The sequence below is a fragment of the Cebus imitator genome, unplaced genomic scaffold (assembly GCF_001604975.1).
Source record: "Cebus imitator isolate Cc_AM_T3 unplaced genomic scaffold, Cebus_imitator-1.0 Scaffold432, whole genome shotgun sequence".
NCBI classification, from domain to species: Eukaryota; Metazoa; Chordata; class Mammalia; order Primates; family Cebidae; genus Cebus; species Cebus imitator.
The window spans coordinates 1477011-1546090 of NW_016107747.1; the positions used below are offsets into that span (position 1 = coordinate 1477011).

The 69080-nt window shown below is 37.1% G+C and overlaps 1 protein-coding gene, 1 long non-coding RNA gene and 1 other non-coding gene across 5 annotated transcripts; all 3 read right to left on the reverse strand.

Moving 5' to 3' along the window:
* Nucleotides 1-18025: 18025 nt before the first annotated feature.
* MRPL3 (mitochondrial ribosomal protein L3) lies at nt 18026-58369 on the reverse strand. 3 transcript variants are annotated; one of them, XM_017510178.2, is made up of 10 exons: nt 58105-58369; nt 56880-57064; nt 55592-55683; nt 53596-53694; nt 45479-45578; nt 43045-43105; nt 27211-27319; nt 25725-25802; nt 24145-24222; nt 18026-18523 (listed from the first exon to the last, which is right to left on the reverse strand). In XM_017510178.2, the coding sequence occupies exons 1-10, from the start codon at nt 58194-58196 to the stop codon at nt 18371-18373; spliced, it is 1047 nt and encodes a 348-aa protein (XP_017365667.1). In that variant the 5' UTR covers nt 58197-58369; the 3' UTR covers nt 18026-18370. The 3 variants fall into 3 exon arrangements, with proteins under 3 accessions (XP_017365667.1, XP_037587867.1, XP_017365668.1); XM_037731939.1 differs by having other exon boundaries at nt 58097-58197; XM_017510179.2 differs by lacking the exon at nt 53596-53694.
* On the reverse strand, nt 33301-39480 carry LOC108290377. Its single transcript, XR_001819550.2, has 2 exons — nt 37468-39480; nt 33301-37313 (listed from the first exon to the last, which is right to left on the reverse strand). It is a non-coding gene; the product is annotated as an uncharacterized LOC108290377 (long non-coding RNA).
* Nucleotides 35321-35457, reverse strand: LOC119468445. Its single transcript, XR_005197124.1, has one exon. It is a non-coding gene; the product is annotated as a small nucleolar RNA SNORA58 (small nucleolar RNA).
* Nucleotides 58370-69080: the final 10711 nt, after the last annotated feature.

Sequence of the window (69080 nt, forward strand, 5' to 3'; positions counted from 1 at the left end):
TAAGGTAACATTGATGGGTTCTAGGAATTAGGCCATGTATATCTTTTGGGGGTCATTATTCATCCAACCATGATATGGTTTGGCTGTGTTCCCACCCAGATCTCATCTTGAATTCTCATGTGATATGGGAGGGACCTGGTGGGAGGTAATTTAATCATGTGGGCAGGTCTTTCCCATGCAGTTCGCGTGATAGTGCATAAGTCTCACAAGATCTGATGGTTTTGAAAAACAGGAGTCTCCCTGCACAAGCGCTCTCTCTTTGTCTGCTACCATCCACGTAAGTTGTGATTAGCTCTTTCTTGCCTTCCACCATTAAACCTCTTTCTTTTGTAAATTGCCCAATCTCAGGTATTTCATCTTTATCAGAAGCATGAAAACAGACTAATACAAACCATGATCTCCAAGAAAGAATTTCTGCCTATTGCTTTGTGGGAGCATTGGCACTAGATTCTCTGAAACTTTGACTTCAGCACAGAGGCTCCCCTTATTAACACTAAAGATAAATTTGGGAAAAAGGCAGGTGATTGGGGAGTTCAAAGGGCATCTCTAGGGATGAGACTCTAGAATGGCCCAAAATAGGAGAAGCAAAAGATATTTGAAGTCATAGGAGAGATGAGAGCAGAGGACAGACTAAAGGATGAGGTAGAGAGGCTGTGGGCTGGGGAGTGGGAAGATTCCATGCTCATCTAGCAATCTGGGGTGATAATGATGGTAATATTCACAGAATCGGCCATTGTGAATATTATTATGGGAATTTTCTGTCTCAGCATGCAAAGCTAGTTGACATTGCTTTTTTGTTAAATAAACCCCTTTGAAAATGTAACAGGGCTTATGAATAAGGTGACTCAGATTTGAGGAATGGGGGCCCGGTGCAGTGGCTCACGCCTGTAATCCCAGCACTTTGGGAGGCCGAGGTGGGTGGATCTCCTGAGGTCAGGAGTTCGAGACCAGCCTGGCCAACATGGTGAAACCCCATCTCTACTAAAAATACAAAAATTAGCCAGGTATGGTGGCAGGCACCTGTAATCCCAGCTACTTGGGAGGCTGAGACAGGAGAATTGCTTGAACCCAGGAGGTGGAAGTCGCAGTGGGCCAAGATCCCTTCACTACTCTCCAGCCTGGGCAACAAGAGCAAAACTCCATCTCAAAAAAATAAATAAATAAAAAATAAAAAAATAAAATTGAGGAGTGGGGAGTGATGAATAATGTCCTAAAAAGAAATTTGTTACTTTGTATTCCAGAGACATTTAAATGCCACTCTCTTTCATTAGAAGCCAATGCTTTCTAAAATGACATTCTCCACTCCTAACTGTTCTTAGTTTTTTTTTTTTCTCCATCACACCTTCAGTTCCATCTCAAACTTCTCCTCCTTCCCCAGATGTTAACACTGTTCAACATCACCACCAGGAAAATATCCTGCATTGTCTGTCCTACAAGTCCCACAATATGTGTGAGCAGTTTGATACTCCCCAAGTTCAAGAACCTAAAGTGGTATGATTTTTCTTCAGCAATGTTCAGCTGCTGAGGCCAGGCCTGGAGAAGACAAAAAGCCAGGCTTTGCTCTCAATAAGATCAGTGCATATGAGAAAAGGCAGATGAGCTAGAACAGAAAATAGTGGTCAGAGAAAGGAGTGGATGAAATCAAGAATTTGGAGTTGTACTCAACAATTCTATGGTGAGTGGCCATTATGTGCCAGGAGAATTCTATGATTAAGTTACTTAGTAAATCTTGTCTAGAAGGAGGAGAGAATAGACCAAGGTTAAAGTTGTAAGTGTCAAAGAAGCAGAAGTCACTCATATTAGCTAGAACGTGGGATGTTGGGTTATTTTTTTATTTGGACAATGTTCATGCTTTGTGTTCAGACATGATTACAGAGTAGTCTTGTTTTGTTTTGATCCATCAGGGTCACAGAGTGGCCTTCCCTTATGTTGTTTTTCTGTGAAAGTGTTGTGTTTGACAGAACACCAAGGCCCACCTAATAGTATCAGGCCAGCTTCCAGGTATCAAGAACTGCTTTTCTCTTTTGTCACCCCTTAGAATCAATCACACATCAAGAGAATGAAAACTCCAGTTTTAAATAAACTGACTTTGCTATTCTGACATTCAGGAGAAACACAAAAGGCAGGGTTAACATATTTCTCAAGCTCCCGACAGTAGAATGCTTTTGAAGATTAATTAAAATTTGAATTCAAAAATAACAAAATTTGCATTTAAACTATTTGAATGCAAGAGCAATGAAAACATTTGAGTTTTACTTATTATAGGTGCAGTCTAGAGACACATAGTCCCAGTCTGACCTACTTTAAAACTGTGATAATCTTTGGAGAATTAACTCGGGGCTGCTAAATAAGTTACTTTTAAAATTCCATTATATTTGCTGTGGTTTTAAAATAACAACATACTTTATATTTTCATGACCCGTATATTGGTTTTCCTTCCTCCCCCAAAACAATTCCTGCTATTTTAGCAAACAAATGTATCTAGAAACAATATATGAGTCCCCAAATCATAATATTTAGGGGAAAATAAAATAAAATGTTAATGCTGGAAGGAAGATATCAGGATCCCAACCATCATCAAAGTCACTAAGCTAGAGTGGAAGCATAAAAAGTTGATCCTAAGTCTCTAGACTCCTTGCTTTAGTTGGACAGCCTGATACTTTGGTGGGCAGAGACATTTTCTGTCTGGTTACTATTGGATTCCCAGTGCCTCGGATACTGCTGGATAAATTATAGGTGCTCAATAAATGAATACATAACAATTTTTGATAAATAAAGCACTTTTCTAGAAAGTCAGTGATTTGAAGCTGTAAAGTAATTTATACTCTGTTATTCAAAATATGCTCTGTTGGCCAGCAGCATCAGCATCACCTGCTAAATTGTTAGAAAAGTAGAATCTTAATCTCCACCCAAAATTACTGAATCTGCATTTTGACAAGATTCTCAAGTGATAAATAGGGATGTGAAATTTTGAGAAGTATTGCTATTAACATCATCTATGTTTCTCAATCTTGGCTGCATATCACTGTAAGGAGCTTCTAAAATAGACAAATACTTAGGCCCTATCTCCAAAGAATCTGCTGTTCATCCAGGTCTGAGGACCACTGCCTGTAGCCCAATATCCTGTATAACCGAGTTACCTAACCTTTCTGTGCCTGTTTTCTTATGTGTTAAATGGAGCTGCCAATATCTCCTAGCCAAGACCATAAGGCATACACTGTAATTAAATAGTTCCTTCAGTGGCTTGCTGCAGTAAGGAAAATAGCAAAAGAGGCCATGAGGCATTTCAGAAACAATGTGCTAGGGGAAGGTTATTACAGGATATGAACTTGTGATAGGTGACGTGGGAGAGAGTTCAAAGTGTGGTTTTGCTCTGAATTGAGTGCTCTCTAGAAACGGGAGCGATTTTATTACATCTTAATAATTTTTATATAGGAGATGAGAGGAATAAAGCAAGTGAAAGGCTGTAATTTATAAAGAACTAGTCACTCATATTAGCGAGAAGAGGGTGATATTTGGTCATTTTTAATGGGTTAGATTGTTCTTGTTTTATCTATGGACACAATTTCAGAGGGACATTGTTTTTGTCTTGCTCCATCATGGTCACAGAGTAGCCTAGTTGGCTGTTGGTGTACATGAAATTGTATCCAACGTATAATACTCTAAAAATTGTTAATAAAATATTTTACTTTTTTTTTTTAAGGGACAGGGTCTCACTCTGTTGCTCAGGCTGGAATATGGTGATGTGATCATGGCTCACTCTAACCTTGAACTCCTGGGCTAAAGTGATCCTCCCACCTCAACCTCCCGAGTAGCTAAGACTACAGGTGCATGCCACCATGCCCAGCTTATTTATTTTTTTAGTAGAGATGGGGGTCTTGCTATGTTGCCCAGGCTAGTCTTAAGCTCCTGGGCTCAAGTATCCTCCCACTTTGGCTTCTAAAAGTACTGGGATTACAGGCATGAGTCATTGCACCCAGCCCTTTTTTTCCTTTGTGTTATTATTTAGTGTTCCTCTTTATCTGCACTAACAGTTTTTGCTTGAATTTGACATTGTCTGATTGATATCAGTATGGCTACAACCAGCTTTCTTTTTGTTAATACTTTCTTGGAACATACAGTTTTCCTTTAAAAATACTTTACACCTTTCTTTGTGGTTTTAGGAGAGCTCTCATTAATGACATCTAGCTGGTATTTCTTTAATCTCCCAATCTCTATCTTTTATAGGTAAATTTAATCTATTTACATGTTTTATTGTTTGTATGACTTTCTCAGTACTATATTCTGCTTTCTTAATTCTCCTTTGAGTCATCTAAAGTTTTTATTAGATATCAAGTTTTTTCATTTCTAGCATTTTAACTTCTTCATAGAAATTCATTCTTGTTTCCTATCTGGCTATTTTTATTTTGTAATTCCTTGCTATGTTGAATCAAATTTAGTTTTATTTACCTCTTTGAGCATCTGCTTTAGTTCACTCCAACTGCTATAAAAATATCTCAGATTGGGTAATTTATAAAGAACAGAAATTAATTTTTTTCACAGTTCTGGAGGCTGAACAGTTCAAAATCAATATGCCTGCAGATTTGGTGTCTGGTGAGGGCTGCTCTCTGCTTCCAAGATATCACTTCTTGCTGTGCCTTCACATGGAAAAAAGGGCAAACAACTCCCTTGCACCTCTTTTATAAGGGTGCTTATCCTGTTCATGAGGGCTTTGTCCTTATCACTTAACTCCTAAAGGTCCTCCTCTTAATATGATCACATTGGCAGCTAAGTTTCAATGTATTAATTTTAGGAGGGCATAGTCAGACCATAGCAGCATCCTAAACATATTAAGATTTTTATTGAACTCTTGCATAAATTAATTTATATGGAAGACATTTGTTCTGTTGATTGTATTTTTTGTTTTGTTTTGTTTTTGTTTTTTTGAGACAGAGTCTTGCTCTGTCATCCAGGCTGGCATGCAATGGGGCAATCTCTGCTCACTGCAATCAACCTTCCAGGTTCAAGCTGTTCTCTTGCTTCAGCCTCCTGAGTAGCTGGGATTACAGGTGCTCGCCACCACACCCAGCTAATTTTTGTATTTTTAGTAGAGACAGGGTTTCACCATGTTGGTCAGGCTGGTCTTGAGCTCCTGACAGGTCTCCCAGAGTGCTGGGATTATAGGCGTGAGCCACCGCTCCTGGTCCATATTGGCTCTTTCTTTGCATTTAATTTTTTATGTTTTAGAATCTGGCTTTCGAATGGGAGATATTTTATTTCCTCTTAAAAATGTATTTTCTATTTCTCTTTTTATTTCAATGCTCATCTGTTCTTATCTGATGTTTGCATAGTTGCTTCTATCTGGCTTCTGAGCCCACAGTAAAAATGGCTTCAAGGGATCCTTACCTTTGATTACACTTTACTTAGCCAATGAACGTTTAATTTATCTCTTAGGGGTCATAAAATTTCAAAGGTTATCTACCACATCCCCAGGCAAGCAAATGCCATAGGCAGCAGTACAGTTTTTCTTTCTTGTCTTCATTTGATGCAGATGGTGGAGTGGTGAAATTCCTACCAAACCTCTGGCTTCATGCAACAAGTCTGGCTCTGGCCTCTCCTCTTGGGTGAAGCATTTTGGTCCCCTTAAATCCCACTGCTACCATTTTTCTTCTTACCGTCCTAAGAGTCTTGTGCTTCAGTTTATTCTCTGCTTTATGTTTTTCCCTTTTTGTGGTTTATCTTGTTGTGAAACATGGCTATGTCTATTTTTATATTTAATATATCATTGCTATGTTTTGAAGCAGAGGAGGTGCAAAAAAAGAATGATTTATTTCACTTTGTTTACCAGAAGTCCCAACTTGCCATTCTTGAAAACTTCAAGCCAATATACATGATGAACATAGATGCAAAAATCTTCAATAAAATACTGGCAAACAGATTGCAACAGCACATCAAGAAGCTTATCCATCATGATCAAGTAGGCTTTATCCCGGGGATGCAAGGCTGGTTCAACATACACAAGTCTATAAGCGTAATTCACCACATAAACAGAACCAAAGACAAAAACCACATGGGTATCTCAATAGATGCAGAGAAGGCCTTAGACAAAATTCAACAGCCCTTCGTGCTAAAAACTCTCAATAAACTAGGTATCGACAGAATGTATCATAAAATGATAAAAGCTATATATGACAAACCTACAGCCAATATCATACTGAACAGGCAAAAGCTGAAAGAATTCCCTTTGAAATCAGGCACTAGACAAGGATGACCTCTCTCACCACTCCTATTCAATATAATACTGGAAGTTCTAGCCAGAGCAATCAGGCAAGAAAAAGAAATAAAAGAGTATTCAATTAGGAAAGGAGGAAGTCAAACTGTCTCTATTTGCAGACGACATGATTGTATATCTAGAAGACCCCATCGTCTCAGCCCCAAATCTTCTCAAACTGATAAGCAACTTCAGCAAAGTCTCAGGATACAAAATCAATGTGCAGAAATCACAAGCATTCCTATATGCCAATAACAGACAAACAGAGAGCCAAATCAAGAGGGAACTTCCATTCACAATTGCTACAAAGAGAATAAAATACCTAGGAATACAACTAACAAAGGATGTAAAGGACCTCTTCAATGATAACTACAAACCACTGCTCAACAAAATAAGAGAGGACACAAACAGGTGGAGAAACATTCCATGCTCATGGTTAGGAAGAATCAATATTGTGAAAATGGACATACTGCCCAAAGTAATCTATAGATTCAACGCTATCCCCATCAAGCTCCCAATGACCTTCTTCACAGAACTGAAAAAACCACTTTAAATTTCATATGGAACCACAAGAGAGCCCGCATAGCCAAGACAATCCTAAGCAAAAAGAACAAAACCAGAGGCATCACACTGCCGGACTTCAAACAATACTACAAGGCTACAGTAAAAAACAGCATGGTACTGATACATCTATAAAGTTCTGAGGCAAATTTTGAAGTTTTTCTTTGGCACCATTCTATTACTCACTTTTGATCCCATCTGACAGCCACTTCATTATACCCCTCACTTTCCATTTCCACCCTTCCATACATGACTTGCTCTTAACAGACAATTAGCAAAAAAGAAAAAAATAATAAAATCATTTTGAATTGAGGTATAGCAGATATACATGTATAAGTTTTAAGTGAACTCAATAAAATTTTATGCATAAACATATACACTCATGTAGCCATTAACAATACAGGTACAAAGCATGTCCAACATCACAGATAGCTCCTGTGAGCTCCTTCCCAATCAATATCCTCTCTTCTCTTTTATGGAAGTAACTTGCCAATTTCAGTTGTGATCTCTAGTATTACATATTAGTTTTGCCTATTCTTGAACTTCATATAAATGGAACCATAAATATGTATTCTTAAACTTACTTAAAAATAATTTCAAGCTTCCACATAAGTTGTAATAACAGCACAGTGCATCCATATGACTTTTGCCCAGATTTGCATATTGGTAATATTTTGCCTCTATTTGCTTTATTATTTACTTTACTACCTACCTATCTATATATTTCTATCATCCACCTAAATATTTTTTCTGAGCCTCTTGTTGAACAGTTAAGAGTAACCAAGTTGTATATCCCATAGCTGTTGACTTCTATATACCTTCAGTGTGCATTTTCTAAAAGCAAGAATTTCTCTTATATAACCACAGTAAGGTTATCAAGTAAATTTAACATTGACACCGTATTTTTATATAAAGTACATATTCTAGTTTTACCAATTGATCCAATACAGGATTCGATCTAGCATCAGGTATTACATTTAGCTGCCATGGCTCTATAATCTCTTTTAATCTGGTATATATAGTCTTTTGTTTGGTCTTTCATGACATTTAACATTTTTGAAGAAATTCTTCTTTTTTCTTTTAGCAGGATTTGCCTGATGGGTCTTAATGATTAGATCTGGGTTATGCATTCCCAGCTGGGATATTACATAAGTGATGTTATGTCTTTGGTTTCTCATATCCGGTGACACATGATGTTCATCTGTCCATTTGACATATTAATTTTGATCAAATGGTAATCACTGTATAGTTAGAATTTTCCTCTTTCAACTAATAAGCAAGCTATGGGGAGACACTTTAAGACCATACAAATATGCTCCCCAACAAAATCTATCCCTCCCTAACCCTAGATTTAGTATCCATTGATAATTCTTATCCAAACCAGTCTTTATCATGATGGTTGCAAAATGATAAGCTTAATAATAAAGTTGAATTTTCCAACTCTAACACCCCTACCATATTTATTAGTCGGTACTCAACATTCTACTGTCATCGACGCCCTCCCTTTTCTCTTGTTTATTTATTATTATTGGTATAAACTCTGGATTCCTGTTTTCCAATAGTTTAAAATCAGTAAACTGACCTTTAAGAGTCTTTTTCTGTATTTGTTCTGTTTTTAAAATCTACTTATTGTTGTGCCTGTACCACATGCACTTTGTTCATTCTTAAGACAGAGTATGTGGTTTAGAGTCTGGAAAGATAAATCTTGCCCCTATTTCATATTATTCTGGATAAATTTTAGAACCACTTTTACAAAATTATACCCCACATGCCTTTTCTACTCATGGCTCCCCTCAACACTGGTGAAATATGGCACTGTGTTGAACCTACAAATTAACTTAGAATTTTTAGGGAATTTTGTGGTATGCAGTCTTTTCATCAGCAACAGGTCTGCTCTCCTTTTATTAAAGTTTTAATCTGACTGACATATCTAATAAGCATACCTTCTGTAATATGCATAGGGCACATGGATGTGTGATTGTTTTGTAAGATTCTAACATGATCTTAAACTTTTACAAGAATATCACTATGGTATTGAAGTCAACCAAGAGAAGAGCAGATAAAATAAGGAAATAAATGAATGGGTGCAATGTGCAGGCTGCTCCTTTCTTTAGCCTTTAACATCTTCTTAGGGGTCTGTCATCTGTTTAGAAACATCAGTCTGTGTTACTAAAAGCACTGGCAGAATCAGAGACCCTGGGATGTGGCCTAGATCACTTGCCTGTCAGATTAGGCTTCCACCCTCAGATGCAAGCATCATTCACAGTGGGGAGAAATGACTGGCATAACTGCTCTGCAGTGCTAATTCTAGCTCTAGGCTCTCTCTGTAGTTTAAAGAGATATTCCCAGGCCACTACTTATTTTTCCTTCTTTTCTTCTTCCTTCCTTCCCACAAGGAAGTATTGGAAAACACGACCTCAAGTATTTTCCTAACTACTGAATTTAAGTCTTTAGTAAACGAGGATTCAATGAACATTTTTCATGTCTAACTCCTTCTGGATAAATGGAAGGGAATAAATTTAAGTAAACTAAAGTGGAACTTAAGACTTACAGTTCTAGGTTCAAATCAGCCGCTTGCAAAAGCCTCTGGTTGCTCTCCTTTTTTTCCTTGTCTTCTTTTCTTTATTTTGAGAGAGAGTTAAAGGCACGCCACCAAGCCCGCCTTTCCTCTCTTTTAAAAGGTGGTTTGATTTGCCGTAAAAGACACATATTTGACGCATCTGGAGAATACAATCTCCTCTCTCGTTTTTGAGCTTGTTAAGGAGGGGTCAAGGTTGGGGGGTGGGTGACTTCTGGGGATGTATGCACGCGAGGCCACCGAGGAGCATGGATAAATACATTTTTTTCTTTTGGTGAGATTTGTGTAATATTTCTTAATGATTAGATCCAGGTTTATGCATTCTCAGGTGGGAAATTACATAATTAATGTTATGCTTTCAGGGCAACACACGTTCAGACACTTTTCTGCTTAATGGTAAGAGAAAGGATCACTATATTTCTTAAAGTTGGCCAGATCAACCTAATCAGGTTGATTAGGTCAACCTAATTTATCAAGTAAAGAAGAAAAATGACTTACCCATGGATATTCTTTCTAGGTCTGTCTGTCCATGAAGAGACACACAGAAGTCAAAGGTGCCTCTCTGTTCTGTCCAATGTACCTCAGTACTTTGCTAGGTGGAGAGAAAATTGGAACACCATCCTTAAAAAGCTGCAAGAACTCTCTTTAATTTTGAATTGAGTCTTAGGTAACTAAGCAGTTTTGGCTTATATGACTTCTTTGACAGCGTGGAAACTAAGAATATGTCTTCTAAAAGAAAGTCTCCAGAAGGCCATGTGAAAACAGCCACAAGTCAAAGAAAGCCTGGAGCCTCCAAAAGCTGAAAGAGGCAATAGAGAATCCTCCCCTAGAGCCTCCAGATGTAGCTCTGTAGTACTAATAAGGAAAAATTTCCAAGATTAAAAAAATAAGTTTCACATGTTTTACTGCTCGAAGTTATTTCCAGATCTAATCAAGATCTGTTAGGCCCAGGACCCTTGCTCAAATCTAATTTCGGAGTTGACAGGGTAATATGACCATCTTGCCTAGCAACCTGGAATGAAAGGGCAAATGTTTTCCTTATTTTTATCAACAGCACTCAACCCTTTTCCCCTTTGAGTATGATGAAGATAACCCTGAAAATTACACAATTTCACACAAATATGAATAGGAATGGCATTACCCAGAGTTCCACAGTCCAGTAGTGAATTAGCCCACACTCATTCAAGCTCTGGCAATCTTCTTTCAACTCTGTCTTCCCAGCTCAGGTGACGGGAGAAGAAAGAAGTGGAGAACTTAAAGGATACAATGCACACTTTTTCTTTTGGATACACGGGAGAAACTGCCTCCCAGAAAATTTGTCTATGCCATGTGGTCAGGTACAACACAGGGGAGGGGGATTCATATCTCCCCAAAGCTTAAGAGAGGGCTTATGCGGTGGCATTCACCAGAATGGCTAGGAAACGGGTGACTTGAAGTTGGGGCTCTTCCCAGAATGAATGACTTGGAGCGCAGAAGCAACCTTTAGTTCTTGCCTTACATTAGCCACTCACTAGATATTTGACTCAGAAAAGTTACATAATCTCTGAGTCAATGTTCTCATCTATGAAGCAAAGATAACAGCTACCTGGCAGGGTGGTTGATGATTAAATGAGAGACTATGTGTAAAACATGACAGTGGGTGTTCAATAAATGCCACGTAGTTTTGTCTCACAACTTCAGGTATTAAGAGAGAGTGGCCCTTAGGAGGCCTGGGAAGAAGGATTCATTGATTACTAAGTCAACCACTAGGAATCTGCTGGTGCAACGTCACCCTATACTCAAGATTATCCATCTCCACACCACTTTCTCTGGAATTGTATGAAAAAATTCAGCCACAAAAAGAAAATAAGTCTCTATCTATCCCAGTTTGTAAAAACAGAAACTAGGTTAATGGATAAAATTTTCTTCATTCTCAATTTTTCCTCTCAGTACTCTTTCTTAAACCTTTGATACTTGGTGCAGATGTAGGACAACCCTAACTTGAAAGCTTTAGACAAGATTGACAGCTTGCTTCACTTGTGATTGTATTATTGATTTGAGATACTAAAGTAACATATTTCTAAAGCAACCTAAAAGAATTCATTATTTATGTGTGAGGCCAATCACAGTTCATAACAGACTAAACCAAATATGTCAGTATTTTACAGCATTCTTCAAAGAAAGTCATGATTCTCAGGATAGAGGAATATAGGAAAGTGTCCAGTGCCCCAGTTTTGGGCTCCGCCAGCCACTTGTTTAGTGAGACCCCAAATAAGTCCTAGACTTGCATTCTGCTTGTTTTCTCAGTTATAACACAGGATTGATGACATCTAACCTTTGTGCATTTTTACAAGATGTCAAGCATTTTCCTAAGAGAGTACCCTTAGGAAAAACAAAATATAAAATACTATACATATATAAAACATCACTATTACATTTTTACAGAATTATCTGCAATCTGAATTGCTTTAGGGAGATGACCACTTAACTGGCCCGAGTTCCACAAATGATTTGCCTGTCTATGTATCATGTTGCTTTAGGTCAGTAGTTCTTAATCTCAGCTTATCTGTCCCTCTGCAAACTGGGGAGCTTTAAAAACCACTGATGACTGGGTCTTCTCCTCTCTCCTGCCCCCCAATTTCAAGAATATTGGACTGGGAATTGTAAAATCTCTTCTGTGAGGATCTAACATGCAGCCAGTGTGGAGAACTACTGTGTTAGGTGAAGGTAGACTTGCCTTCGTGAGCCACTGTGGAAATTACCTGTGCCTGGCATGCCCCCTTCTTGTATTCCCTTGTGTTTGGGTGGACTTTGTCATAAATACTTACCTCAATGACTCCTGAGCCACAGAACCTTGGGCCTCTCTTTATGGCTAAGTGGTGTCTAAAAATGGGCTTTGGATCATTAAATCACAAAATTACACCTTCTTCCCATGGCAGACATCATCACTGGTTACTGGCTAAAGAAAATTTCCACGCAAGCAGGGAGATGCCACCTGTCCCAATATTATAGATCTTTCCTTTATTTGCTTTCTATCAGTACTTTTGTCTACTCTCTCAGCTTTATGTTTTCTTAAATATCCATTTCTTCTGTTCTGTCATTGATGATATTTTAGCAGTATGCTGGCTGTTACAGCCAAACTCTAGGGGTGGGGAAGATAAGCACACCATTCCCCCACAAGGTAGGGCATCAGATTCAGTGCTTCTGTAGTTAACAGAATAAAAGGGACAGTCAGCCAACAGCTCCAATGCCATTTTTGCTTCGTCATTTAAACAAATCACTATTTTAGATAAGGAAATTTATGCCATTTATTATTATTCAGACACAGTCTTGTTAATATAGTCATCCGTGCATCTTTGTCAGAACTTCTGTGATGGAGTGTTTAGTTAGCTCCTTTTGAAATAAAGCAGATTTGGTGCAGTGTCAGAACTTGATGGATGTCTTATCCTCATTTGCTCAAACTTTCTAAATGACCTAAAATATACTTGGTGCTCATATAGTCTGCTTTTGGAGAATCAAAATCACAACTCTCACTTTCACTCTCTAGTCAAATGCCAAAAAGCAACAAGTATGCACCTACTATGCCAAGACTCTGTCCAGTGGAGTTAAAATCATTTGTTTGCTTTTGTGGTGCTATGGACTGCATTCATTGAGATTAATATAGCCTGTCTAACTTGAACAGGCCACCTCATTAATCTAAAAATAATTTTAAAAATGTGACATGGACTGCTGTTGTTTGCAAACATTAAAAAGCAGAAAAGCAAATGATGAAATTGAGGGTGACAACCCTGCACGCTCAGGACTGGCTGTTTTCTGGAGAATGATACTGAGTCCTCTCATTCCAGGGAATTCTAGGTGATTGCTGGAGGCAAAGTCTCTGATGGAAGTCTTTATCTGTCTGATAGGGCATGCTTTGAGAGACCACTATTACTTATGGGGACGAGCTGGTGGATGACGTGTTCTAGCAGAAATAGCAATAGAACTGAAAACTGAAGAAATGTCTGTTGTTAAAGTCAACTTTAAGGAAAGTCCCCGAAGAGAGTAGAAACTTTATCACTAGTAAATAAACTAGTAAAATAAACTCTCATGTGAAGAACTTCTTTCTATATAGAAAACAGGTAGCCATGAAGTAACATGATTATAAAGCTACTGAAGACGTTTGCCCAAGGTGGCCTCATCGCATGGTGACTTGCTTCTGCCTGTCTTCACTGTTTTTATTCAGCAGTTCAGTAAAACAGTTATCAGCAACATGCCCTACTTCATCACTAAAGCGCTCCACTATAAAACTATTCATAAAAGCATGAAAAGCAGTGCCACGATAAGTGCCATGATAGAAACGTAACATTCTTCTTGCCATAGTTCCTGCAAAAGTGGGGAAAGCTTCCCAAGAGGTGACCTTCAGGCAAAATAGGCATATTTAGAATAACACACATCCTACCCAGGGCAAGGAATCGGCCACAGAAAAACAAATAATGTAGCTAGTAGAAGCACATCACACTGCAGGCTAGAAAACAATTTTGCAAGACTCAATGCCAAAGGAAGCCCTTGCTGTGTTTCTACTCTGACAAAAATGAAGAATAATACAAACATTTAAATGCATTCATCCCAGAGGTCCAAATAACAGACTCAAGAGTCAGCAATCTGAATGCTGCTCTTTCCTCCCGTAATGGGTTTTCACTGTGACACAGCCAACAGTCTCTCTCTGGGCAACGATTTAGGGTATAGGTTCAATTTTGCTGGAATCAGGAGAGAAGTCACTCTGACACATTCTTTCTCAAAGAGGGTTCTTTTGATTAGTAAAACAAAATAAGCTGCTGGATGTAAGGCAAGTAATCCTGCAGCCTAACAGAATTCATTCTGCATGAAGAACCTTAAGTATGAATTCAGCTTCCATGTGTGTGATTATGTTCTAATGCTCTTTACACTAGAAAAAAAGGCCATAGTTCTATACACATTTCTCCATATGTGCTGAAACATGGTCAAGTCTCATCTGTAAATTTACCTTTGGAAATTAGCTGTAAAGGTCATCCTTATATTCCACCCCTTGTGAAAAGTTGAAAAGCATATTTGTACTTCACCATTAAAGACTGCAAAAGCACTGCTGACTCTGAAATGCTTAATACTCTTGTAAAGTATATCTGTATACTTGCTCTGAGAAATACTTTCATTTATAGCTTAATGTTTGTGACAGCTGGAATCATCCAATTTACCCATGCCAGGGGCCACTGTGGAATTAGGACTAATTAATATTTGCATTTCAGCTTGGGCTACCCTAGCAGGTAGGGTAAAGGTCTTGGAAAGGAAGGAGGATGACCAGTAGTGTAACTCTTAAAGTACCCCTTAATCTGTTGGCCTTTCTAAGGCTTACAGAATTATACAAGGTTCAGTATTTCCTTATTTTATCACTAATAGCTAGTACCAAGTATGCTGGAACAAATGTCTAATCTGAATGAAGTCTAATTACAAAAAGTTTCTCCATTTCATGACAAAATCTAAAACAGCAAATCAAACTCAAGCTCAACTCAGGCCTACGATGGCTCCACTGCTGAGAACTGAATTGCCAATGTTATCTGTCCAGTGGTCAGCACTGCTGAAGAGCAGTCTTCTAGTACTGCCTGGGATCCAGAGAGGTGAGCAGGCAAGTACTGGGAGCACATATCCCTATCTATAGTAGGCAGATCTCCATTTCTGAGCTGAACACTTAAGGACAGCTGCTGAGGCAAAATGCTTGTGCTGTAGCCGGAAATAGTAACTCTAAGATTCTTGGGAAAACACATTTGGTAGTGTTGGACTAGGCAGACGCGTTTAGGAATTCCACAATTAGAGAACATGGTTCTTCTGGCCACTTAGTTTGCCAGAATGGAGTCCACATCCTCTTCAAAGGAGATGTACCTGTAGAAGCTGCTGGCAGTGGGGAATGGTTGGGGTTGAGGGTGAGAGTGAAAAGTTTTGCTCCCTGATTCTATAAGACAGGGATCACACTTGTAATCCCAAAAGGTGATCAGAAATGTTATTTTAAAACTTGAAAACAGATCCACAGAACACTGACTATAGTGACAGAAGGTACTGGGTTTGGGGCAGGCTCTTTAAGTGGAGAAGGTTCCCTGCCTTCATCAAAACATCTTATGTCTAGGCAACTGGTTGCCAAACTGCTCCTTGCTCTCCTGTCATTTGGCTACCTTCATATGCTGATTCTTTTCTTTTCACAAATAATGCAGGAAAAATATATTATGTTTTCCCAGAAACAACTGTCCATTTGTCTCACAAGTTAACAGCTCATTGACAACACACCTAAGTTAGCCAAGAGCTCTGATGATGTTCAAGAATAACGTTGTTTCTATGCCTGCTAACATATCCGTTCTGTAGTCCATGGATAAACGTGCAATTGTGACTTTCAAACTCGAATCATTTAAGAAATAGTTGGAGATTCTGCCAAGATGGCCAAAGAGGAACAGCTCTGGAGCACAGCAACCAGTGAGAGAGACGCAGAAGGTGAGTGATCTCCACATTTCCAACTGAGGTACCAGGTTAATTTCAATGGGACTGGTTGGAAAGTTGGCGTAGCCCAAGGAGAGCAAACTGTGCCAGGGCGGGGCACTGCCTCACCCAGGAAGTGAAAATGACCAGAGGATCAGGGACTTCCCCTGCCCCTGGCACTCTGGTTCAGACACTATGCTTCTCCCATGCCCTCTGCAACCCACAGACCGGGAAATCCCCACTGGGCTGAAAAGCACAGCAAGTTGCCAACACAGATTTGAGCAGCAGCTCCGGCAGACGGCACAGGTTGTCAGCACAGGCCTAGGTCAACATTTTGACTAGCACCAAGAGCACCTGCAGGACGGAGCTACCTGCTCCCCAGAAAGTGGGGAAGCTGAAAGCAGGGAGACAGGTGATATGGCTGGGCAGGTCCCACCCCCAAGAAAACCAGCAAATTGAAGCCCTCTCACTTGACGGTTTCACATCTAGCACATCAGTTCGAGCTGAACCCCTAACGACTGAGCTTGGTGGGGGGAAGGGCATCCACCACTGCCAAGCCAGGTCTAAACCTACCCGTGTAAACAAAAGCCAGAGGAAGCTTACAAAGCAGCTGAACTAAGTAAGTCTGTGACAGCCCAGCGGCACATCTGCAAGAAGAAAAGGGAGAGACTGCCTCCTCAAGCAGCTCACTGACCCCTGTATAACCAAAAAGATGACTTACAAATAATGAGATTTGCTCCCACTTTCCAATTTATCTCATTACTTTTACTTGTCTTAATGCACTGGCTAGGACATCCAAGAATACTGTTGAACAGAAGTTGTGGAGGATATCCTTGTTTGATCCATCAAAATAATTCTTCTAGCACTGTACCCTTGTATATGATGATTGCTAGAGATAACTTTAAACAAGTTAAAAAATTTCTAGTTTGATATTTTTTTAACCAAACATGGTGCAGTGGTTTTAAGTGTAATCTAATCCAGTTAAAGACCATGACAGTCTATCATTATCACGATTCAAACTCATTAATAACAAACAGTATGTAACAAATCAATGTTTTATGTTCTACTTTAGCACCCAGGAAGCTCAAAACCAAACCATCTAAATGTAACAACTCTACACACCATAGCCTGCGCATCTATGTGACACTGACACCATTCCCTCCCCCAACATACCACCGACTCTAATTTATATTATTCGAAATATTTTTCTCTTATTTTTCTATTTCATTGAGTGGACTTCCTATCTATTGCCATAAATTTTTAATGGAATAAGATAAAGTATAAATAAAAACTTAAAAAAAAAAAGTAGCTACATTTGGACTTAAAGTGAAACGTGATACAACCAGGATAGTATATCACATGGAGATCTAAGACTATGACTAACAAACCTCCTGGGTGATGTGAATTAAGAATTTGGTTCAGAGGAAATCAAGTATTTAAATTGAGGCTGCTTATACACATGGTTAAGCTTATTTGTCATGAGTAGCCATTAGTAAATACATGTTAATTTCATACAATTAAAAAGAAACCCCAGAAGCCATTAACATTTTGAGTAATACATAATTAATAAAAGTTTGCTGAACATACCAATCTTAGGTCCTTATAAATTCTTTCTGAAAGGTAGGTTGGGCCCAGTGGCTCACACCTGTAATCCTAACACTTCGGAGGCCATGGAAGGTGAAAAGCTTGAGATGAGAAATTCGAGACCAGCCTGGGCAACAGAGTGGGACCCTATTTTTACAAAAAATAAAAAAATTGGCCAGGCACAGTGGTGGGCACCTATAGTCCCAGCTACTTGGGAGGCTGAAGTGGAAGGATCACCTGAGCCCAGGAGGTCGAGGCTGCAGTGAGCCAAGATCATGCCATTGCACTTCAACCTGGGCAACAGAGCAAGATCCTGTTTAAAAAAAAAAAAAAAAGTATCAATGAGAAATGAAAATCATCACATGGATCTTATAACTGAGTGATAAAACTTAAAAAGTAATCACCTCCCCCAACAAAAATGTAAACAAGATCCATAATTTATTATTTTATTGTCTTTCCTTTGTCTGGCCTTTAACATATATGTTTCTGTAATTTAAATAAAAATCTATTTACTTTCTTCATTTTAGCAAACGGTTTCTTTACCCAAATAGGTTGCACCATAGTCCCCATATGGTTTTCCACTGTTCCACAACCAGTTTCACAAAGATTGACCAAACTTTAATAAAAGTTAAATTTATAGACATCTTAAGATAACTTGGGAAATATGTAGTTAAAAAGAATAAAGACCATAAATTATGAATATTTGGCTAATATGCCAAACACCAATTTCAGCAAATCCAATCATCTTAACTCATATGTTTAATGTGGTAATTTTTTTAACAAAATGTAACGGGGGTATGAAGGATACATTTATGCCCTTGACAAAGATGATGAGTGTGATTTTGTTGTGACTAAGGAGAATATGATTTCTGGTAGTTATTATATCACTCCAGCTCATCAAAGCTCACAGGATATGTAAGGTTCTGCCACATCCAATGATGTTAGGCAAATGTAATAGAAGGTTCACTGGGCTGATACACATTTTCATCATACAAATCTTCTGGTAGTTCCTCTTCGTCTGCATCAGGAAAATATGTAGGGAACGGTAGATTTTTACAGAGATCCTTATAGGCAGGCAGTTTAGAATCTCTGACCTGAGAGAAGGCAAAAATCTTTTATTAGTGATGCCAGTTGTTATTTAAAGGTAGCCTTTTCAGCTATTATTCATAATCAAAGAAACATCTACTACTATATTTTCTAATGCGAATAACAAAACTATTACATATATAAAAAGAATTCAGTCAATGCTTTCCTTTAATTCTAAAAAATAGAAACTCAAGCAGCCATAAGAATAAAATCACCAATTATTACTTTATATCTTAACTATAAGAATCTCTAGGACTGCCCAACAGGATAAAATCACATTCTAAAGTTACTACTTGAATTTTATTTATATGATTCATTTTAAAATATAATGACCTGACAAACTAGCATCTTTGTTAGTCTTAACTCTAAGAGCACGTAATTAAAAATATCCTCTCTTACTAAGAAAATTAGCTTACATTTTTCTTCCCCTACCAAAAGTGTCATTTCTCCAGCAAACAAAACAAACAAACAAGATTGTATTTCTATGTCACATGGTCCAAAAAAAAAAAAAGTCTTGTATTGATAGAAGATTTAAAGATAATCATTCAGCATTTTCAAACCTGGGTGAGGGCCTTTAAGTTGAGACTACTTTATATCTGGTCCTGTGTTCACCAGAATGAAAATGATCATTTTTGGTTTAGCACCCAATTACTCCCATGGCCTTAGTACATTTTCTGCTTATAGATGTAACAACCAATCCTATATTCATATACAATAAATGCAGCACGATGTGTGTCAGAACATATATTCTTACTGAGAAGTTAAAGACAGACTAGTATTTAGCAAAAACAATAAAAGACCTATGAGTCTTTCTAAGAGCTCTGTTAACTCTTTATGTTCTAAAAAATTCTGTGAATTCACAGACTGAACAACTTTAGTATTGATACTGATGTGATCTAAAACATTGATTTTTATTTTCAGAAAGCATTATTGGGTTCTTCAGAGCTTGACTCATTCTACAGCTTTCATTCATAAGTAAATTTTAAAAAAAATTTACATGTAATTATATACACAGAGCAAAATGAGGCATAATTACTTTAGCAATAAGAAATGAATAATTTGATCGAAGTGAAGTACACAGCTGCTAGGAACAGCTTAGTGCAGAAAAACAGACCTACTTTAATCCCTCTTGTTAAAATTGTTTCAAGAAATTATCAGTAAATTACCTAGAAGAAAAAAAACTTGTTTAATTTTTTTCCCACAATCCATTAATCTTGGGTTGAACTTTAAAAAGGGAAAATGTCATATGCTTACCAATTTAAACATTCTCAGTATTTTGGATTGAAAAGAAAACCCAAGCAAAAAACCTAACAAAACTAATCACAACAAAACTTTCTGTGCTAATTTGAGATATAAAAATTTAGTCATCAATGACCCAAAGAAATAATGCTCGGTTGCTTTCATACTTTTATAGATTATAACTGAGAAATATTTTAGACAAAGAAGTAACGTTTATAAAATCTAAGCATTATAATTCAAGAATGTGAAATGTAAATGACATCTCATCTCAACCATTTTTGTCTCGGTGGTGCAAAAGCTGAGGGTGGCAAGTCTGTAGCCCATCTTTAACAAATGTATAAACCTGTATATGTATTTTTGTGTATTTAATCTCACCCCAGGTTTATTATTTTCCTGCCTGCACCACGACTCCCTCAATTATCTACCTCATTCTTTTTATGACTACCAGCAAACCAGTTCAAATCTTTTAAGAAAATGCGGGAAAAGGACAAAAACCAGGCAAATTTGAAAATACATTATATATTCGGACATAGGAATGAACACAAATGAACAGTATAACATACATTTATACCTCTTATGCTGTAAACAACAGTTCTTTAGTTTTCCTTAATACATTTAGTGAATCCAAATAGCAAAACAAAAAGCTCATGCCTGTTAAACAGGCTGATCATCTCTAAGACTATCTTTACTAACTTTAGAATATTTAAAAAAAATAATAATATTGGTTCCCCTGTACTCTGAGGAAACAAAAGCTCCCAAGAGGTGAGTGGATGTTAATAAAATTGACTGCCCACTAGGGAGTGTCTCAAAGCCCGTGGGCAAGAAAGGCCTAGTTTACCTGCTATGGAATCATTGGAGGAACAGAAATAATGGAGTGAAAGGACACGCCAAGGTTTTATCATTTAAAACTTACAAAATGTTCACCAAATTCACACCTTAATTAATGCCTGGGCAGATACTTATGGTTACAAAAGAAAGTTATTTAAGCACCATATTTCAAACATTTTTTTTAAGGATGAGTTTTTTTTTTTTTGAGACAGAGTCTCACTCCGTCGCCAGGCTGGAGTGCAGTGGTGCGATCTTGGCTCACTGTAATCTTTGCCTCTGAGTTCAAGTGATTCCCCTGCCTCAGCCTCCTAAGTAGCTGGGACTACAATATCTGCCACCAAACCTAGCTAATTTTTTATATTTTAGTAGAGACGGGGTTTCACCACGTTGGCCAGGATGGTCTCGAACTCCTGATCTTGTGATCCGCCTGCCTTGGCTTCCCAAAGTGCTGGGATTACAGGTGTGAGCCACCACGGCCGGCCAGGATGAGTTCTTTTATTATCCAAATACACTTGCTGGAAATATATTCACTAGTGTGTTAACAGTTCAAAGGGGACTAGACATTGTTCTGATGCCCGTTTCTCAAAATGTATTTAGGCTCCTTTTTCAGAACTCTTTGGTATACCTTCTGAGTATCTTCAGTGATGGCAAACTATTATTGGTTATGACAGTGAATAGAGTTTTTGGAAGCAATCTTTTATTGAAGTAGGTGATAAACATGAGTCATAAATGTTACTGGTTATAAACTATTTATAATTACATCAGAATGTCATTGTATGTACTACAGTTTTTCAAGATAACTGGCTATCCCTGCTGGTGACAGGGAAGTTGCAGAAGTACTTGAGAAGATGCTGTAGTAGTACTTGAGAAGTCACAGCAACCAATGGTAAGGCTCAGCTAGAAAACCAGCCTAGAATCATGTATGTTGAAAAATGGGCAGAAAAGGAGGATCTGACATTTAAAAATTAATCTGCTGTCCAGTATAATTCTAGTATAAAAAAATAATCCTCCTTTATTTGGTTGTGCTATTTACAACCTGTAATCTAGAATGTGGGGCCAGGGATGTGAAGAAATATTTTCATATGAATTATGAAGACAAAATATTATGAGAAGTACAATAATAATCCTCTGGCTTCAACTACCTGTCATTGTATGACTGCCTTACTTGGAAAAGCCTGCAAACTTAAGGAAAAAAATAAAACTTAAAAAAATTCATCAAATGCATCTTTCTTTCTTTCTCTCCTTCCCTTTCTCTCTCCCTTTCAGTAGAAGCAAGGTCCCACTCTGATGCCCAGGCTAGAATGCTGCGGTGTGATCACAGCTCACTGTAGCCTCCAACTCCTGAGCCCATGTGATCCTATACTCCCACTTCAGCATCCTGAGTAGCCGGAATTACAGATGCAAGCCACCAGCCCTGGCTTAAACGCATTTTTTTCTTTAAGAAAAATGAGAATAATCCAGTCAGTAAGTGTCCCAGAAAGGTAACTTTAAAAAATAAAACTCTTATTCCTTGCAAGATTTCAAAAAATTATTCCTGATGTTAGTAATGGAACCTAGAAATAAGAAAAATATATAAGAAACATTGAATTTAAAAAATAAGAGGTTCAAGTTTCAGTATTTCTTTGCTGCTTTCACTGGAAAATCAACGAAGAATATACTTTGGAGAATAGCTGACATCACTTCTAACACAAATTTATTTTCAAAATGGAAGATTCAAAACTCAGAGGTAAGAAAATTTGCATTATGTTGGAATAAACCCCAGGCAGAATGTTTATTTTGTATTTTATTGAAGTCAGTCTTTGAGAACTGAAAGAGTTTTTCTTAAAATGTATCTAATCTCTCTGTACATAGCTTTTCATTTTTTAAGAAAAACACTTAAAGATGTAATCAGAGGATGGTACTAGTAATAATAAGAAAGCTCCCACTCAAATATCTACCTTTAACCACTTTTTTTCCATGACTCTAATTTTTACCTTATGTATTTCTGGTTTGTCAAAGTAACTCTTTTAAAAGCTAAAAAAAATTTTTTGGGGGTGGAGGCAGGGTTTACTTATAATTGACACATAATTGCAAATATATATGGTGTACAGTGTGATGTCTCAATACATATATATATTGTATAATGATCAAATAGGATAATTAGCATATCTATCACTTTAAACATGTATGATTTCTTTGTAATAACATTAAAAATCCTCTCTTCTAGCTATATTCAAACATACATTATTATTAGCTATAGTCAGTCACCCTACTATGTAACAGAACACCAGAATGTATTCTTCCTGACTGTAACTCTGTGCTAGACCACCTCTCCTACTCCTCCTCCCCAGTACCTTTCCCCAGCCTCTGGTAAAACCATTCTGCTCTCTACTTCTATGAAATCAGCTTTTTCAGATTCCACATAAAAGTGAGATCATGCAATATTTGTCTTTCTGTGCCTAGCTTATTACACTTAACATAATATCCTCCAGGTTTATCTACGTCACCACAAAGAACAGCAATTAATTCTGCTTTATGGCTGAAAAATATTCTATTGTGTGTGCGTTCTCTAGAACATTCTTCAGCCATATATAAAAATATACAGACACACATAGGTGTGGTGGTGCATGCCTGTAGCCCCAGCTATTTGGGAGGCTGACGCATAAGAATCACTTGAATGTGGGAGGCAGAGGTTATAGTGAGTAGAGATTGCACCATTGCACTCCATCCTGGGCGACAGACAGTACAAGACTCTGTCTCAAACACACATATACCACATTTTCTTTATCCATTCACTTGTAGATGGGGCACTTTAAAAAGCTAACATGTTCCTTTTGGAAGGACAGAGATACACTAGTATTTTGGCAATAGTTATCAAAATATATGTCTCATATTCCTGAACATCTTTTTGCTTACTGGCCCAACACAGTTTGAATTTGTGTCCCTGCCCAAATCTCATGTCAAATTGTAATCCCCAGTGTTGGCAGAGGGGCCTGATGGGAAGTATGTGGATCATGAGGGCAGACTTCCCCCTTGCTATTCTATTGACAGTGAGTTCTCACAAGATCTTGTTTAAAAGTGTGTAGCACCTCCCCCTTCCCTCTCTTCCTCCTGCTCCAGCTGTGTAACACATGCCTGCCTCTCCTTCCTCTTTTCCTATGATTTTAAGTTTCCTGAGACCTCCCTAGCCATGCTCCCTGTACAGCCTGTGGAACTATGAGCCAATTAAACTCCTTTTCTTTATAAATTACCTAATTTCAGGTATTTCTTTGTAGGAGTCCATCCATTCTATTAGGATGGACTAATACATCATGGCCTTACCCTTTTTACAGGTTATTGGTTTTACAAAAATATAACATAGGTCACCTTGTGCATTTTTTTCACTCAGGTGCTATGAAAAAGCAAACAGATTCAGAAGAGAACATGTGGAAAAGCAGCCATTTATTTATAAGTCACATATATGAGTCAAAGGAGACTTTATGGCAAATATCCCCATATATGAACAACAGAAAATAAAGATAGGAACTTGTTAGCTTGCAAGTAAGAAACCAAAAAGGAGAAACAGGAAGACAGTTATACTTACCTTTACTAAGCAATTTTTATGTCCAGGTACAGAGCCATTTACATAGATTATGTTGTGCTTTGTGTTTATTCTCCACACCTAAAGCATGAAAGAAAACCATACTTTAAGAGTCAAAAATTTTAGGATATACTTGTATTAAAACAATGTAACTAAAAGCTGAGGATGTAAGTTGCTTGCAAAGTAATAATCTTATCAGTACTTCAGAAGGTTGAGTAAGAATTCAAAAACTTCAAGTCCTATAGATGACTTGTAATAGAAGACCACAGCACATATATCTTAGGGAAGTAGTAGAAAACTCATTTTAAATAGAGATGTGACTGAACGATCAAGTCTATTTGGATATCTGAATGGACTCTGTTGGTACCATTAATAAAAACAAGTAGAAATTAATTTTATTTTTAGTTAATACTAGCTTGCTGTAACTAGAGGCTAGAGAAGCCACAACCTCACTGACTAATTTCTAAAGTAAGCAGGCTGAGTAGATGGTCCTCAAAAGATCTTCATGTGGAGAAAAAACTTATATAAATAGGAAAAGAATGACTGGTCAGAAAATGGTATTGAGAAAATAAAATATTTAGAGAAGGAATCGAGTGTGACCCATGGCTCCTATTTAATAATGAATAATATTAAATATTACAGAAATTGAAATCACACACGAAGAAAATACAGCAAACAGATGGTCTCTGATGAGTAAAAATGTGTAGAACAGGTAAAAAAAAAAAAAACTTGTTTAATTATATAAAATTAGAAAACTTCTCCTGGTCAAAATTTATATATAAAACGTATCTAGAATAGAGAATGGGAAAATATGCACCAAAATGTTTCCAGTGATTGTCTCTGTTCTTATTGGTAGCTTACTTTCTTCTCTGTACTTTCTATACTTTAAAACATATATGCAAACAAATATAAACATTAGCTGTTTAACAGAAATATAATTACACAGCATCCTTTACAGTATAACTCATTTTTACTTACATACATTTCTCATGGGTAGAGATTGAATTCAACTTCTCTTTTAAATATATAAACATATTTTTTATAAGAACGGATGTATATCACAATCCTTTTGTAGTGCTATTTTTTCCTTCTATTTTGATTGTCTTCCTCTCTTTTTCCTTACGTACATCCACTTCTACACACACATATATGATAAATAATCCAAGATAACCTGGTATATGCCCTTCGACTCTTCTGTGATTATATAATGGCACAGCAACATACATATGTAGAGAGCTTTTGTTCCATCTTTTACTCAAATAGGAGTATTATACATAATGCTCTGAATCTTACTTTTTCATGCAACAGTATCTTGTAAAAATCTAGGTCCAAGAGTAGACTACTAATTTTGTCTCTTTAATGACTGTGCTTTTCATGGCTTGGAATATACACTACCATTACTACTACTAGGACTACAGCTAGAGTGTACACACACACACACACAACTCATGTATCCTCTTTTCCTCAATAACTTTAAAGCCTATTAGAACAATGGTACACAGACACACATTAAACACATATTCTGCTGCCTTTGAATTTAGACAATTTAACTGTTTCTAAAAAGAACCACTTGTAAAACTTACTTTTAGACCATGTACTGTCCTATCTATGTTTCCCGTTTGTCCAGGCAATTTAGTTCCAGGCCAGACTCTGGCAACATCCTAAATGAGAAAACTAAAGTTAATACTTTTAAGTACTATCAATTTTAAACAGTACTGATCAAACCACAATGCAAACTAAGGATAAAAATTATTAAAATGTTTTATTTTTCCCCTATTTGGCTAGGTCCCAGTAAGGAACTAAATATGGATTTAGTCATGTTTACTCCTATAGGATTTCCTTTCTAAATCAGACTAGACTCTTAAGATAAATATAGACTACAAAACAGATTCAGGAGAAAAACTCAGTAACAAGTGACCTAATACTGGCTAAGAATTAATAAAAGGACAAGGGCGTACAGACACAGGACACCATCATTCAAAGAAAAAAATAGACTGCAGGCCTGTTTTGAACTAATCTTCTGTATTAACTAACTTAATGGACTTCGTTCATACCACTGGTGCTGGAATGGTCCTACTCCTCCTTGCTTTAGATGTTATGTTCCTTGACCAAAATTATTAAAGGACAGTTATTAAAATAGTGAGTTTGTCTAGTCCTGGTTTTCTCTGATTTACATAAATCTAACAGCTTCACACAGTTCCTGATTTTGGCTCTGATAATGGATAATAGTTCTACATCTAAAGAAGCAAATCTGAATTACAGCTAAAATAGGACATCTTCTTACAACACATGAATTTTCAGAATGTAAACCCTTTTCCATCAGCTGCTCTTACATTAACTGGTGAAACTCCTAGTGGAAGTACTTCATCATGGCATTAGATATGTTTAACATGTAACCAACAGGTTTAAAAGACAATTCTGAGTATTATAGACTAAATAGTACTCTTATTCATTCCACAAATATATTGTTATACATGACTACAATGTTCCAGTAGACAGAGCTGAGACATAAGCACACACACACTGCTCCATTTCCGTGTGCTACATTTTTTCCTTGTGTGCATGGATGCACTCCTCTACCTCACCAAACAGTAAATACATACTTAAAATTTGAATTCAACACTACAGAGTTCATTTTAATTTTCTCATTTTCATACTTCAATGCCCTTTCCCAATGGTGAGAAGCCTAGCTCTCATTATCAATATATTTACTTATCTGCTCAATCCTACGATTCACAGAAAATTATTTCAGAATTGCTAACTGATAATATATCAAAAGACAAACCTACTAGGAATTCAACATTTGCACAAAGTACATTTTAAATTTAGACTCAGGCTATACACAGCCAAACTATAGATGCTCAACTAACAATGTGGAATATAACTAATTCTAGTGTGGCTCTGGGAAATGAGTGAGGCAAGGATCCATAAAAGGGTGACAAGTTCTTGGACCCCCGCTCCGGGGTCAGACTAAAATTATGTCACTTTATATCAAGGAAGGACTGAGGGCTACATGTGCAGAAGTTGAATATTTAGCACTAAAGAGAGAGTTTCACTAGTTATACTCACACCAGTTGAAACAGCTCCAGGTCTCCTGTGGGTTTTTGTCTGACCATGTGTAGCTGGCTGGCCTTTAAATCCCCATCTTTTCATGACACCTTGAAAACCTTTACCAATGCTGAACAAAACAAACATTAGAATTTACATAACGAAAAGAGCACAGAATATTCCCACTTGTACACCTTCTAGTACCAAGTGTATGCTTTCTTGTTAGAGTTTTAACAAAGCTTCTTATCTAAATAACTAGAAAAGGCTATACAAGTAAAATTGCAAATAAACATTCCTTTATCTCTGTCCTGGTCTGCATCCCTTCCTGGAGTCTAATTCTATATAAAATGATTAATTCAAGATTGTGAGACACCAGCAAACTAAGCACAGGGAATTTTATCTGAACAGCGAGTTTTATCATCCTAATCCTGTGAAGATGACACAGTAAAAATGAAAAAGCTTGAGAAGTTTCAAAGTACTTATAACAGATATGGCAGGCAGCCATTAAGATGGAAACCAAAGATCACCACCTCCTGGTACTCATGCTCTTGCTTAATTCCCTCCCTCAGTGAGTCTGGGTGAACCTAGTGCCTTGCTTCTAATGAATAAAATATGGCAAAAGTGATGAGATGTCACTTCTGAGATTTGGTTACAAAGAGACTGTAACTTCCATCTTGGTACTCTCTTGCTTGGTAGGCTCTGAAGGAAGCCAACTTCCATAGTTAGTGTAAACTAACCATAGTTAGTGTAAGCTGGATGCCTCCAGCCATTAACCAAGGACCTGAGGTCTGTCAATGGCTTATTAGTGGGTATGGTGGCAGATTCTCCTTAGAACCCTGACATGACTGTAACCCTGGCTGATGCCTTGACTGTAGTCTTGGGAGAGACCCCATGTCAGAGGCATCTAGGTAAATTGTATTGGGATTTCTGAGCACAGAAACTGAGGTAATAAATTTTTGTTATTTTAAGTTATTAAGTTTCAGGGAGCAATAGATACTAGTACAATAGAGGAATAAATGGGAAAAAAATGCTTTAATCCAATTAAAAATAAGCAAAACATCTTAACACATTCCTCAAAAGGAGACAAAGAAATGGCCAAGAAGTATACAAAAAATGTTCATAGCCACTAATTATCAGGGAAATGCAAATCAAAACCACAATAAGATACCATCTCATTCCAGTTACAATGGCTTCTATCAAAATGACAAAAGAAAACATGTTGGTGAGAATGTGGACAAAAGAGAACACTTACACCGTTGGCTGGGATATAAATTAGTATAGAAAACAGCAAGGAAGCATCCCTCAAAACATTAAAAATACGACTACCATATGATCCAGCAATCCCACCAAAGGGTAGATATCCAAAGGACATGAAATCAGCATGTTGAAGAAATACTTTATATTTACTGAGCACTATTCTCAATAGCCAAGATACAGAATCAACCTAAGTATGCAATAACAGACAAATGGATAAAGAAAACATGGCACATATACACAATGGAATATGATTGCCATAAAAAGCAAAATCCTGTCATTTGCAACATGAATGAAACTGTAGGGCATTATGTTAAGTCAAATATGCCAGACACATAAAGACAAATCATGTATGATCTCACTCACATGTGGAATCTAAAAAATGCTGCTATCTAATAAATGACTGCTTTAATAATAAAATTTAAATTGACATATTTTTCTTTTCTATGACCTTTTTTTTAATTGTATGTTAAGTTCTGGGGTACATGTGCAGATCTTGCAGGATTGTTGCATAGGTACACACATGCCATGTTGGTTTGCTGCCTCCATTCCCCCATCACCTATATCAGCCATTTCTCCCAATGTTATCCCTCCCCAACCTCCCCATCCTCTTCTGTCCCTCCCATAGCCTCCCATCCCCAACAGACCCCAGTGTGTGATGTTCCCCTCCATGTGCCCATGTGTTCTCATTGTTCAACACCCGCCCAGGAGTAAGAACATGTGGTGTTTGGTTTTCTGTCATAGAAGTAGAGACTATAACAGTGGTTACCCAGAGACTGGGGAGAGGATGAGGATGGGAATGAGGAGGATGGGGAGAGGTTGGTTAATGGGTACCAAACTACAACTAGGTAGAAGGAATGAGTTCTGGTGTTCTATTATACAGTAGGCTATCTACGGTTAACAGTAAATTATTATATACTACAAAATAGCTAGGAAGGTTTTTGAATGTTCTCACCACAAAAAAAAATGATAAATGCACAAAGTAACAGGTATAGTAACTACCCTGATATGATCATTATACAATATAAACATTTCTTTTAATTTGAATGTAACTTTTATTTTAATTTTGACTGCTTTAATAATGAAATTTAAATTGACATATTTTTCTCTCTTTTCTATGAACTTTTTTTAAATTGTACATTAAGTTCTGGGGTACATGTGCAGATCTTGCAGGATTGTTGCATAGGTACACACATGCCATGGTGGTTTGCTGCCTCCATTACCCCCGTCACTTACATCAGCCATTTCACCCAGTGTTATCCCTCCCCAACCTCCCTAGTCTCTTCTGTCCCTCTCATAGCCTCCCATCCCCAACAGACCCCAGTGTGTGATATTCCCCTCCATGTGCCCATGTGTTCTCATTGTTCAACACCTGCCTATGAGTGAGAACGTGGTATTTGGTTTTCTGTTCTTGTGTCAGTTTGCTGAGAATGATGGTTTCCAGATTCATCCATATCCCTACCAAGCATGTGAACTCATCCTTTTTTATGGCTGCATAATATTCCATGGTGTATATGTGCCACATTTGCCTTGTCCAGTCTTTCGTCGATGGGCATTTGGGTTGGTTCCAGGTCTTTGCTATTGTAAACAGTGCCACGATGAACACGTGTGCATGTGTCTTTATAATAGAATGATTTATAATCCTTTGGGTATATATCCAGTAACAGGATTGCTGGGTCAAAAGGAATTTCTATTTCTAGGTCCTTGAGGAATTGCCACACTATCTTCCACAATGGTTGAACTAATTTATACTCCCACCAGCAGTGTAAAGTGTTCCTATTTCTCCACATCCTCTCCAGCATCTGTTGTCTCCTGATTTTTTAATGATCTCCATTCTAACTGGCGTGAGATGGTATCTCAATGTGGTTTTGATTTGCATTTCTCTAATGACCAGTGATGTTGAGTATTTTTTCATGTTGGTTGGCCTCATAAATGTCTTCTTTTGTAAATTGTTCATATCCTTCGCCCACTTTTGAATGGGTTTGTTTGTTTTTTTTCTTGTACATTTGTTTTAGTTCTTTGTAGATTCTGGGTATCAGCCCTTTGTCAGATGGGTAGATTGCAAATATTTTTTCCCATTCTGTTGGTTGCTGGTTCACTCTACTGATAGTTTATTTTGCTGTGCAGAACTCAGGTTTCATTAGATCCCATTTGTCTATTTTGGCTTTTGGTATTGTAGTCATGAAGTCCTTGCCCATGCCTATGTCCTGAATGGTATTGCCTAGGTTTTCTTCTAGGGTTTTTATGGTGTTAGGTCTTATGTTTAAATCTTTAATCCATCTTGAGTTAATTTTAGTGTAAGGTGTGAGGAAAGGGTCCAGTTCAGCTTTCTGCAGATGGCTAACCAGTTTTCCCAACACCATTTATTAAACAGGAATCTTTTCCCAATTGCTTGTTTTTGTCAGGTTTGTCAAAACCCACAATCAGATGGTTGTAGATGTGTGGCATTACTTCCGAGGCCTCTGAACAATATAAAAATTTTAAGACATCAACTTGTACCCCATAAATAAAACTGCAATGTGTCAATTAAAAATAAAATTTGCCTTTGACTATGTTGGTACAAATGATACAATGAAAGGACTGGAAAAAATTTTAAGACTGTACTAAATTTTTTTTTTTAGACAGGATTTTACTTTGTCAACCAGGCTGGAGTACAGTGGTACAGTGATAACTCACTGCAGTCTTAAACTCCTGGCCTCAAGCAATCCTCCCGTCTCAGCCTCGTGAGTAGTTACGACTACACACTACAGTTGCATGCCACCACACTCAGCTAATTTTTAATTATTTTGGTAGAGACAGGGATCTTGTTTTGTTGCTTAGGCTGGTCTCGAACTTCTAGCCTTGGGTGATCCTCCCACCTAGGCCTCCCAAAGTGTTGGGATAACAGGTATGAGCCACCATGCCAGGCATGTGACATTATTTTTATATACTCTTGAAGATTTTTTTTCACCTTTCACTAGATAATAGATCAACATATTTTTAAGAGTGTTCCCTAACTCCGCCAATGTTCGCTATTATTATATAGTGTACTGCATCAGGCCATTTACAAAGAGGACAAAAAGACTATAAAAACCAACTTCCACAAGGACTTGCTATGTATTTAACAAAGAATTATCAGAGAGCAATGGACTGAAGAAAGCCTATATGAATAATAGAGTTTGTTTTAAATACATCAAAAATCCACTATAAAAATAAGGATAAGGCTGAGTATGGTGGCACACACCTGTAATCCCAACACTTTGGGAAGTTGATGTGGGAGGGCTGCTTGAGGTCAGGGGAGGCCAGCCTGGCCAACAGTTACCACCGCAAATTTGAAAACAAAAATATAAACAAAATGATACATGTACAACCTAACAGCTGAATACTATCAAATTATAGGTCAAAAGTTACTTTTATAAGAATAATTTAAATGTAGCTTATACCACATTCTTCACATTAAGCATGTGAACAGTATGCATATAATTTTTTTGATGTGAAAACTCAGAATAATGTTTATACCTGATCAAAGGGCTAAAACATATCACATACTAAAAACCCACTATTTAGTTATGTAAACTGATTAACACCTAAGAAGAGAACAATCAAATATTTTACTGAAATTATGTTCCAGAAAGTTAACAAATGTTTCCATTTAACACTGAATTTTAGAACATAATTGGAAAGTACAGTGCTTGGCAATTTAAAAATGAAAAAGAAATACCTAAAGAGTAATTTGAATTTACCGTATCAGTTGGCAAACAATACTTCAAAGAAGAAAGGAGAGAGAGAGACTGCCAACGCTAATCTAAATGAACATGTTACTCTGGCAATTCTTGGTAGAAAGTTTACTGGTACTTCTGTGTTATTAAACTGATGATCTCTTACTTAAAAAGAGTGTGAGTGAATGCACCAACAGAACACATGCCAGGTGAACTACAGAAAATAATTTAGCTCATTTTAAGAGTCAATAATTATAAGATAAAAGTGGTATCCTGAAAGTGCTAATTATCTGTTGGCTAATTACAGACTGCTTTTCAATCCAGCTCTAGAACACATCATGTAGTTATACTTGTACAACAGGAACCTCTTCAGTAACCTTTAAACAAAAGAATAAAACATAAATAACATGAAAAGTTATTGGCTGAATTCAGACTTAGAGAGAACAGAGTGTACCTGTTGATCCATGGGGGGTACAGGTATTTATACTACTCTCAGTTGTTACTCAACTTGAGAACAAAAATAAAACAAAAGCAAGAAATGAACTAATCTATACTTAGCATAGCCAGATACATTTCGAAAATAAGGTTTCCAGAGGTCACAATCCCTCACCCCTTTTCTGCTATAGTTTTTAATGATGGTAGAAGAAAATCAAATAAAGAAAAGCTCAAAGGGGAAAGAACATAGAGATCCCAATTTTAGTGAGATATATTTGAAAATTAAGAAGACATAAAAGATGTATTTTATTTATAGCACCTATACTAAATACAGAAATTCAGAAATACAATTTAATCCAGGAAACATTAATGTCTTTGCTTCTTAGTCCATTTCCCCTTAGCGCACTTTCAGTGCACCAAGGGTAGAAATTGTGTATTATTTAGCCCTAGTGCTCAGTCTAGAAAAGTCAAAAATTTGTTACTGGCTATAGCTGTGTCCTGGGAAGACAGGGGATTAAGTCTTCTTTCTTCTGTCCTACAGTTTCCCATTGTTGTATAATGTGCATGCCTTTTAGTTTGAAAAGGTGGTTTGAAGAAAATGAGAGGAGAAGCTTAAAGGTATGACTAACAATCCTGCAGAAGGGAATGCACAATTTAATGTTTCCCACTGAATTCTATAAATCTCTAGAAATTCTTACTATGAGAATTTCATTCCCTTGCTATATTGTGACAAATGCCCAAACATCTACAAGCAGACAAACAGGTTTTAATATAAATCCACCACATATTTCTTTACTTTGTGGGAAACTGCCTTTCATTGCATGATTCTGGATTTATTTGTCTATAGGAATAAAACGAAATGTCCGTAAGGTGAAGAGCGACCACATACCTGCTTTTAAACCCATCCATTCTGTGTCCTCTTTGAACTTCCTCTAAAACTCCCATCCCCTGAGTCTCTCTCTACCCCTTGAGAAGCCACTGAATTCTCCTACCTTCTTTTCCCTTCATATCCCCCCTCCTCTTCACTAGGACACAAACTCCTTCTCTCATCTACCATCCACCCTCTGCAATCCATCTTCCTCTCCAATCACTCTTTGGAACTCACTCTGAGGTTAACCCCCAAATCCAAGTCTTTTACTAAAACAACTTTTATTATGGAAGTTTTAAGGAATATTCAGGAGCAGAGAGATTAATAACTCATTAAATCCCAAAGTATCCATCACTCAGTGTTGGACAATTACTGACTTGAGGCCAATTTTTTTCAGCTGTTCCTCTCCTCTGACAACTCCAATAGATTATTATGAAGCAAATTCCAGATACCCTATCATTTCATTCACAAATATTTCAGTGCAGATCTCCAAACACTAAGAATACCTTAAAAGAACAAAACCACAATACCATTAACACAACCCCAAAAATTTAATTTCTTAACATCAGTGTTTAGATTCCTACAGGCTCTTTTAAAATAGAATCTCTCCATAGGGTTTTCCTCCACCCCTTAATGTCCCGCCCCTTTCCACTGTCATTTCCTCCCTATTTTCGTGCTTCTGTAATATTCCTTCAGAAATCTCTTTCCTCTTGCTGCCTCTGATTCTCTTCTCATTAAGGTTTAAAAGCGGGGTTGGCAAACTGGCCTGCGATGGCCGTATGTTTTCATAAATAAGTTTTATTGGAACAGTCATGCACATTCATTTACATATTGCCCATCTCTACTTTAGAGCTGCAATGGCAGAATAAGTTAGTTCTCTCATGGGCAAGAGAGAACATAATGTCTGCAAACCTAAGATATTTGCTATCCTGTAGGTTGAAAAAAAGTTTTTTTGATCCCTGAAGCTATTAGCAATAATCTGCAGTTCCACAACCTTGCACTCTGGCAAGAATTCTACTAATCCCATCTACTATGATCCAACTGGAAGTGCCTCAGCCATTCGATTACAGTGTTTCAGAAAGAAACCAACTATTACTCCTCCTTCAAGTTATCCTTCACAGCCACTAGAGCAAAATTCCTAAGATGATAATCTAAATCACATAAATTTGTTCTGCTTTAAAAAACAAAAACAAGCAAACAAACTAAACCACAAACTTAGGTGGTTCCCCAGTAATATTTTTAGCTTTAATACATGCTTTTTAAAAAATAACTGGATCCAACCTAACTTCCAAACACTGAAAGCTCCTAGTCATAGCACATTATTCCATGAGTCCCTATATAAGCCATCCTTCCATGCCTTTGTTCATTTTGTTCCTTCTGCCTCAAACGCCCTTCCTATGACATTGTCTATCTTTCCATTATTGCCATAAAAAAAAAAAAAAACAAGTATTTATTATCAAGTTGCATCACCTGTAAAAAAAAATTTTTTTTGAAACAAATTCTCACTCTATTGACCAGGCTGGAGTGCAGTAGTGTGATCTTGGCTCACTGCAACCACTCTTCCCAGGTTCAAGCAATTCTCACGCCTTATCCTCCCAAGCAGCACCTGCTACCAAGCTTGACTAATTTTTTTGTCTTTTTAATAGAGACAAAGTTTCGCTACGTTGGTCAGGCTGGTTTCAAACTCCTGGCCTCAAGCGATCTGTCCACTGTGGCCTCCCGAAGTGCTTGGATTATAGGTATAAGCCACTATGCCCAGCCCAAAATATTTTTTATTTAAAAAAAAAAAAAAAATCAAAATCCATACTCTAAGTAGAGGTTTTTCCATTAGAACCATTCCCAAATTAAGTTTTCTTTTTTTTTTTTTTTTTCAGGGAAATGTTAAGAGTCCTGCAATTTATCCAGCCACTGATGAAGCTGGTTAGAGCTGGCAGGAACTCCAAATTATTCTTGCATACACTGTCCCCCCTGCCTGGCCATGAGCACAGTCCGGCAAGGTCTACGAGTATGCCCTCCAAATTAAGTTTTAACTTTCTCTCTTTATGCTGTAAGAAGTTTAATCGACTTGTATATACATCACTCAAAAAACTAGTAACTGTGTACAGAATGGAGAAAGGACTCCTGACTTAAGTATACAACAAAACCAGGTTACATTTTTAAAATTTAATAAAAAGAAGTGGGGATGGGAAGGTGAAGAAGTTACTGGTTTAAAAATCAGCTTCTGTTATGGTTAAACATTACATCTGAAAACAGGAAAATGGAGATTCACCTGGGTTTCTAGCTAAAATCAAGACTGAGCTGAGCTGAATCACTAAAACACACTAGAGTTATGATGAAATCTTTTAACTGTGATAAAATATTACTGAATATAAAAGCAAAGTATCTATATCAACATCAAAAGAGTATCTGGTAGGATATAATAATCACTTTACTACGCTTTAGATTCAAAATATCCAAATGCTCTTAAACAAACAAAAATTTCCAATAAGCAAAAAAGAACATTTTTTGCCAAAATATATTACATGTATATAAAAGGCTTATTAGCTAGTTGACAGTCTCCCTTAGGATTGGCTTTTAACTCATGATAAACTAATATGGCACAAACATTTTACTCTTTTGCTATAGGTTTCTCCTCATTTCAGCAAACTCACCCAGATGTTACCTACTTACTTGCATTTCCACACAGTATCTCTACTGAAGATCCCTGTGAAGTCTGGGAGTCAATTTTTACCCAATTCAGTGTTGCTGTCTAAACCTACTTGATCAGTGATGAATAGCTGCTAAGCCCTCAAGTCAGTCATGGTGGAATTTTCCAGTTGCTTTGTGTTCCATTCACATATAGTTTAGAAGGTGGCATGGAGTATCAGTAGATCTATAACTCTTTAGGATGAATTTGTGACAGCATGACCTGAAATGCAGGTATATGATTTCTGTCTAAAAATCATAAACCTCTCATCAATATCTGGGGACATGTTTATCAACAAGAGTGCAAGGACTGCATTGCTTATGGCTTTTCTGACATCAAATCTAGCTCATTCAATAGCACAAAGAGCCAAATGTGCAGTGATTTCTTCAATTTCCCAAATGCACTAAATAAACCCAGAACGCCAAATTTGCTATCCTGGGCACACTCTGTTCTTCTCAAAAAAGAAAACACAAATGACCAATTCTGCAGATCATGAAAGGACATAAATTTTCTGAAGGTCTTCAGCCATACAACGCTCCTCAATAGACTAGAAAGCCATATTGCCATGAGCTATGAATCTACTGTTGTGTATTATTTCTTCATTAGCAGATAAGGGTGAGTTGTGCCACCTGGAAAACTGAGGAATTATTTTTTGGAAACAGATTTTTAGAATGAAAGAAACCTTAGAAACCATTTAGCCTCAGACCCTACAGGTTAAAAATAATGAAATCTAAATCCCTACAAATTAAGCCACTTGCCCAAAATCAAACCACTGGTAAATGGAAGCATCTGGTCACGCTTTCAACTCAGGTCATAGTGCCTCTTGAGAAACAGATTAGAGGAAAAATATTAAAATATTCTAGCAAATCGGAGAGGCATGAAGCCACTTTCTGAGGGCATTCTCTTACTCTGTAAATTCCAAATATAGTAGAAAGTATGTGATCTTAAAATTACCTGGAGTGTTTGTAAAGCTACTACTTTGTTACATAAAATATGATTTCTAATACATTAAGGCGGCAAAACTTAATGTATTAGAAAACACCAGAATTAAATTCCTAATAATGTCATGTCTTCTATTCATTTCGAAAGACACTTTTTCTATTCAGGAAAACATGGATCTTTCTTTTTAAAATTTAAACAAATTACAAAGCAGCAACATCAATAATAGTGATAGCAGCCAATACTCCCGAGCATTAACACTTTTTTTATTTTTATTTTACAAAGATCGGGTTTCACCACGATGGCCAGGCTGGTCTTGAACTCCTGACCTCAGGTGATCCACCCCCTCAGCCTCCCAAAGTGCTAGGATTACAGGCGTGAGCCACCGCACCCGGCACTCCTGAGCATTTATTATGTGCCAGGCATTGAGCTAAGAGCTTTCTATGCACTGTATTCCATCTTTATAACATGGCTATGAAGTACATTTACAATTCTAGGTCACAGAGCTACTGAAAGGCCATGCTTTTAGCCACCACCCTAGACTGTCTCTTATTAGGCCTTAATTTGGCTGAGATTGAGTAAAAAGATGCTGTTTTGTAAATAGGGAGGCAATTATAGATGACCACTAATAAAATTTTTAAAGCACAAAAAAAACAACTAAATATAACTACCAACACACCACTCTCCCAATCAGGCCTCCATTTTGATAAACTGATTTAAGAGGGATTAATTTTTACAAGATTATTTCTGTCTATATTTAATCACTCATCTTGAAAACTGTTTCACTAATACATTAAAAACATATTGCTTCAATATCTAGTATATAAAGTTACTTTTTAAAAATGAAATAAAATTGAAAATGTATAGGACAGCACAGCAACTGTATCCTGAAGGCAGCACATACCTTCTCCTTCCAGAGTTTACAATAAACATCTACCAGTTAGAACAATGAGCCCGTGGGCAGAGTTTCTGACTGTGTGTAGACATTCTTCCCTGAACAGCGTATAGGGCTAGGCATACAGCCCACAGAGTCTTTACTCTTTTAAGAGCCCACGTGACATTTGAACACCTTTAAGACTTTGATAGGAAACAATACTGCTTTACACATTTTGGTATTTTAATGAAGGAATCCACACTAACTGAATCTTAGTAAAGGTGCTCCAATACCTAATCTCCTCCATTCCACTCCCCTTAATTTTTATTACTAATGATAACATTATCAAGTATTTATCTTTCTGTTTTGAGGCCAAAGGGTAGCAAGAATTTAAAGGGCACCAACAACTTTAAAGTAGTAAGATTATTCCTGAAAACGAGTTGTTTTAATCAGTCCAGACTTGTAGACAAGATTTTTAAAGTATCCTTCTTTCAGAAAGAAAAAAATATTTTAAGTACTTGAAATCTTCTGACTTCAAATTTTAAGTAAATAAATAAATTCCAGATAGCCAGAAGAAATATTACTTCAGGTATACACTGTCATGAATTCAAAGTTTAGCAAGACATCTCGAAGGAAAGGGTCTCTCCATGTCATTATGAACGCATCATTACCATCACTACTCTTCAAGTCCTTTCAGAGAGATACCTAACACTGCTCCCTAAACAGCAGAATGCATCTTTAGTTTTCTTTTTGTTCTTTGTTTTATTCTTTTCTCATTGCTTCCTTTTTTTTTTTTTTTTTTTTTTTTTTTTTTTTTTTTTTTTTTTTTTTTTTTTTTTTTTTTTTACAAGTTATAATAAGCACCACTAGAATTCAACAGAAAAAGAATGGGCTAAACATCCTATGCTGAGGATAGAATCAATAGTCATACCTCAGCTTACTATTTATACATTATCTATAGTTGTTTCCTCTTCAAAACTGAGACTGAAAGAATGGGAAAACGTTAGACTCTAAACCATCATCTATTAAAAGTTACAATGGAATATAATTGCTACTACAGAACAAGAACATAAACTTTAAAAATGTACCAGGATAGGGGTAAGGACAAAAGACATCATTATACATGCTAGTTTAAAGATTTTATTTGGAATGAATTACATAAATTGTCATATTTTTAAGACTGGGCTTAATTATCTATTGATACCACAATAAAACTATGTAAAATTGTTCTGCTAGGCAGTTTTATTCATCAGATGTAAAAATATTTCCCATACAATCTAAATGAAATTTGTATTCTACCATCCTTTTGATGAAAAACTCTTGCTGGTATTAAGAGTAAAAATTAAAATTAATTCTGGTAAATTATATATTCATCTCACACACTAACATGGCACTGGAAAATTTACCTATTCATCTAGAGAATTATAGCAAACATCAGTATATGTAAACACAATGTATCTTTCCTGTAAGCAAGTTTCCTATTGCAATTTTATTTTAAAAGGAACATTTAAAATTGTTTAGTATGTTCTCACTGGTAAGTGGGTGTTAAACAATGAGAACACATGGACACAGGGAGAGGAACATCCATACTGGGGCCTGTCAGGGGGTGGGGTGCTGGAGAGGGACAACAGGGGAGGGGGGCAGGGAGGGACAGCATTAGAAATACCTAATGCAGATGACAGGGTAATAAATGCAGCAAACCACCATGGCATGTTTATACCTATGTAACAAACCTACATGTTCTGCACATGTACCCCAGAACTTAAAGTATAATAATAATTAAAAAAAAAATTGTATGTCTTTGAGAAGCTGTTACTGTTGATTACAGATCACTTTTTTAAAAATTGTCTGCAGACAATTTCACTCCTGAGGTAGACAGGTTCTACTAACACTATTTTCTTGAAATGTAGACAATGTTTGTTCCTTTTAAAAATTTTCTTAGTTATTTCTAAAGCACATTTAACTCAGCAATTAAAGCTAAAGGTATAAGGTAAAAAAACATTGAAATCTAGTACTAAAAATATAAAATTATTACAACATGAGAAAAATACGAAATTAAGAGACCGAGATCTTTTTCTTTTCTAATGAAAAGATAACAAAGTCAATTACTAAACAGACTAGTTTTCAGTTTTATACCAACTAAAATGTAATAAATAGGCCTATTTTTATTGGCAATGTTGTTTTAATTACATTAAATTTGTTTGCTTTCAAACAGATGTTTGTATGTTATAATTTGACCAGAGTTAAGGAAAGAAAGGCATTCTGAATTCTGTGCTAGGTAGAGGAGTGAGGAGAAAAAGTGGTTTAACTGATGACCTTCTATTTTCCAGTCCAGTGGTTCTCAATGTGTGTTTCTGGACCAGCAGCATCTACATCATGTGGAAACTTGGTAGAAATGCAAATTCTCAGGCATTAACCCCACACCTACAGAATCAGAAGCTCCATGGGTGGGGCCCACCAATCTGTGCTCAACTAACCCTTCAGGAGAATATAAAGCCCACTCAAGCATGAGAACCACTGCTCCAGCCTGTAAAACCATGTCCTTTCATCACCCCCTTAACCATGTCATTGCACATATTTTTCCCCTAGTGTTCACACTTCTAACAGGATTAATATCCAGAAGATAGAGCCCCAGAGTTCCAAAATGCATTAAGGAAAGAAGATAGAAGAGTTTACAAAGGAAAAAAAAAGTTAAACAAATGCATGCACATGTATGTGTACATGTACGCACATATGACAACACAGGGAAGTCAGTGGCAGAGAGAAGAGGCAGCAGCAACTAGGACTATATGCAGCTGGAAATACAATGCGGCACTTGGAGGAAATTCAAAACAGCTCCAGATGAGAAGGGCAACGAATCCTATAAATCTACAAGCATTTAAAAGTACCTTACAGCAATAATAACATGTCAGCTACAAGAGCTATAGTTAGTTATTGGTAACATTTAGTAAAAGGTCAAATAAAGTCCAATTCATTCTCATGTAAGTTGTAAATACCACATGAAGGTATGCATACACATGTAAGGTAAACTCTGTCCCACTGTTAATACAGTAAAAGTTAAACAGAATACTGTGTAGTAGCCCATATAATAATAGTGGTGATCTTCTCAAATGGAGGTCCTCACTTCTCCAGAGCTGATGGTCACTAATTTAAATCCCAGGGCTAGTTATTCCCCCAACTCTTATCAGCTACTTAAACCTAAAGCTGGTGCCGGGCTTTATACAATCTTGTTTTCTATGAAAATGATCTTACAAAAAACCAAAAAACAAGTTTTCTTCTTTTACTTTACACTTACAAGAAGGTAGCTGAAGTTTTAAAAATCGCTTTTAAGAAGCCAAGGAAACCAAACAGAAGCATTATGAGATGAAAGTATTTACTGAAGCTAGATAAGCATTTGAAAAGCTAGGCTCTAATCCAAGTTAGTCACAAGTCCGGCCACAAGGAAAATGTTAATAAAGGTTTCTGACTTTGCATGGATTCTTAGAATATCCCATTTTTTGTATAAAATACATAATGGAATTCACACATTAACTGTGTTTAAATTAACAAAATTACTATGTGGTATTTTATATGTAATAATTCAAAAAGTAACAAAATAACCTGATTTCCAACACACATACTTCCCCAACTAACCAAATCAAAGCTTTTAAGCTCCAATATTTTGAGTTCTTGCCAAAGGAAAGCAAAACAGAGTTACCAAGGAACCAGTGATTTCAGGGGTTCTTGTAACTAGGAAGGAGTCCACAATAATCAGGAAGCAGGAAAAAAAAAGGGGGATAGGTTTACAATCTTTCTAAAAAGAAGACCCACCTTACTACCAGTCTATCCCACATTTCATTTCAAAACAGCGAAATGAAGGTTATTAAAGCAGCTAGCAGTGTTTGCAATGGCCTATGTTTGAAACTAGGAAGAATGCATCTCAACTGTGTGAAGGAAAGTGATCCTAGCACTCACCCAGTTTCTTTTGATAAAAGCTGCTCTGGCTCAATCTCTGTGATTATAAACCTATCCCAGAGCACCTGTAAACAATGTCTTATTTTTCAGAGGATCCCAGTCAGAATAATCCCTGCAGCATTATCATGCAACAAAAAGCAGAAAACTGAAGCATCAAGGGAAATGAAATTATCATTTATGTAGAAGAAACAAGATAAATGAACAACAGCTGATATTTAGAGTTTTGTTTAGCCTAGGTCCAATGGATTCCAATAATCTATACTGAACAGTTTCTATATAACAAGAGCTTGGCTATTTCATTCTACAGTGAGGTTACCTAAACAAATATTTGAAAAATGAATTCTTCAAGATGTAAATGTTTTCTAGATATTCCATAGCCAGTACTGAACTGACCTAGGCCATTTGACACAAATGGTGAGGTATGAAAAAGCTACAGTACCAAAATAGCGCTACCCAGTCTTAAAATCCCCCAAGTCAGCAATTCTGATAAAGTGACAACTCAATGTTGCTTCTACCAGATTAAACCCTTAAGTGTTAAAAGTTTTTATGGGAGAAGTCTCATTTACACAGTACTGAGAAATCACGTCATGCTACTGAAGAGAAGTAGGGTATGACATTATTTCTTATTCCAACTTCTGATAGGCTTTTTAGAATTACAAAAACCTTTAGCGTTACTTTGGGGAAACCTTAAACACAACAGCCACTGTCACAAATACTATGTTTATAATTTAACTGTTACCTAGAATTAGAAAGAACAACCAATAACTAGACTACACAATAATCTCAAAAGAACTTAATCAGTATTGCTAACGTATTTTTCACCAAACTGTATGTTGTCTTTGGTATTCAAAACAGAATTAGGTCCAACTTCTGAAGAATCTGAATAATGTGACCTTTCTTTTGGCCCCATTTCAAGAAGGATATATCTCAATTTAAAAGCTATAACCTGATGTGAACTCTTTAAATACAAGGGATTTGGCTCAATTTAAAATCCAGTATGGTAGGTGGCATTAAAGAGCTGAATTAAGAATGAGAAGTATATTTATCCATTATTCACTGACTTGAAAGACTGTACTTCTTTCACTCCCTCTGTTCTCTCTTAATAGAGGAAAACAAAAGGAAAAGATAACTTGCTATGAGGACCTACGTTTTGGCTGTGACGTCCACATACTGTCCAGGACGAAAATGAGCAGCATAGAGAGGAGTGCCTTATGAAAAGAAAATGAACAATCAATATGAAATTTCACAGCACAGAAACAACTTTATTCAACATAAACTATATTCAGGAAGGCTTCTAGCTATCTGATTTCAAAAACGGTTAAGAGATTCTCTTCTGCAATTAGAAACATCCAAAAAATGAAATTATTCAACAAACATGTCTTTTGATTGACGATGCATGGGTCAGAGCAATATGGCCCAGTACAAGGCACACAGTGCTAGGTTGAAGGCACCAGACCATACCTGACTGACAGACTGGTGCCTTCACAGAGACCTAAAGTGATGCTATCTCGAAATGAGTGATTCCCATGACAGCACAATGTTCTTGCTGTTAAACACAGAAATCTGATGATTCTTGGTTGTTTTGCTGAATAACAGTATACTGAATTAAGACCTATGTCTTGTTTTCACATAGGGAAAACAAAAACAACTAAAACATGTTGGGGCTTGATGAAATATCTTGCACCCATTGGAGAAAAAGAGGGAAACAATTACTTGTACCCAAGTCCCTCATATGCTGGGTAATGATCATGGTATGTAAGGCATCTATATAAAGCCTCTACATATCAGATTTTGGGTGAACTACTTAGTCATTGTACCAGTAAAATACAGTCCTCCAGTTCACACCTAGATATTTAGAATAGCAAAAAATTGCCTTTATACTCTTTTAATTGTATATAGAAACATTTACAAAACTAGTTGTATGCAAATAAAGTCTTACCTTAAATGTACTTGGGAGATATTATTTAAATTTTGTGATAAATCAAAGTCCTTCATAATATTGTTTACATAAACTTGAAACTAACATTTATGAGAGCTATTTGGCAATTAATTAGCAAACATTTATAGGACACTTACAAATACGTGCAGCTACAAATTCAAGAATGTAAGACATGGCCCCTGGCAGCGAGAAATATGTTATTTTGAAGAATAAACATTAACATCTTTAAATAAGATACACTTTTTAAAACGACAGAAATCACTGTAGTAGAGAATGTAACTGAAATTTGATTACAGTTACAGTTTATTTAGTATAAGCAATAAAGGGCTGTAGGATTTCAGGGGGGAACCTCCTTTAATTTAGGACCCAACCTGGATTTATATAGGCAGAGAAAAACCTTGAATGAATATAGAGACTTAATCAATCCACATTATCTACATATTACCAAAACATCACACACTATTACCCCATATGAATATATAATTATGATTTGTCAATCAAAAATAGTATTAATTTTTAAAAAAGAAATTAAAAGTGACCTTTTATGAGGCTGAATTGCTGATTTCTGACTCACAAAAAGAATTTTATATGAATCGAGCTACAGCAAAAGTTAATGTGGGCTTAATTTTATCTTTATGATAAACATAAACAAAGAGTTTAAGAAAGTTAGATGTGCTAATATCAACAAGAATATTAAAAAGTGCTTCACAACTGTCTATACAACCAAATGTTTTAGAATTGTCTCTTTATATTTAAAGTATTCCCACTATAAACTATTCTAATATACAATGAATTAAGTACCTCTACTAATTTTTATATTTGTTTAATTCCCTTTACTTTGCCTCAAAATTGCAAAACCTTAACCTCAAAGAATACTTTTAATTCTACCTTATATCAAGGCTGATCCTCTGTCACACCAATAAGAGCTTACTGCAACTATACTTTACTTCAAGCAGTTCAGTTCAGATATTAAATACCATATCTTAAAACAGCATTCTACTACTATCTTCTTGTCAGAACTCAAGTTCAGAGATCAGGGAGCTTTTCTGAAGTTCAGACATCAAAATGTTGTATTTTGCTAACCACGTGAGCTAATGTAATCATAGGACAAATCTTTACTCTTTGGCATTCCTTGGATTAGGCAAAATACCTTGGAATTTTTAAGTAAGAATCTTTACAATAGGGTGTTATGGTTGGTCCCTTCTGTTGTTATATTTTCCTGAGTTCTTCTATCTAAGCAAGAGCCTGGCTGTTTTTCAGGAATGCCAGCCTGTGAACAATAATCTTTGAATTTTAAAAGCTGGTCTATTTCTTTGAGGTGGCTTTTTAAAATGTTAAATTCTCTCTATATTAAAAACCAAAGTGTTCCTCCCTCTTTCACAGACAGCAAAGAGTTCTCTACAGGTTTTTCTACAAAAAAAAAAAAAAAAAAAAAAAAAAAAAAAAAAAAAAAAAAAAAAAAAAAAAAAAAAAAAAAATGTTTGCTCCTAGTGATTAAATCAGATATGGTTTTTTTTTTAAAATTTAAAAACAAGTGTTTGACACTTTGCATTTTAGATGTAGCTTTATTGAAAGGGCTGACATTAAACCAATCTTATATTTGGGTATTTTTACCTCCCTCCTCTCCCTGACCTCAGATTACCTGGTTTAAGTGCAGCATTTTCTGTTATACGAAAGATTTTAACTTTCTGTTTTGGCGGCAATCCAAGTTCTCGGTAAAATTCCAGTAGGTGTGTAGGTTTCTAGAGGAAAAGCAGCAGACATAAGTAACACATTGAAAATAAAGGTGGAATTGAATGCATAGAGATCTAAACCAAGTTATTAATACCCCAGAAAATAAATCAAAGCATACCTTATTCCTTAATGAACAAACGGCACCCAATTCCCCTTGTTTAAGGTAGGTGAGATTTATAGCTATGTTATTACATCTCCGTGAATAATCTTACTACTTAGATTCCAACCATGCACACAGTGTTCAAATATAGTACACTAGGAAAGACCTCTGTTCTGCAGAAAAATAAAGAGTTGTGCTCATATTTAAATTCTGACTGGAGACTGTATCAAGAACCTCAACCCTGAAAAATCAACTCTACCTATTCTGCACTTATTCTCAACTGGAAGAAAATATGGTATGTTATATTTAAATGTTATGTCCACAAACTTCAGAATCTCTAATGTGGCCTGGCCAATCTACATATCTCTGGTTAAATCATTTTCACATTCTCTAAGGAAACTATGTCACATCCTTTTCTAAAATCTTCAGCCGTTTCCTCTTCCTCCTTTGAGTTCATCAAGTGAAAGATTAAGAGAACTTCCCCATGCTTTTACCAAATCAAACTGTCTATACCAGCACTCATATATTAATACCCTTATCCTCCCACCCTACTCTAGGTTACACGAGATGCACATGAAGAGATTTTAGAAAATGCCAATGCCAAGGGCACTCTTAGAGTTTGTAACTTCACTGTCGGGTGTGGGGTGCAGGCATTGCTAATTTTCAAGCACCTGACATGATTTCTATGTCAAAATGGGGTTGGAAATCATGCTGCTAGATGAACTATACATACTTTTATTAAAAACACTAATTTCCATCCCTTCTCACCTATTCAATGGTTTCCTCCTGAAATTGTCCCTACTCTCTTCTAAAGAAATTTTCATTTTTCCCCCTTTCTATTGGAACTTTCCTATCACTATATAAACATGTCACAATAATTCACATATTAAAACAAACTTTTTCTTGACCATATATTCTTTAGCTAATTTTTCTGCTCCCCCTTACAGCAAAGCTCCTTGAAAGGCTTGATGAGTCTACTCTCTCCTCCCATTCTGTGAACCCAGTTTAATCAGGCGCTTTCAGCCCCTAGCACTCAATGGAAAGTGCTTGTCATCCACCAAGGATCTCCACATGGTCAACCACACTGGTTGATACTCACTTTACTGAATCTAACAGCAATGCTTATAACACAGGTCACCCACTATCTCTATGTAAGGCTTTCTCTTGGCTTCCAGTTACCACTCTCTTAGTTCTCACATATGTGAATATCCCCACATTTCTAACTTCAATTCCAAATTCTACTTTGAACTATAATTCATATGTCCAACTGCCAAGTCATTATCTCCACTTCAATGTCATACAGAAACTTAAGCTTAACGTGTCTAAAACTGAACTCAACTCCCTTCACCAAGCCTGCCCTTCCCTGGCCTTCCAAATTTCAATAAAAAAGGCAACGCCATAATGCTTCTGTTTAGGACAAAAATTTTGTAGTCACCCTTGACTCTTTTCTTCTTCACATTCCACGTCCCATTCGTCAGCAATTCCTCCAGACTATTTAAAAATACAGTCCACACCAACCACTTATCATCCCACCCAATGTCAACCCTCATCCACTGTCTTCTACCTGGATTATTTAAACAGCCTCCTAACTGGTCTCCAAAATTCCAAACTCCTGACTCTCTAGACTGTTCTCAATTCACAGGCTGGCATTATCATTTTAAAACCTGAGTGGTATCATATTTATACAGTGGCTTCTACCTCTTGCAGAATCAAGTCCTAAGTCCTTACCATGATTTAAAAGGTTCTACACAATCTGACCTCATCTTTTACTCTACTCCTGAATCACCCTGCTTTAGAAAAAATGCACTCCCTTATTGGCCCAAAAACATATCAAACACCAGCCTCAAGACCTTTGCACATCCTATTGCCTCTGCCTAGAATGCTTTTCTGCCGTGTTTTTGTATGACTAGCTCCCATACGTATTCAGGTATCCATCAAAATATCAACTTACCTTATCTAATTACTCAATCTGAAATAGCACCATTTTTTGTCACTTATCCCCTCAGACTTATTATTTTATTAAAGCATATTATTTTATTAATATCAGTTTTTTAAGCATGCCAGGAAACCTCTGAGAAAAGTCCTTTACATTTTTAGCACTACTCTCCAAGGCATTTATCTCCACGTGTCATGATAGACATTTTTTACAGTTTCTATGTCTTCAATGACAGCAGTGCCCAACCTTTTTGGTACCAGGGACTGGTTTCATGGAAGACAATTTATCCACAGACCAGTGGAGACAGCAAGAAAAGTAGTTTCAGAATGAAACTGTTCCACCTCAGATTATCAGGCATTAGAGTCTCATAAAGAGCATGCAACCTAGATCCCTTGCATGCACAGTTCACAGGAGGGCTCACGGTCCCATGAGAATCTAACGCTGCCACTGATCTGACAGCAGGTAGAGCTCAGGTATTAATGAATGCTCACTCATCTGCCGTTCACTTCCTGCTGTGCAGTCTCCTGTTCCTAACAGGCCACAAAGCAGTCTGCAGCCCAGTGGTTGGGGACTCCTGTTCTATGCAACAGCCTCCCCATTTCACCCCCAAACGTACCCAAATGTAAGCTTCCTGAAAGCAAAGACTTGCTTTAGTTGCTGCTATATCTCCAGCTCCGGGTAGATCCTGCTGTCTGCTCTCCACCCCTGCTATTGTAAATGTCACTACAACCAGCATCATTAAAAACAAAACCTAAGGACATCTTATTATAATTCCTGTGTCTTCCCTCCATCTTAACTCTTACAACTTGATATATATAGATTGCTATAGGACTTGACAAAAAAGTTATATCCCTTTATATTTTCCTGATGTGAAGAGTGCCTCTTTCATCACAATGTAACTAACATAGGTATATCTATTTTCCTGCTCTTCCTTCTCTCTCAGCTGTCTAACCATAAAGAAACTGCAGGCCCCCAGTGGCTATGGTACTCTATGTATGCTTACCTGTATCTATCTGCACCGCTCTCTTCAGCTGTGATTTCCTCCCTACCCTGCATCTCCAAAGCTTCAAAGTTGAGGAAGACAGAATAGTAGGTAGATATACCTGTGTTGGTTTTATTCTGGTGAAAGAGGCACTCTTCACATTGGGAAATATAAACACGTCTTTGGTACTAAATTCAGTTATATTTCCTATCCAGACCCCTCTCTGAGCAGCCTTACCAGAGCACATTGCTCCTTTGTCTATAACAACACTAGACACTGAATATATCTCAATTATTGTCCATATCACAAATACTTATCTACTCACATGTTGGTCAGCATGCTGACCTGTGAGCACCTGGATAGTAGAGGCTGTTTTTTATTCATCTGTGTCTCTAGCTTTATAGCTAAGCACAGTAGCAGAGACGAACGGTTAAAAAAAAAAAAAAAGAAAGAAAGAAAGAAGATAAAGGACAGGCATCCATCTGGGTATAAAGTTTGTCTAACTCGTCCCACTCTTCTATTTTGCTGCATCAGTTCTGGGAACACGATATTACTGTTTGTGGTCTCTATCTTCAGGTCTAGTTACTGCAAAATTATAGGCCTAAAATATGTATCATGGCTTCCTCTGAGGATGAACAAATCGGCAAGAAGCTAAACTATTATAAAACCAAACCAACAGTTACTCATAATTTTAAAGCAAGAATAGCAACAACTGAACAACCCTAACTAACTCAAGATGACACTGATAATAACAAAGTGTCCTCCCCTCAAATTCCAATGGAGTGCCTGCATGGTCAGACTTGTTTGTAGAACATGTGAATATTCAGTAAACTTTACTTACTTGCTCAGTTTAAAATGTAAACCATTAGTACCCCTTTATAACTTACTCAGTTGCCTATAGGTGACAAGAAATTGGGTGGCATTGGACTATAAGCACAGAACTTTAATTTTTGTATCAGTCTACAACTTCATAAGAATCTCCCTGGAGCTCTCCAGTGGAGCCATACAACAAATGCCAAGAAGCTCTACTTTGATGTCCACTGAAGACTATTTTACACATCATAGAGTTCTCCCAAGAAGCTAACTTTTCCTCCACAAGAATGATAACACAAATTCATTCCAATCATTCTCTATGGTTTTACTTCCCACATGCTGAAATCTAACACTAACACCCAACACCACTATTACCAAGTCCCCTGCTTTTCATCTTCAATCACACTGACTTCTGCAACAACAGCAAACACAAAATTTTCATTTAACAGTATGGATCCTTGAAATTATTTTCCTGATGTATTAAATTCAGATTTATTAAATTTTTGAATAGACTTCAAGTTTATTTTTGACATTCACATATTCCACATGATTTTAAAAGCATATTATTATTTTGTTAATGCCAAGTTTAAGCATATCTGGAGGCTTCTGAGAAAAATCCTTTACTTTTTTAGTAATACATAACAGACTATATAAACATCTCAACCTAAGTAACTTTTTGGACTAAACCATAAATAGAACCAAGGTGAAATATACTTCTTAATTATTATCCAATTTCACTAATAGTACTTTTTTCTTTTAAAATCAAAATATTATAAAACTAATTAGGTCTCAGTCAGGAGGAAAACCAAATGCTCAAGCAGAGTTAAAGCCAGAAGCAGTGCAAAAGACTTTTTTTTTCTTTTTCAAGCTTCTAAATACGTAAATGATTTCAAAAGGCAATTTAAAAGACTGACAGTATTGTCACACTCGGATAATCCCATCTATGAGGTTGCATTCTTTTCCCCCACTTCAAAGTTCTCTGCAATTATCCTTACCACAATGAAAATGCCTCTGCTCCTAAGACGAATTGATTTAATCAATGTTTAGGGCCACTTGACTTACTCATTCGAAAACACTATGTACCACATCAGTTTTTATTTATAATAAGGTACAAAATAAAAAAGGCAACGTAGTCTAATTTCTTGGAGGCATAAATTCTTTACGGATTAAAAAAAAAAAAGCTCTAATGCTATCATAAAAAAACTGATTATCTCCAAATGTTGATATATGAAATTTTATATTCATAGGTCTTCATTTTTTAAAAAATCCTCTATAATCAATCTATTTGCATTTTCTCTGAGAGCTATAATATGGAAGTCTGTATACTTTTAGTTTCAAAAATCTTTTTCATTTTCAAACAAAAATGCTTTACTTACAAAGTAAAACTTTATTTTCACATTTCATTCTGAATAAAGGTCAGTTTATAGACAAGGCTTTTTCTTGATATTGTAATAAATGTTATCTGGACGCAGAAATTTTATATCTTGAAGAAATCACACAAGAAGGGCCTTTGCAGTACTTTCTATGCTAGAGAAGTGAAATTTATGTAAATTAAGTGGGTCAAAATCCACTGCAACATTAGAACACAACATCCAAATCACCCTGCTGTGCTATATAACCACTGAAGAGAATAAAGCTATCATAATAAGCTAAAGAGAAAATGTATGAACAGCTTCAAACATGAAAATGCAGTACCTAACATTTCTACAATTTTTAAATTATTACTAAGTTATAGTAATACTTTAAGTATTTTCATAAAATTTTGATTATAACACATCTTCATCACTAAGTAAAATACAGTAAACTGAGCTCCCATGTACTTTTTTCCCCCAGAGTTGTTCTTGAGAATTAAAATCTTCAGAGTACCAATGTGAGACTTTCAGAGCTGAAAGATAATTTAGAGACCATCAAGTCCTATTCTCTTTTTTTATGAGTAGGAAAATAGATGTTCAAAAGGTGAGTAAAGGGGACTTAAAGGTAGAAATCAGGATTAGAACTTAACTCCTCTGATCCCACATCACTCGTTTTCTCACCACCTCATATTTCAGAGGGAGCAATCTTTACAGACCTGCTGGGAATGGATTACCCTAGCATGCCTGATTTAGAAATATCAAGGTAATGATGTCAACCATTTACAAAGCTGGTAATGAAAATGAAGATGATGACGCTAGTCATTACAAAAACACAGAAGTACAATCAATTAGAAAACAGTGGCATCTATCAAACCAAAGAATCATTCATATGAAGGCTGGTACATATTAACACATTTTTAAAAGTCAAACACTTGATTTTTTTTTAAAGTTCCCATAACTATCTCATTGTACTTTACAATTACTAGGAAGTTATTTGAAACCTAAGTTTGTTAGTCAATAAACTGTCAAGAATGGCAGGATAGATATTACTATAAAGTTTTAAAGAAAAATAAATGGACTATACTACCATAATATTCAAAATAGCTAACTTCTCTAACACGAAACAAAATAAACCATGTCACAGATTCCAATGACTTCCACCACTACTCATTGACCAATCAATATTTCTCACCATTTATAAAACTATAATTTCCTGTAAACACCTCAAACATCTCTTTCCTCCAAAGCTTCCCTTTCCTTGTTCCTATCCCAGGGTATGGCATCGGCATTGACCTAGCTGGATCCTCCCACCCATTCCTTTCCAATCCCTGCACCTTCCATTCTCAATGCAACTGCCTTGCTTCTTCTAAAGGCTCTTATCAACTCTCCCCTGGTCTCTTAAAACAATCTCCTAAAAAGCCTTCCCTCCTACCAGATTTTTAAAATTTTAGTTAATTAATTTAACAATCTGAACAACTTACTGACCTAGTTAAAGAATTTAGAAAGCTCCTCAAAGTCTACAAGATGAAATCTGAACTCCTTCACACACCACCTTGATAGCTGCAGCTTCACGACCCTACCCCCACTGGCCCAGGCCTGCACACTAAAACGTGGCCACATCACACTTCTCTTCCCAAATACACATGCTCTTGCATGTTGTCTCTGCTTTTGCAGAGGCCATTCTCTCTGGCATGCCTGTAACACCTATTTTCCTTTCTGTTCTTCTTGTGAAACCACCTGGGCTTTTCCCTAGCAGAACTGGCTATCTCCGGTTCTGTGCTCCTTGGATTTACAGTATTGTACTGGGATGGCTGGTTTATTTCCTCACTAGCCTATGAGCTCCCAGTGGGAGATATCAAGACGCAGTTAAGTAAGGCTCTGGAGTCTGTCACTCTGCCTCTTCTTACCACGGGGTGACTCTGAATGAGTTTGTTAACTGTGTTAGCCTCAGAGGCTGAAAACTTTCATAAGGTAACAAATGAAAAAGGTCTAATGCTTATGCACCTGGCATGTAATAAATGTTCAATAAAACTTAACTATGATAAGAAAGTAGAGTAGTCAGTAGGCACACAATAACGACCTGATAGTTTTGACAGTCAGAGAGTATGGGTTGTATCCTAATTTCTGCCATGTTCATTTCATAAACCATTTACAATGAAAAACATAAGCAACGTGTTCTAGTAAACTGAAAGATGTTTAGTGAAAACCATCAACATATAAAGAAAGATTTTCTGGTTTCAGTTATTCAATACAGGATACTCAATGGGCAGCTTTTCCAAACTCAAAACTACAAACTCGGTACTCTCCTTAGGAAAAAAATGCTTGACTAAAAAATCTGATGTGGGTTCTTATACAGCTTTCTCCCAAAAACTGAAAGCTCCTTCTAGAATACACAAAATTAATTTCCACATGCTCTTTGTGTCAAGCATTAAGACAATTTTCCGTAGGAAGAAAGTGAAATGAAACATAAAACAGTAACAAAATAATCAAATCTATTGAGTGTCTATTATATTCCAGGCACATCTGAAAAACCTAATTTAAACCTTGTGACAAACCTATTAGGGAAGTAGTATTTTTATTCCCATTGTACAGATATACAAACACTACAGCTTTGAGAAGTAAAATTACCTCTTCCAGATACAGGAAGAGGTACTAGAACAAACTCAAAAGTCTCCCAGACTCCTGGGCAAAATGGCTTGGCCAGACTGCCTCCCCCAAATACACAATTTACCTCACAAACAAATGCAAGTTTGTGGCTGTGGAACAATCTCAAAACATAAACTCATCCAGATTTGAAACTAATGAAAAATGCAGTATTCTAGCTATGAAAATACATCCTTACACGAAAACGTGATACGGTTTTTCCTCCAACAGACAGGGCTGCCATTTTTCCATCATGGTTTTCCTTTGAAACATATTTTAGGACATGACAGTCTTGTACCTAAAAATAAATAAATAAATAAATAAACAAACAAACAAAGCATGTGCCAATATATATTTTAACATCGCAAACCAGCCACATTGAGACTTTAGGACAAACAGGAATTCCCTACAGTTACTTACCTCATCTTTCCTCTAACACCAACCACAATCTTAAAAACATAAATCTTTAAAGGAAATGATTAAATACAACATACAGAAAAGAACATAAATATATGACAAAATGAGTATAAACAAAATGTACATGTAACCACTACTCAGTTCAAGAATTAAAATCCCAAAAGCCTGTGTGTGTCTCTTCCCAATCACCAACTCATGTTTTTATCCCAGAGCAGGAGTTCTCAAAGTATGGTCACTAGACAAGCAGTGTTAGGATCCCCTAATAAAGATGCAGATTCTTAGGCCTCAATCCAGACCTAATGAATCAGAATCTTTGTGTTTTAGAAGACCTCTAAGTGATTCTGAGGTTCTCTAAAGTTTGAGAAGCACTGCCCTAGAAATAACTCTTGACATTTATGTAACCATTTACTTTTTTTTAATAATTACTATATGTGAAAGTATTGCTTAATAATAAATTTAGAGTTGTCTGCTTTAAACTTTATGTAAATGGAATCAGATTTTACCTACTCTTCCATGTCTTACTTCATTCAACCTATTTGTAAGGTTCATCTATACTGTGTGTAGCTCTATTCTGTTCATTTTCATTGTTGTACAGCATTTCACTATGTGAATATAACATGATTTGTTTATCTGTTCCACGGTGTACAGACACTTGGGTTATTTCCAGTTTGTTGGGATTAAGCGTGATGCTACTGTTCAAGTTTTCTAGTAATACTTTGGGAGTGGAACTGCTAGACTACAAAGCTTACCTGTCTCAATTTTGCCACACAATGCTAAAGTGTTTTCCAAAATGGTTTTGTAACAATTTACAATCTCACCAGCCATTCCTGAAAGCACTCCCAGTTTCTTCAGAGTTCACAAAACTATTGTCTTATACTTGATCATTGAGAGCCAACAATAATTTGCAAAGGGTCTACAGATTCTTTGTGCCTTATTAGCACTCCAAAGCACTTAGGTGCATGAGCTCTTACTTTAAGAATCATCACCTGTATCATTACTTGCCTAAGACTAAGCTCCAAGGATCAACTGAGTTGTTCAAAGTGATTTGGGAAGTGATAATCTCTTATCAGTGATCTTTCTACAACAACAATAACCACCACAATAATAAAGACAATATTAGCCAATATTTAGTGGACACTTAACATTGTTTCAAGGGCCTGACATTTATCATCTTGTGCAATCTATACAACAACCTTTTGAGGTAGGTCATAATTATTTCTTTTACAGAATAGAGTATCTTTTACAGATGAGGCGCAGTATTCTAAGGAACACAGCCAGCAAGTGGCAAAATCAGGGCTGCAGCTCAGGTATTCTGGTCTCAGGACTCACATTCGTATCTGTTATATTATAGCTTATTTTAGTGAACAAAATACAGCTTCACCAGACAAGAGTATTATATTCTTTTAGCAAAAAGATCAAAACTGTAATTTGGAGTTGAAAGAACTCCATAAAATAAAATAAAATGGGAGTGAGATTTTTTCCTACTATGAAATAAACAAGTGGATCTGTAAAAAGTTGGTTATACTTTAAAAAAAAAAAAACAAAAAAAACAATTCATTGCTCCAGTTATCCCAACACCAGTATCAGAAGGTCATTACTCAGGCAAGGGTCAGAACATTCCTAAAGCCATCATAAGTTCTATAATACTATTTATGTTCAACATTACCCCTTTCTTCACCATACAGTTCCATGTTTCAGGATACAAATACTTGTTTAGGTTTACACAAACAGATTTTGGAACACACAGATATCCCTTATGTCTTCTGTTTCTTTCTTACCTGAAGTAATGTGACCACGTGCCTCTGACCATCCTTAGTCCACAAAGGCATCATGCCCAGCTTCACGGCAACAAGGCCAACTCTAAAAGAACCTGGCAATTAAAACCAAAGCAATGTAAACAAAAGCTTTTTCAACATTTGCCAACATGATGAAATCGTTTTTCCTAAAACAGGTTTCACTATGAAGAGCAGGCATGTAAGAAATACACTAATATATTCACAGAGTAAAATAGGACTGTTCTTTACAGATGTGCCTTCAGCCAAGCCTGGCATGACACTGGTACTCAACAAATATTTGTAAAATGAACAAATATAAATGTATGAAATAAAGAAAATAGATAAGTTAGAAATAATGGCATTCACACAGGGCATGATAAATTCATCACTTTGCTTTCCTAATATCAATTCTTACCCAACTTTATTCATTGGAAAACATCTACCACTCAAACTCTAAGAAGACAGCTGAGGCTATAGAGATGCCACAGCTGGTCATATATTGCTAAAATGTCAGTCTACAACAAGACATTTAGATTTCTTGCATACATTGGTAAAGTTGCCCAAGAAGTTTTGTTAAGTATCCAATTCAACTGCCACAATAAACCCTAACCAGGGACCACACACTCAGTAGAAAAGGGCTTATTCTTCTGGGTCTGGCCACACATGGGTTTAGCGACCTACTGGACACAAAGAGCGGATTCAGGGGTTATGCTTGCCCAAACTACAGTGCTAGAGCATCCCAACTGAACATCCAAGCAATGTATTACAATTTTTTTTTTGAGACAGTCTTGTTCTGTCGCAAGGCGCCAGGCTGGAGTGCAGTGGCGCGATCTCCGCTCATTGCAACCTCCGCCTCCCAAGTTCAAGCAATTCTCCTGCCTCAGCTTCCCGAGTAGCTGGGACTACAGACGTGCGCCATCACATCCAGCTAATTTTTTATATTTTAGTAGAGACGGGGAATGCATTACAATTTACATCATACTCTTCCAGCCTTTCTTTCCTGACTTACATTCTTTTTAGCTGAGGTAAACAAGAGAATGTATGCAGAATGATTCTCCTTTCACCTATAAAACAGCTTCTCAAGGAGGTCTTTATTAATTACCAGACATTCACTAAAACTAGACTAGGAAGTTGGAAATAAACTTGCAAAAACAAACCACAATAAAACAGACATAGCACATGAAAAATAAATTCAAAAAATGATAAATTTATAAAGCAGTTACTAGATTTTAAATGTGTCCAGCCACACAATAGTTAGGAAATGAGAGCTCATCAAATACAAAATATTCACCTGGTTCCCAAGGATGTATAGGCCATGGTTCATCTTTCAGAGGACATAGTTTACTTGCTAACTGGGCTTTATCTTCATCAGAGACCAACTGCTTAATGAATGGGACATTTTCTTCAGAAAGATGCTCATCCCACCAAGTAACACTCTTTCCATGCAGACTTCTAACAAAAAGCCAGATTTGTGTTCTATAAAAAGGAAAAAGAAAAAAAAAATAACCAAACCACAATTTAAAAGCTTCCTCCATTTAATACAGAAAAGGGAAGTCACAAATTGGGAAGTGTAGTCAGGGCCTTAGGAAAGGGCTTGGATTCTGCACACCTTTTTTCCATCCCTCCAAACTCTCCCTCACCGCCCCCCGACTCCCAACATTCCTTCTGATAAGGCTCACATTTAAACTGTTAGCGGTTACCCTGGAGAAAAAAACTTTTCTCCTCGCAGATAAACAGATGCCCCCCCTCCACTTCTGCCGAAAAACCCAGTCCTACCTATAGAAATGAGAAGCCACTAACCCATGTGAACATATACCTAATAGTTTTACACTCAGTGGAGGTGGCAGAATGTGGCATACTGATCTTTGTATAGTAAGCTCACCTCCTCCCTGCAATGACATGGCCTACGTTCAAAGAAGTGAAGAAACTGGGTGTGCAAAGTTAAAAGATACAAAAAAGGCATAACCTACGAACAGGTGAACGTACCAAGAAAGACCTTAGTGGGTGGAGGTCAGGAAGAAGGGGTTTAATTCTTGTATGAAGGGTAAAAACAGAAGTAAAGCTTTCTGCAGTCTACTCTCCTTTTGTAGTTAGGTAAATTTAGGTTAGACTCCCAAGATTCCACTTATTAGTTAAGTAGCTTTGGGCGAATTAACTCCCCTCTCTAACCTTCAGTTTTATCTGTAAACCTTAGTTTGCAGACGTGAGGCTACATGAGATAAGGTATCTAATACACATAGCAAGGGGCTTAGTGCCTAGCAAACACTCACTAATTGGAAGATATAATTGCTACTAATAGCATTTGCTGCTAGTGGCTGGCTCATAAGCGTTTTTTAAAAATCACCACTTCAATCCCTTAGAACGTGCTTCCTTAGATTAGCGGCCCTTATTCCTCGGTGTCCCACGTCTGAACAGAGCCCCTTCCTCCTCCACCCAACGGAGGCCCCACTGCACCAGGCCATTCCACTGCTCCAGGACGCGGCTGTGCACGTAGAGACTCTCACACACCTTCCTACCTGTTTCCCGGGCCCAGAGCAGCACCCAGGCCGTCCCTGACTCGACCCAACACTTGGGCGCCGACCTGCGTTAACAGCCTCCAACCCGGCATGGATTAGCCGAGGAGGACGACTTCCAGGAGCCCAGCCGCTTTGCTTTCAGGGCGTCCACACACCACCGCCACGCGGACGCAGCGGCCGTAGTCCCGGGAGTCGTCGCAATGGCAGCCAGCAAATGCCCTCTGCGACGGAAAGAGAGCCTCCGGACCCACTTCCGGTCCATCTTACAATGAACTCCGGGCACTGGAATCACTCCCCGGAAACTAGAGTTCCGCTTCCACTGTAGTCCTACTTTAGATCTGAATTGGAGTACGAGGGTGGGCAGCTGCTGACTCGCCTCTCCAGGGTCAAAAAAAAAAAAGGGATGTTCAGAGTTTAAATTTTAGAAGAATAAGGACAGACTTCCTGAGATCAATAAGGAAAATGAAAACACTTCTAAATAGTGCCCGTTGTGGGGCAACTCATTATGCTAAGCAACATTTGATAATTCTGTATTTCTTAATCATAAAAAACGGTCCTGAAAGGAAGTAGTTATTTTTCTATTATAAATGAAGAAACGGACTTGGAATTTAGGTGCTGGTCCAAAACAACACATCTGGCAGAGGAGCAGAGTTGGCCCTGAAACAAGGTTGGCATGTATTAGCAATAGACTACAGCCATAGAAATGATGTATGACTTCCAGGGCTGGATCATAAAACATACTATTACTTCAGATTTTGTCTCTTGTATTGATCCCTATGGTGAAAACTAGCCATCATTTCCTGCAGACACTCAAACAGCTCTGCAGAGAGGACCATATGAAGAGAAATCAACTAGCAGTCATGACTGAGCTATCTAGGAAGTGGATCTCCCAGCCCTAGGCAACCTTTCAGATGTCTGCAATTCATGAAGGTGTTAAGAAGCCTGAATCATCCAGCCAGGCAATTCATGAATTCCTGGCCAGGAGAAATTGCTAGAAAAAAATAAATGATTAATGTTTTTTTGAGTCATTAAACTTTAGGATAATTTGTGATGCAGCAATGGATAGCTAATACACCTTCCGTACAAACAATCTCCTGTCCTGGGTTCCAGTTCCAGCCTAATCACCATGTATGAGACTAGGACATTTATTCCTCTACTAATTCCCTTATTTGTCAGATTAGTGTTTGTAGAAATTTGGAAATAAGAATTTAAAAGTGTAGCTATTTCAACCCTCTCTTTTTACTAGAGATCTGGCTATCCTGGCTTGACAGGTCCAGACAATAGTCAATTCCTGACCACTACTTGGACTTTAGTGGGCTAAAAAGTCTCTGCTTTGCTTGTCCAATCATTCCATTCATTGCTGTTATAGTTACCTTAGACACTTTTCATTAACATTTTAGACCTTGAGGGAAAAATGACATCTCTTTATTCTAGTCATGCTGCCTTGCTTCCCAGATACTTAAGGATGGCTCTTCATTGAATAAACATGTTTTGAGATGTGCTACATGCAAGAAGTTGAGAAGAAGAAGATTTCCATGCTATTGCAAATAGCTAACGTTTTTTGTGCATATAGTGTGCTAGAGTATCTGCTTAGTATTGTGGAAGCCCATCAGCCAAGATTACTAGGAGAAAACGTAAACTCATACGAAGTTGAGTTTAATCAGTTTGATGCAGCAAGAGGCAGCATATGTCTGAGGATGTTTTCAAAAGAGTGACCTGGGAGGGGCTTAAAATGAAATTTGGACTTAATGCTGAGTGATTTTAAGGTGGCATCAGAGAAGCAGGAACTTGTTTTGGAATGGATGCTGTCAAGAAGAAAGGACAGTTCAGCAACTGGACATCTTGATAATCTTTTTTCTAGAGAAAGGAAGAACAGAGAGGGAGTGGGCATGATGTTTGTAAGAAAGCAGCAATCACTCAGAATAAGGAACTGTTAGTCATTTTGTAGCAGTGGGTGTGGTCTACAGTATGGTCTGTTAGAAGAATTGTATTGATGTTCTGCTATAAACGTTGCAGTCCAGTTACTAATAGTATTCATTTTTACTCTGTAAGTATATATATTTTTTTACTTAATGTTTATAACAACCTGCTGTGACAATACTATTATTATCTGGATTTTACAGTCAAGAAATAGGCATACAGAGATTACATAACTTAAATAAGTCACCCAGTTATTAACTGGTACAGCCAAAGACTGTGACCATAGAACTTATGCTTTTAGACATTTGGTTTCTTTGGCTCTCTATGACAAATATGAAATCCCTTAAGGCTAAAGAGGAAATTGGTAAGTGAATATATCACACACAGTGGTCAGTCAGGATTGAGGAGTTAGCCATATGGTCTCACCTTTTCCCATAGTATCAAATATCTTCTAATCCAGAAGGAGGAACTGGACTCAATAAAACCCTCAGTGGCACCACTGCTGAACTGAATCAAAGCAAACATGGTTTGCCTGCTGTCATGAAAAACGTGTCTCCTGATTGCCAGCTAGGATTGAGCAGTGTCATACTTGATTTAGTCACTGCAGTATCCTGCTAATTGACAATTACCAGTCCCAATTCTCAAGGGACCCAGCCTAGGCTTTTCTAAGGCAGTCAGGCACTGACCTAGAGCTTCCTGTTATTTCCGATGTTATTCTTCAGAAACTGCCTTAGACCCTGAAACTGTAATGACTAAGGCCTCTCTAAGCCTTCAATTTCTCATTGGAACAAAGATTATTTGCACTATCTCTTTTTAGTGTTACAGTTCTATAATTCTTACCCCACTAATTCAGACCAACAGATGGTAACATAAACCTTCTCCTAATAAATAAAACCTAGGAATAGATTCATTTTGAATCACTAAAGCCATGTTCAATGCAAGAGAATTGTCATAGAAGGAATAGCTTTCAAACCAAGAGTTCACTGGAAATAATCTTTTCCATGTGTTCTTGCCATTAGCTCTGCCATTAGCTCTTATGTTTGTGATATTTCCTGAATAGTAGGATTACTGCAGGTTGGTAAATTTTTTGTTGGGTAATTTCATTCTGAATATCATGACAGAGTTACCTTGTGAAAAAGCTTCAGGTTATGTCTCGCTGGCTTACAGGAGAAAAAATGAGCTTTATTCCATATTTTTCTTGTGCTACCCAGTGAAGCTTTTGGATAAATACCTAGTGTCTCCTCCATTCAAAGGCCTGGCTTGAAGAATTATGGATGCCCAAGAGGATATGGCGACTTGACTATGACTGAGCGTCAACAGCCCAGTGTGGGACAGAAGGCGAGATTTACCATCAAACAGGGCCAGCTGCTGACCTTAAGCTCCTTTTCTACTTGTCACTGTGCCTGTGGCCCCCAGTGACAAGGACTGGGCAGCTGAGGTGGGTCCAGTAGGAGGAATGGGCAAACTGTTAGGGGAAGAAAGGGTACTGCTAGCCTGCTCAGGGGTCATGCAGTGACAGTGGTCTTTCCATTTGTGGTATTAGACTCCAACCAGGCCTTTCAGGATCGTCATGGCAACTTGCCCGTCTGTGCCGCTGAGCTGAGACAAGACAGGATTCCCTTAGTAACCAAGGAACCCGGGAGATGATGGTTAAAATAATCCTTTTCAGTCTGGCAGAAAGAAATGCCTTTGCACTTTTAGTAACCATGAAGCATCATGGGGCATGACTTTCACTGTCCCTTTATTTCAAAATGGAACAAAATGGCTTTTTAAAGCGGAATTTCCAACGCAGGGCCAAATGTATCCTTGCTTCACAAAGCATACCTCCCACTGAAGCCAATAAGCATCACACCTGAGCTTCTGAGATGAGCTTCTGGTCACGATTATATAAATTACCTTCAAATAGACCCGGCACTCTGTCGCTGAAATCACTACGCTTCATCTAATCTCTATTTTATTTTCTATTGAAGTCTCAGCCAGTCTCTCAGTAGGGCAAACAGTTACGCTTGGCAAGAGTTTAACACTTGAACCATTTAGTCTGATGGTTCCTTGCATCTGATGGCCCTCGCTGCTCACACCACTTCTCCTATTCTCCCTCATCTGCAAGGCCTGCCTTAGGCCTGCCCCTTCCCTCCATAAGGACTTTCTCATAATCAGTAGCCCTGGCTGTTAGCTCCCCTCTTTTCTGAGCAATTCCTGTGTGGGATGTGTGTGTGTGTGTGTGTGTGTGTGTATGTGTGTGTGTGTAATATATATATTTATATTCTTGCATGGTATCATTTTCTTTTATTATAAGCACTGAGAAGCCTCAAGCTTCTAAATCATGCCTTCTCAATTAAATTGCAGACTCTTTACAGGCAGGGTCATAGGATATGGTTGCTTGGCTCTTCCAGAAGCCACATATTTATAATAAGAGCTCCTGAAACACTTGGAAATCTTAGAAGTGATGGTTGCAGATGTGTGAACTTTGTGCATGTACTAACAACTGAACTGTGCATGTTGAAATGGGGACTTTCCTGGTATGTGAATTATACTTGAATAACAAAAAACTCAAAAATATGTGGAAATCTGGTGTGTAATACTGGGCGAGTAGCCAGAACTACCAAAGCAGCAGAAGCAGAGGCAACCCCAGAACCATGGCTGGGTGAAAGATCCTGAACTTATGTTACCAAACATCTAGCAAAAGGAAAAGCTTCTCTTGGCCCATTCGCATGCTTCTGCCTCCTCCACCAGCAACGTTAGCACAAGCAGAAGAATTAATATTGATAACTCATATAATAGCCAGGAGCATGGTTTTTTAAGAAATGTCAGGTCTGGGTTCAAATCCTGTTTTTGTCACTATTTCTATGCATCTAGGTGAATCACTTAGTTTCTCTGAACTTCCTCATCTTTAAAGTATGATTAAAAAAAAATACTTCCTTCACAAGGTAACCTACAGATTAAAGGAACTAATGTATATAAAGTGTTCAACACAGTAACTGGCACATAGTAATAACTAAAATAATGCTGACTATAATTATTGATAATGATATTTATAATCACTTTTGTTAGGTATTTATTATAATTATAAAAAAATCTCAGTTCATCCTTTTCGAATTTTCTCATTGGTGTTTTTAACATGAATAGTTCATCTTGATGTGATCACGCAAAACTCTTAAGAAGAAGTTAAGACACCCCGTAGTCATTCTTTTGGCCTCTAGTATCCTTTATTTCCACTTTTGCTGACTTCCTTTTACTGTTATGGAAATACAACATATGCAAAAGTAGTGTTTTCACTGTTTAAAATCATTGCCAGCAGCATCATCGTCATTAACAATACCAGGAAACCGTGGTTCCTTTCTGGAAGAGGCACATTTGCCTCTCTTTCTTCCATCTGTTTCTTGCTCCTTGAAGTTCACAATCAATCCCCAGTCCAGGAGCATTGCAGAGAATGCCAGGTGTGGGTCTGCAGACTTTACTTAAGAAACAAGTTCCTTCAAGTGAGCTCATCCTGATGGGAACAGTAATTTGAGAGGATGTGTGTTCTTTGACAAAGGAACTGCTGTTATACCATAACAGTAGTAATAGTGTGATAAAAACACCAATAATAACTTTTTAAGCCATTTATGTAGGGTCTGGTGTTATACTAAATGTTTTGCAAATATTATTTTATATATATTTCCTTCCCACCACAATCTATGAGGAAAGTACAGTGGCTAGAGAGGCTAGGTAAATTGTCCAGGACAACATATCTATCCCTCATGAAGCCATTTATCTAGTACAACCTGGTTTAGACCCAAGGTCTCCTAATTCATATTCTTATTATTTCCACTTCATGTGATCCTCAGCCTTTGGGTTTACTGTTTTGGGGGACTGAAAGTAGAATGAATTATTTATAAAATGTCTCCTTGCTTAAGTTATGGCCAGAAAGAAAGGGGAAAATAATTTTAAAAATGAAACATCAACTAGATTGGAAATGTTCACATGTGAAATGTCATTATGAGTAGACAAATCCTTTGCAAAAGGAAGCTTGTGACTTGGTCAGAGAAGAAAATAATATATATCAACATTGATTTTTAGGGAAATAGACTTTGTCATCTAAACTGGACATTTTCTTCCATGAGCACCGGGGAATGTGCCAACAATGGAAAATGGGAGGTCTCAGGCAGAAAAAAAGGTGCTGATCATAATGGATACTTTCCTGGACTTTAAAGCACAGTGGTCTTTTGAGGAGGAAGATGAAGTGAGCCTGGGGGACAAGGAGCCATTGCCCCTCAAGCCCTCAGTTCCCCCATCAAACTGACAGTAAATTTGGAAAACACCATAGTCACTGTGTTCTTCCTGCTTGCAGGAATATGAGAAAAATTTTATTTTACTGCCTCCATTGTATTTTGCATATAAGTGTGAATCATCTTATTTCAAATCCTGAAAGAAAAAAATGTAATGAGCCATCATATAATGCACACCAGGGGAATAGTAAGGAGTGGTCAATAGAGAATACTGGGAAGAAGATACACAGTGGGTTTCCCAGAGATGGTGGAGAGGACGGTACTATAATGGTCCGTCAGCTGGCTTTATTTATTTAAGTAAGTATTGCCAAGCTTTTGCCTTCTAGGTTGTACAACTTGCCCATTATGCTATAAATAATGATTCATTGACACTTTATGCCATACATTGATATAACACTTTAAAGATATTATCTTCTTAAGCACTCAACAGAACTCTAAGAGGTAGATAACATTGTCTTCATTTTACAAATAAGATACTTGAAGATCAGAGAGGATAACTAAATTTACATTCTCTGCGGAACCTGTTTTTGCTTGACGCCAAAACTCTTGCTCCTAGCCATAACAATTCTGCCTTCTTTTGGAGGGTCGGATCAGCTTGTTATCCATTCTTGCTAGAATAGACAAATGTACTTTCTAGGATGGGCTGAGATCCGCAGGAAAAAAAAATAAAGACTAAATCCTATGGGCAGGGCAGCTCAGGTAGGGCAGCTCAGGTGGGGCAGCTCAGGTAAGCTCATTTTGATCCTGAAGATACTAAAAACAAAACAGAGAATAGGATGGTAATTTCTGAGCTGTGGCTATAATTTAATGATATTTTTAGTCGCTTTCAATTCATTTGCTAAATATTAAATTCTAAATGAATTAGCTTAGATTATGAAATTATTTTCTCAGTCTAATTCAGTTCCTGTGGGTGTACATATTTTTAATATCCCACACTCCACTCCACCTGGGTTTGACATTTGGGGCTCTGATTGCTTTCCATGATGCAGGGATTGCAATCCCAGTGGATTCCAGTGTTGCCAGGGACTTACCTCTGGGTTGTTAATGAATGCAGGCAAGTTCTTTTTAGCATTTTTATTTTGCTTGGAAAAAATCATTCATTATGCAAGAGGGAAGAAAAATATCTTTCTTTTGAAATATACAAAACTTCTCATCACCAGTGAAAGAAATTCCTGTCTTAGAAACTCCTCTGGCAGTCAGGATGGGAACATTAATGGGGAAGAGGTGTCTACCCACCTTAGAGTAAGCCCTGCCAAACTCAGGCACACTGTTTTTAAATTTTATAAAACTGAAGGCTAATATATGTATACATATATATTTATATGCATGTATGTTCTATATACCTAAAAGAACCATGTATACTATAAGATACCATTATATTTTTGAATCTATTTTTTCCCTCATAAATTCCTGGGCAACACTAGAGAAATTATTTCAGAGCTTGAAGCCATGTTTGCTTTTTGGAAAAAAGCATTTTTTTTTTTTCCATCAACAAGGCTGCAGTTTTAGAATCCTGCTCTGTTCTCAGGAGTCACAAACAGGAATGGAATGGCAGCCTGGTGCTCCTTTATGAATGCACACTGGGGTTTTAAAACTAGAAAACACTATAAGTTTAATAAAATAAGAAATGCTTACAAAACATCAGTGCTTCTGAGCAAGCTTCATTATTATATTACACATACTAAAGATCCAGAAACGTCAGGATCTCACACACTGTTATGAATACAGCAATTTTTTTTAATGATGCTCCGTGTGACTGCAAATGGCAAAAGAACCTTTAAATTAACAATATGAAGAAGGCTTAGATGCATTTTGACACTGAAGAAGAAAGGATATGGAATTGCAGGGATAAAACTGTGTAATTATTGACAACTAAGAAATTTTTTAAATGAAACTTTCATAAATGTTTAATGAGATTTTTCTTTTTCTCCTGAGTTATTAAATTAATAATATATTTTATAGCCTATGACTCCTTACAGCAAACACAGGATTCAGTCTTATGTTTATCTCTTTTGCATCATAGTTTCCTTTGTTCACTCCAAGTTTTCAGGAAAGTTTTGCTAAATACTACTTTCCATTCTTGGTTGTATTTTGGGGGATTAAGCAAGGAAAATATGTCCATAGTGGTGTCAGGAGTGGTGAGTGTGGGTATGATTTAAAGAAAAATGCAGCCATTTAGAAATGTGTTAATATGATACAAGGGCAGGGAGTAATTAGCAGAGGAACCTGGAACCACATCCAAAGTGAGACATGCGGATGGGTTTAGGAGGGGAAACAGGTGAGTGACTGGGTAACATGCTAATCTAATACACCGGGGTATTAGAACATTTTATTGTGTGTCATTTTAGTTAATGTGAAAGTCACATAACATAACCTATATAACATAAAATTAGTCATTTCAAAGAGTACAATTTAGTGGCATTTAGTACATTCAAGATGTTGTGAACCACTACCACATTCCTGTTGGGGTATTTTGTTGGAAGGTTGGAGAAATTTTGGGGACATCTGAATTACATAAGTGTATTAGATAAAACTTGGGAAACTGGTCACATTCTCTTTTTTAAGTTTGTTGTACTTAATAATGTTTGCCTGAAAATCTTGGTGCTAAACTGAGAATTTTGCTGTAATACAAGTTAATGCACCAGAATTTGATTTGTGCTTGCCATCTATATTTCTTAAAAGACTGCACTGAGGGTCTATTGTAAGTGGTTCCCCTCCCTTCATAAGGGCAACTCCTTTTACAGATTTATTCCTGCATGCTCTAATCATGTATTGGGCACTAAATAGGGTCTCAGTTTAAAGGTAAGACAGGACTCTGCTCTCTGGGAGAAACTAAGGTACTACGTGGGGAGAAAGGTTCTGACAGAGGTATGCACAGGTTTAGGAGGGCTTCTTGGCTTCTTCTTCTTTTTTTTTTTTTAGATAGAGTCTTGCTCTGTCACCCAGGCTGGAGTGCAGTGGCACGATCTTGGCTCACTGCAACCTCTGCCTTCCAGGATCAAGCGATTCTCCCACCTCAGCCTCCTGAGTACCTGGGATTATAGGTGTGTGCCACGATGCCCAGCTAATTTTTGTATTTTTTAGTAAAGTTGGGGTTTCACCATATTCGCCAGGCAGGTCTCAATCTCCTGACCTCAGGTGATCTTCCTGCCTTGGCCTTGATACCTTGATTTTAGCCTTGTAAGACTTTAAGCTGAGGATGGACCTAAATCTTCTTGAATTTCTGACCTATAGAAACAGTGAGATAATGTGTGTTGTTTTAAACACTAAGTTTGTGGATGTGTTATGCAGAAATAGCGAACAAATACAATTTTGGCAAGTAGCATATAGAAAGCAGTTCTCAGACTGAGATCCCTGAGACCCTTTCAGGGAGTCTGTGAAGTAGAAACTATTTTCATAATAACATTAAAATGTTGTTCATCTTTTTTGCTATATTGACATTTGCATCAATGGTGCAAAAGCGATGGTGGGTAAAACTGTTGGGGCCGTAGCTCACATCAAGAAAGTGGCACCACTTGACACTAATGTTCCCTGAATTTTTCACCATCACACACTTGCAGAAAAAAACATAAGAGTTTCACTTAACAGTGTTCCTGATGCAGTAGGAAAATTATCATTTTTATTAAATCTTGACCTGTGAGTCCATGTCTCAAATGCTGGGAGACCAATTGCAAAGCACCAGAAAGTGCTTTTGCTGCATTTAACCTAAAATGGTTGCCTCAAGGAAAAACACAGAGGCCACTGTGTTTGGAGCTAATTTAGCTGCTTTTCTTTCCCACAGAACATCATCTTTACTTGTAAAGAGACTGACAGATAAACCAGAGTTATTCAAACTTGGGAGATATTTTCTTAAAAATGACTGAATTTAGCCTGTCACTTCAGGAAAAACAACTGACAGTATTTATTGGCAATGATAACAGTTGAGCTTTCTAGCAAAGATTAGCGATTTGGAAAGCCTGAACCTGTCACCATAATTTGACAGATTTTCCATACTTAAAGATTGTCTGGTGAAATCAGCAGTGATATTGTATAGCAATAGAAAATGCAGGGTTTTTTTTTGATATTATAAAATAAACTGTGCAAGCATTTGGAACATCTAAATAGCTGAGTGAATCAATATTTCTGAATGATCGGTGCATGCTGCTACAAAGTCATGCATGGGTAAAAGAACCATTGAAAATGCTAGGACAGTTTTATTGATAAGATTTCATATTCCACATTGCAACTATCCTTTAAAACACTACCACTTGTTGAGTTTGGATGTGGTAAAAAGAAAAAGCTAAAAATAGCTCTCCCCTTTCCAACTACATGTCCATGTGAGGCCAGGTTTCCAACATTGTACTTCAACCAAAACATATTTCACAACACGTTGAATACAGAAGCAGATATAAGAATCTAGCAATCTTTTATTAAACAGGACACTGGAAGATTCAAAAACATTGTAAAACAGTGCTGCTCTTCTCACCAACTATTTTTTGGTTTTGAAAATATAGTTTGTTATGAAAGTATTTCATTTATGTTATGTAATGGGTCTATTATTATTGTTTAAATAAATTAATAAATATATTACATTTTCAGTTTCAATTTCTAATATGGCAAATATTAATCAATATAAGCCACAGAAATAAAACCTCTTTAGAGTCTTCAGGAATTTTAAAGTGTGTATATTATCTGTTGAGACTCAGTGGAGAGCAGGCCATACACAGAAATAACTCAGTGGTTCCAAATTTGCATACAAAGCCAACATAAGCCTGGTGGTATTTTTCATTTGACTTGCACAGATTGGTT

Bases quoted from the DNA above. Each gene is read 5' to 3' on its own strand.
- MRPL3 (XM_017510178.2), bottom strand. From the start codon at position 58,196: ATGCCGGGTTGGAGGCTGTTAACGCAGGTCGGCGCCCAAGTGTTGGGT. The intron at 57,065-58,104 runs GTAGGAAGGTGT...TCCTTTTTATAG, and splicing joins GCTCTGGGCCCGGGAAACAG to AACACAAATCTGGCTTTTTG. The intron at 18,524-24,144 runs GTAAGTATAACT...GCCTTCTCTCAG, and splicing joins ATAAAAATTGCTTAGTAAAG to GTCAGAGATTCTAAACTGCC.